This window comes from Coregonus clupeaformis, chromosome 13, assembly GCF_020615455.1.
Source record: "Coregonus clupeaformis isolate EN_2021a chromosome 13, ASM2061545v1, whole genome shotgun sequence".
Classification (NCBI taxonomy): Eukaryota; Metazoa; Chordata; class Actinopteri; order Salmoniformes; family Salmonidae; genus Coregonus; species Coregonus clupeaformis.
Window position 1 is genome coordinate 38,218,127 of NC_059204.1, and position 70,966 is coordinate 38,289,092.

At 42.8% G+C, this 70,966-nt stretch overlaps 4 protein-coding genes across 9 annotated transcripts in view; all 4 read left to right on the forward strand.

The window, feature by feature from the left end:
- LOC121579898 (amyloid protein-binding protein 2) overlaps positions 1-2,996 on the forward strand; it is a 13,955-nt gene extending 10,959 nt beyond the window's left edge. The window contains exons 7-13 of the mRNA XM_041894864.2: positions 364-431; positions 523-628; positions 718-842; positions 1,304-1,389; positions 1,669-1,859; positions 2,140-2,305; positions 2,419-2,996. Of these exons, the coding sequence (XP_041750798.1) occupies positions 364-431; positions 523-628; positions 718-842; positions 1,304-1,389; positions 1,669-1,859; positions 2,140-2,305; positions 2,419-2,675 (999 nt within the window). The 3' untranslated portion in view covers positions 2,676-2,996. The remainder of the gene's footprint in view (positions 1-363; positions 432-522; positions 629-717; positions 843-1,303; positions 1,390-1,668; positions 1,860-2,139; positions 2,306-2,418) is intronic.
- A 4,944-nt stretch (positions 2,997-7,940) lies between these two features.
- LOC121579897 (ubiquitin carboxyl-terminal hydrolase 32-like) lies at positions 7,941-38,831 on the forward strand. Of its 2 annotated transcripts, none has more exons than XM_041894861.2 (34): positions 7,941-8,177; positions 12,970-13,097; positions 14,610-14,715; positions 15,017-15,135; positions 15,496-15,655; positions 15,767-15,898; positions 15,996-16,103; positions 23,580-23,695; positions 23,841-23,903; positions 24,001-24,084; positions 24,184-24,245; positions 24,346-24,448; positions 24,554-24,752; positions 24,914-25,077; positions 25,187-25,327; positions 25,462-25,579; positions 26,250-26,404; positions 26,582-26,663; positions 26,749-26,823; positions 28,147-28,285; positions 28,460-28,565; positions 28,711-28,884; positions 29,075-29,249; positions 29,512-29,663; positions 29,786-29,909; positions 30,223-30,428; positions 30,542-30,726; positions 30,852-30,938; positions 31,031-31,151; positions 35,405-35,596; positions 35,798-36,041; positions 36,144-36,529; positions 36,660-36,752; positions 36,892-38,831. In XM_041894861.2, the coding sequence occupies exons 1-34, from the start codon at positions 8,120-8,122 to the stop codon at positions 37,063-37,065; spliced, it is 4,731 nt and encodes a 1,576-aa protein (XP_041750795.2). In that variant the 5' UTR covers positions 7,941-8,119; the 3' UTR covers positions 37,066-38,831. The 2 variants fall into 2 exon arrangements, with proteins under 2 accessions (XP_041750795.2, XP_041750796.2); XM_041894862.2 differs by having other exon boundaries at positions 29,786-29,903.
- Positions 38,832-39,417: 586 nt separating this feature from the next.
- Positions 39,418-43,922, forward strand: LOC121580342 (fibroblast growth factor receptor homolog 1). 2 transcript variants are annotated; one of them, XM_041895389.1, is made up of 12 exons: positions 39,418-39,505; positions 39,637-39,779; positions 39,877-39,970; positions 40,128-40,386; positions 40,473-40,611; positions 40,734-40,832; positions 41,538-41,698; positions 41,790-41,927; positions 42,019-42,130; positions 42,222-42,321; positions 42,430-42,529; positions 42,669-43,922. In XM_041895389.1, the coding sequence occupies exons 2-12, from the start codon at positions 39,644-39,646 to the stop codon at positions 42,759-42,761; spliced, it is 1,431 nt and encodes a 476-aa protein (XP_041751323.1). In that variant the 5' UTR covers positions 39,418-39,505; positions 39,637-39,643; the 3' UTR covers positions 42,762-43,922. The 2 variants fall into 2 exon arrangements, with proteins under 2 accessions (XP_041751323.1, XP_041751322.1); XM_041895388.1 differs by having other exon boundaries at positions 39,644-39,779.
- A 1,503-nt stretch (positions 43,923-45,425) lies between these two features.
- Positions 45,426-57,762, forward strand: LOC121579896 (amyloid-beta A4 precursor protein-binding family B member 1). Of its 4 annotated transcripts, none has more exons than XM_041894857.2 (15): positions 45,426-45,571; positions 46,346-47,172; positions 47,372-47,577; positions 47,881-47,943; positions 48,079-48,155; positions 48,265-48,325; positions 50,541-50,687; positions 50,803-50,930; positions 51,153-51,158; positions 52,134-52,248; positions 52,362-52,446; positions 52,569-52,664; positions 54,754-54,869; positions 54,997-55,173; positions 56,073-57,762. In XM_041894857.2, exons 2-15 carry the CDS (start codon positions 46,365-46,367, stop codon positions 56,232-56,234), a joined length of 2,247 nt encoding a protein of 748 aa, XP_041750791.1. In that variant the 5' UTR covers positions 45,426-45,571; positions 46,346-46,364; the 3' UTR covers positions 56,235-57,762. The 4 variants fall into 4 exon arrangements, with proteins under 4 accessions (XP_041750791.1, XP_041750793.1, XP_041750792.1 ...); XM_041894859.2 differs by having other exon boundaries at positions 52,569-52,649; XM_041894858.2 differs by lacking the exon at positions 51,153-51,158.
- Positions 57,763-70,966: the final 13,204 nt, after the last annotated feature.

Consider the following 70,966-nt stretch of genomic DNA (forward strand, 5'->3'; position numbering starts at 1 on the left):
GCCAGACAGAAGCCACTCCTCAGTAAAAGGCACATGACAGCCCACTTGGAGTTAGCCAAAAGGCACCTAAATGACTTTGACCATGAGAAACAAGATTCTCTGGTCTGATGAAACCAAGATTGAACTCTTTGGCCTGAATCCCAAGCGTCACTTCTGGAGGAAACCAGGCACCGCTCATCACCTGGCCAATACCATCTCTAATTAAACCGAATCGCACCCAATCATTTCAAACTAAAATGTATCGTATTGGAGCCCATGTACAGTATCTAGATATGTATTGAATCGTCTTTAAAGGGAAATATGCACATCCCTAGTAGTTGGCACTTAGTGTGGTTTCATGCCTTTATGTGTTTGGACCAACAGGCCTGTGTGGTAAAGAGGGAGTTCAGGAAGGCAGAGCAGCTGATAAAGCATGCTGTTTTCCTGGCACGGTAAGTTAGGTTCACCACACTTTTTGTTTGTGTGTTGTAGTCCATGTCTCTGTCTCCTTCAGTAATGTCTGTTTCCTTATTGTTTCTGCAGTGAACATTTTGGACACAAGCATCCCAAATATTCAGACACTCTCCTTGATTATGGGTTTTATTTGCTGAATGTGGATAACATCTGCCAATCAGTTGCAATATACCAGGTAGGTGAGAGAGTTAGTCTGAGATGTAGATAGACAGCAGAGGAAAGGTGTATCAGATGTATGATATTGAAACTCTGTTAATATTCCAGACGGCTCTAGATATCCGGCAGTCGGTTTTCGGGGGAAAGAATATCCATGTGGCAACAGCACATGAGGACCTGGCATACTCCTCATATGTCCATCTGTACAGCTCTGGCAAATTTGACAACGCACTGTGAGTAATCGTTTTGTCACCCCTAACGATCTCTTATGACCTTAAAAATAAACTCTTAAGGCAGTGGTTCCCAACCAGGGGTACTAGGACCCCTGGGGGTACTTGGCCTATACACAGGGGGTACTTGAGAAGACTCATGAGACCATAGGCTTACTGGTAAAATGCACATGAGGGGGTACTCCAGGCAGAGCAACATTTTGTTGGTGGTACAGTAACCGAAAAAGGTTGGGAACCACTGCTGTAAGGTACTTGGTTTCCATTCATGTTATGTTTGTGCTTTTAGTCTCACTTGTGTTTTGACCTCTGAAGTTCATGCAGGCCACTTGCAGTGTCCCTTCCAAAAGTGATGTTCCTGCCTTATTTTCTTTCCTAGGAAATGTTTGTGCTTTAGCTACTGATGTAACTGTGTCACTGAGTTAAATCTGTTTCTCTGCTGTGCCCCCTGGGTATGTTGTGTACAGATTCCACGCAGAGAGGGCCATAGACATAATCACTCACATTCTCCCGGAGGATCATCTGCTGCTGGCCTCCTCCAAAAGAGTCAAGGGTAAAACGGCTTTCACAACTATCTGTTTACTCCTGTCCCAAGGTGTCCATGATGGGCACAATGATGTCTGTGATTCTCAACGATATCAAACATTTTCCACTGCTGCCAAGTCAATTACTGTAGAGGAGTTGTTTTATCTTGGAGGTGAATAGAGGTCTGTGTTACTTGGATTAGATCAGTTGATACCTTTTCATCTTTCATTTCCTAACTAACTTGATGTTCAGGTGTACGTCTATGACTCTCTGTACTTCTTCTGACTATTCTGTGCTGCTCCCTCAGCTCTGATCCTGGAGGAGATTGCTATTGACTGCCACAACAAGGAAACAGAGGAGAGGCTGCTCCAGGATGCCCATGACCTCCACCTCTCCTCCCTCCAGCTGGCCAAGAAAGCCTTCGGGGAGTTTAATGTTCAGACAGCGAAACACTATGGCAACCTGGGCCGCCTCTACCAATCCATGAGGAAGTTCAAGGTCAGAATCAGATCATCCCTCCCTTCCAACCCCTGAGACAAGTGTCTGTAGATTTCATGCAGAGGGTGACCTGTGACACACTTTCATCATAAACTGCCATCCAAATGTTCTCCACAGTGTTTACGAACCCTGTGACACACTTTTGGAGCAGGAATTGAATCTGCTCTCTAAGGAGGCTTAAATGTCACAGAGGCTCTGGGGTTTAATGGTAGCTGAAAAGCCTTATACAGACCCCAAGGCTGTGGATGACAGGGAGGTCTCACCTGTTTTTGTTTTTCAGGAGGCAGAGGAGATGCACATCAAGGCCATCCAGATCAAGGAGCAGCTTCTGGGTCAGGAGGACTATGAGGTGGCTCTGTCTGTGGGCCACCTGGCCTCTCTCTACAACTACGACATGAACCAGTATGAAGATGCTGAGAGGCTCTACCTGCGCTCCATCGCTATCGGTCAGTCACTAGGCTAGATGGGGTCTATTTTACCATTGTACTCTTCTTTTGTAATCTATTCTTCCTCATCCTCCTATTCTATATTCTTACCAGTGTGTGTTTTCCCCGTGCAGGTAAGAAGCTGTTTGGCGAGGGCTACAGTGGACTGGAATACGACTACAGGGGCCTAATTAAACTGTACAACTCTGTCGGGAACTATGAGAAAGTCTTTGAGTACCACAATATTTTATCCAATTGGAACCGGCTGAGGGACCGGCAGTTTGCTGTGGCTGATGCCCTGGAGGACGTCAACACCAGCCCCCAGGCCACAGAGGAGGTGGTGCAGTCCTTCCTACTGTCACAGAACCATGGGGCCGGCCCACCTGCTTAGGCTCCCTACACAGACACATGCACACACATGCCCACACGCAGATAGAAACGCTAAGGTGTTCACAGCTCACTTAAATCTATTGAACACACCCTCTCTCCACAGCAAGTTACAGGGTTGGCCTTGCAATGGGACACCTGGCTTAAGGGAAATGCACTATGGCCTGTGGAATGAATCTGATCCAGTCTTTTTGTCATTCTCCTGTGATCAACCCGGCATAGAACATTTGATGGAAGGAATCACTTGCCATGCACTTTGCATTACCTAACACCGCTTTCATCACCTTCAGTCTTCTGTAAGAGGAATTGAGACAAGGGGGGAAAAGAGAACAATGAATACATAGTGTTTCCTAACTATAGAATAGTACATGGTTTTGTTTTCTGCTTCATTTTTGGTCAGACCTTGCCCTTTATTGACCACTGATGTCCCCTGTATGCATGGATTCAGCACCTCTTGGCTTTTTGCTTTGGTCAATTATAAAGAGCCAGAGTTACTTTTTCTGGGTGCAATCCTTCTGTTATTGTTCTAATGTCATGAGGGAGTTTACAACAGCTTTCATCCATGGACCAAATCTTCTGTTCTGTTTCTTTTTGTAACACCTGTTTCTGCCTCACTCTAAAGATGGTGCAGTCTTCATGCATGCGCTTAAAGGTTGTCTGTGATTTGATTAATTTGAAATGCACAAGCATGTGTATTGAATTGGACCACAATTGTGCTCAATAGAGTCGTCGTTGGACCACTGACTTATGGTATATTTGAAAGTGTACGTTAGAGTACCTTTTGAGGAATTTAAATGCCAAGTATTTATAAGTAATTTCATAAAGCTAAACCAAAAACATGTGGGCTAAAACCTGCCATTCAGATGACTCCCTCCCTGTCTTCCAGTGCAAATGCTCAGACTGAGGCCCTCAAGCACACCGTTAACAATAGAATAGGTCTTGTGTTTTCATTTTAGAATGAAGGTAGTAGTAAAGGTAGTAGTGCTAGTGAAGGGTTAACTAGTCCAAAGTAAAGTAATAATGTACTCCATTTTGTATGGAGTAGGGAAATGGAAATGATTGCCTTGCTTTTGAACATGCACGTCTGTCTCATGGCTGTTAATGTTACATGTGCTGTTATATTCCAACTGAAGTCCAAGCCTTAGCCTTAAAGGACGATCAGCCCAAGGTGCTCTTGCTCTGGTTATTAGCATGCTTGCTTTCCGTATGCCAACACTGGAGAGAGATAGGAAGGTCACATGTTTGACCTGGCATACACTAAATGGCCAGAATTATGTGGACAACCCTTCAAATTAGTGGATTCGGCTATTTCAGCCACACCCGTTGCTGACAGGTGTATGAAATCGAGCACACCGCTATGCAATCTCCATAGACAAACAGTAGAATGGCCCATACTGAAGAGCTCAGTGACTTTTAACGTGGCACCGTCATAGGATACCACCTTACCAACAAGTCAGTAAGTCAAATTTCTGCCCTGCTAGAGCTGCCCTGGTCAACTGTAAGTGCTGTTATTGTGAAGTGGAAATGTCTAGGAGCAACAACGGCTCAGCCGCGAAGTGGTAGGCCACACAAGCTCACAGAATGGGACCGCTGAAAAAAGCCTTCCCAGAAGAGTGTAGGCTGTTATAGCAGCAAAGGGGGGGACCAACTCCATGTTAATGCTCATGATTTTGGAATGAGATGTTCGACTAGCATACTTTTGGCCATGTAGTGTATCTGCAAGCTAAGACTGATCATGCTGTCCTCAAATCAAGGACACCCAGTCCTTCTGAGTGAAGACCGCCAGCACTGTTTGTCAGCTAGCTTTACTCAACAGCTTTGTTGTGAAAAGTATTGAACCATTGGTGATGAATTAGGATGAACCGAGTTACAGCTTAGAGACAGAAGGTGACAGGGAAGGCCGTTCTGAGGCAGGTCAAGGTACAGATATAGCATCTTAAAATCTGAACAAGTGAAGCAAATAGACATCTCCGTTTTCAACCCTTTTACGCCCAAGCGCTTTGCCTGTGTACATCTGACAATAAAAACATTTTAGATTTAGGAAATTGGATGTTCAAAAAAATGGTTGTCTTTATCTCCCTAGTTTTGTTTACAAGGCTTGAATTGTTTCTGGTGAATGTTACTGTTTGGGCTCCTTAGAATATCTGATGGTATTTGTGATTGTTGCACACATGAATTTGGGTCTGAGCCCCCCTGACCTTTACATCTGTCAGTGTCAGCAAGACTGCTATAAGATTCATTGAAGATGTCTCTCTGGAACAAGGAATAGCTCTCAAGTGTCATCTTGGTATGTTATAGGTGGAACTTCCATTTGAGAGTTTATCACTTCAAGACATGTATTTTCCACTGCGACTGGAGCAAATACAGCCCATGTAGCTTTTTTTGATTTAGTTTTTAATACGTGCTGTCTATATCCTCACATGCATTGCAAGGCACCAGCCTTTTGTACAGCACATTTATTTCCACACTAACATAAACTCCCCTGTAAATAGAAGATTGTCTAATTCTAGAAGTATAACTATGGGCAAGTTTCACAGACCTACATTAAGCCCACTCTTGGACTAAATTGTAGTTTTGATTAAGATTATGACGACTGTCATGGCTAAACTTCATTTTAGAAGATTTGCATCAGAAACTAACCTGTATTTCATCCATAGTTAAACTATGTTCTTGAAATTTTAAGGTCTTGATTATCGACATGTAATTTGGCCAACTCCTGGAATCATTTAATATTGGTCTGTGAAACTGGCCCTAAATGTGTTTTATAAGAGGAGTATAAGTGCTGTGCCTCTAGGTTACACGTGCAAACACATTTTGAGTTTAGGTATGACTGAGAGAAGTATCTGGCAGTATTTGCAGAACTAGATTGCAGATATTCCATAAATGCAGTATGAGTTTTTAAGGAACTGTGGTGTGCATTGAAATCTTTTGAGATATTGTATTTATTGCATACTGCTTGAAATGCTGCCTGCTACATAGGTGTGGATACAGTCCTCTAGTTAAGAGTGGCCTTAGTGGTTGTTCATCATGACAGCCATGGCTACCCAGAAAGGTAAAAGGAAATTAGTGGAATGTGTGTACTGAGAACATGTAAATAATTTTAATTTTATGTACTGCCTGCTGCAGTACCCCTAAATTCTAACAGTTGGCAACAGTGACAGACAGATGGCAACAGGTCAGCCCATTATTCTGTCATAGGAGGGGATCTTTTAAATGAAATTGCACAAACAATATGAAATGAAAGGACTTTCAATAATATCCTTTTGTTTCATATCAACACTGTGTTTTTGTACATTTTTTCATGAACATTTTGCAACGCTCTGAAAAGATGAAGGAATATTGACATGTCTAGGAATAAAAAAGACACATGTAAACATCGACATAATCATTAGTGCCACAGTGCGCTCTTTTATGGATAGATGAACATTACTTGGCTTGTGTAATGCAATGCACCACCATTAAATGATATTAAACTTGTTTGTACATTATGAATCTGTGTCGGTTATTCTTTGGCAATAACACAAACTTTATTAGATAGCTACAGTCAGTAAGTCTTGAATATGTAAACTTGTTGAAATAATTCACGGGCTTTGATGAACTGCATCTAGCCGCAGCACTGTAGCAGCCTGTAACTAAAACTACTCTGTCACTAACCCAATACTATCGCCATCTACTGGCCGTGGTTAATCCCTACCACATACATGTAAACTCCTTTTTTTTTCGGTCCTTGCTATCCGGAATCCTTGGGACGTCCCCATCCCATTTAAGTTGAAATGTAAAATGGTTAGGGTAGGGACGTCCCAAAGATCCCGGATATCACTGGATCCCGGATATATTCCTTTCCTTCTTCCTTTCCTAACTACTGGCCGTGGCACAGCTAGAACAATGAGCCAGATGTTTCACCAGATGTATAAATCTGAAGTATCCTGTTGGCATTTCACTCACCACCAAATATGGTGATGAGAGGAAGCCCAGTGGCCGGTGAGAGAAGATGAAACATTTGTTCTCAATACAGTTTTCTGTTCCCAAAACTAAAATCTGTTGCGAACAGAGTGGAATAAGTTTGTACACCTTACAATTTGCTAAAGTTTTTAAAAAATGATGTTGTTCAGAAGGAGTGCAAGGGAGAATGTATTTATTATTGCACATGTGCACTTCACAGAGTAGGCGTTCCCTAATGGAAATATGCAAATATATGCTAGAACGTGCCAATAGGATCTCGCTAGCTCGTGCTTGGCTCGGCCCACCTCCTTGCTTGTTCTGCCAACTATGAAAGAAGGAAAGGAAAGGGACGAGGAAAGGAGGAAAGGGATCTAGGAAAGAAAAGGAGGAAATTAAAGGAAGGAGAAAAGGAAGCAAGCAAAGAGAGCTAGGAAAGGAGGAAAGTAGCTAGGAAAAGAAAGGAGCTAAAAAAAGGGAGATAGGGAAGGATGTGAGGAAAGGGGGGTAGGGAAGAATAGGAAGCCAGGAAAGGAGGAAAGGAAGCTAGGAAAGGAAAGGAGATAGGGAAGGAGGTGGGGAAAGAAAGGAAGCTAGGAAAGGAGGAAAAGAGAGGGAGCTAGGAATGGAGGAAAGGACAGGGAGTGCGAAAAGGAGGAGAGGAATGTAGGAAAGAAAAGGAGGAAAGGAAGAAGGAAAGGAAGCTAGGACAAGGGAGCTAGGAAAGGAAAAAATGAATTAGGAAAGGTAAGGAGATAAGGTAAGAAGCTAGGAAAGGAGGAGAGAAAAGGAGGAAAGGAGTTTCAAGAAAGAAAAGGAGGAGTTCACATGTATGTGGTTGAGATTAACCATGACCAGTACAGAGGAAAGGAAAGGAAAGGAAGAATAAAAGGAAGTTAGGAAAGGAAGCTAGGAAAGGAAGAAAGGAAATGGATCGAGGAAAGGAAGAAAGGAATCTAGGAAAGTAAAGTTCACATGTATGTGGTAGGAATTAACCACTGCCAGTAGATGGCGTTAGTATTGGTTTTAGTGACAGGCTAGTTTTATTGTGCTTTCAAGACAACTGGGAACTCGAAAATAACCGAGGTCAAATCATGAAGTCGGAAAGTCTGAGTTTTAGAAAGATGTCCGAGTTTCCAACTTGGAATTCCGAGTTGGATGAACGTTCAAAACGATTTCTCCCAGTCGGAGCTCGTTTTTTTCTCCGAGTACCCAGTTGTCTTGAAAGCACTGATGTCGGAAGTAGGATATATCCGAGGTCCCAGTTCCCAGTTGTTTTGAACGCGGCAATAGTCACTGTCTGCTGCGGGGCTGCAGCTGGATACTATTGGCCTTGACAGGTGATCACGTGACTTTTAGTGGAGGAGACATCGGCAAAGTGTCGGTAGACGCGAGGCTAGCTAGACATTATTAGCTAGTTTTGACGGCAGTGTACAAGCTAGTTAAATGAACAGCAGTTGCTAGCTGCCTGTTATATTTGTAAGGCTGCTGCTATGAAATGAGGAAAACATGGGAGCCAAAGAGTCAAGGATAGGTTTCCTTTCGTATGATGAGGCCATCAACAGAGGTAAACATAATTGACGATTTGCTAACCTTGGCTAGCTAGCTAGCTGTCAACATTAGCGTTAGATTCATTAGCTAGCTGGCTAGCTGTCTAACTTAACTTAGGCTAGCTAGCTGTTGTTGGATGGGCAATACGTTGCTAACTTTACTAGCTAGCTAACCCTGTCAAGTGGACTAAGGCTTAATTCAAATATGTCAGCTGGTACAGGTTAGCTAACTAGCTAATTTAGCTAGCTAGGTAGCTAGTACAGCTAGCTTTTGGCTAGCAATGGCATTAACGTTAATAAGGTGCAGTGCTGCGGTTAGCTAGTTTATATACACATTTTCTTTACCCAAAATGTACGTTACATTACTGCCCTCGGGATCAGGATAGGTTGATGATGACATATGTGTCCGGGAGAGGTCAACAACCGGAAAATAAGGCCTAGAGCTACTAGTAACTAGCTATTTTCAGTAACTGTCAATGCCCTGTCATCTAGAAGTGCATGTATGACACCACCAAGTAGCAGCTGCACTGAGAAGCTAACGCTAGCTGTTTGTTGACATTGTCAATTTAATAACGTTTTTTTTGCAGATGTTTACTGACTTGACCGGGTCATATTCAACGGGTGTTGGGCGTTTATAAATTCGTTAGTTATTCTGCGCTCTGGCACACTCGGACAAGAGTGCTCTGAAATCGGAGTAGATAGCCAGAGTGAATTTATGAACGCATCTTGTGTCTGTCTGGTGCTCTGATAATTTTTCTATTTATCATAATCATGATATGTTATCATATTCAGGCATAGCCTAGAGCTGGAACAGCAACTGTGCAATCAGGGACTTGGAAGCTCAGTTGGCCCCGTGTAGCTCAGTTGGTAGAGCATGGTACTTGCAACGCCAGGGTTGCGGGTTCGATTCCCACGGGGGGCCAGTATGAAAATGTATGCACTCATTAACTGTAAGTCGCTCTGGATAAGAGCGTCTGCTAAATGACTAAAATGTAAAATGGAAGGCCATCTACCGGTAGTTAGCTAAGAGCTGACAGAGCTAACTAGTAGTATACTGATGATGATGATGATGATGATGATGATGATGATGATTGTGTGTGTGTGTCTCCCAGTACTGTATCGTTGACATTGTCTGTCTGGTGCTGTGCCAATGTTTCAATTTATCATATTCATGATGATATATAAAAAAAATATATATACTGTTTTAAGTGAGAATAGGCATTTGTCTGAAGCCGAAAAAGAAAGGAAATTCATGAGCACCACAATGTCTATTCCACCCATGCTCTACCTAGGTTTTCCAGCACACAGCTTTGACCTACTACAGTAGCTGTGTTGGTATTGTACTTCAAACTACGTATGTGTAGGCAGGTTGCTTATGATTCAAACATTCTCAAACAGCCTAATTCATACTCTTAGAGGAAGTGCTTCCACAATAATGTGATTCGTACCGCATACAAGGTAAATGCCAAGAGTGTGCAAAGCTGTCATCAAGGCAAAGGGTGGCTATTTGAAGAATCTCAAATATACAATATATTTTGATTTCTTTAACACTTTTTTGGTTACTACATGATTCAATATGTGTTATTTCATAGTTTTGATGTCTTCACTATTATTCTAAAATGTAGAAAATAGTAAAAATAAAGAAAAACCCTGGAATGAGTAGGTGTGTCCAAGCTTTTGACTGGCACTAGACAGTGGGGGAAAAAAGTATTTAGTCAGCCACCAATTGTGCAAGTTCTCCCACTTAAAAAGATGAGAGAAGCCTGTAATTTTCATCATAGGTACACGTCAACTATGACAGACAAAATGAGATTTTTTTTCTCCAGAAAATCACATTGTAGGATTTTTAATGAATTTATTTGCAAATTATGGTGGAAAATAAGTATTTGGTCAATAACAAAAGTTTCTCAATACTTTGTTATATACCCTTTGTTGGCAATGACACAGGTCAAACGTTTTCTGTAAGTCTTCACAAGGTTTTCACACACTGTTGCTGGTATTTTGGCCCATTCCTCCATGCAGATCTCCTCTAGAGCAGTGATGTTTTGGGGCTGTCGCTGGGCAACACAGACTTTCAACTCCCTCCAAAGATTTTCTATGGTGTTGAGATCTGGAGACTGGCTAGGTCACTCCAGGACCTTCAAATGCTTCTTACGAAGCCACTCCTTCGTTGCCCGGGCGGTGTGTTTGGGATCATTGTCATGCTGAAAGACCCAGCCACGTTTCATCTTCAATGCCCTTGCTGATGGAAGGAGGTTTTCACTCAAAATCTCACGATACATGGCCCCATTCATTCTTTCCTTTACACGGATCAGTCGTCCTGGTCTCTTTGCAGAAAAACAGGCCCAAAGCATGATGTTTCCACCCCATGCTTCACAGTAGGTATGGTGTTCTTTGGATGCAACTCAGCATTCTTTGTCCTCCAAACACGACGAGTTGAGTTTTTACCAAAAAGTTATATTTTGGTTTCATCTGACCATATGACATTCTCCCAATCCTCATCTGGATCATCCAAATGCACTCTAGCAAACTTCAGACGGGCCTGGACATGTACTGGCTTAAGCAGGGGGACACGTCTGGCACTGCAGGATTTGAGTCCATGGCGGCGTAGTGTGTTACTGATGGTAGGCTTTGTTACTTTGGTCCCAGCTCTCTGCAGGTCATTCACTAGGTCCCCCCGTGTGGTTCTGGGATTTTTGCTCACCGTTCTTGTGATCATTTTGACCCCACGGGGTGAGATCTTGCGTGGAGCCCCAGATCGAGGGAGATTAGCAGTGGTCTTGTATGTCTTCCATTTCCTAATAATTGCTCCCACAGTTGATTTCTTCAAACCAAGCTGCTTACCTATTGCAGATTCAGTCTTCCCAGCCTTGTGCAGGTCTACAATTTTGTTTCTGGTGTCCTTTGACAGCTCTTTGGTCTTGGCCATAGTGGAGTTTGGAGTGTGACTGTTTGAGGTTGTGGACAGGTCTCTTTTATACTGATAACAAGTTCAAACAGGTGCCATTAATACAGGTAACGAGTGGAGGACAGAGGAGCCTCTTAAAGAAGAAGTTACAGGTCTGTGAGAGCCAGAAATCTTGCTTGTTTGTAGGTGACCAAATACTTATTTTCCACCATAATTTGCAAATAAATTCATAAAAAATCCTACAATGTGATTTTCTGGATTTTTTTTTCTAAATTTCTCAAAATCCTTTTTTCCCCACTGTGTATATATATATATATATCTCAGTATACATCATTTTAATAGCAGGACACTAAAATTCATTATCCCTCTGAAGAGTATGAATTAGGCTGTTAGAGAAGGTTTGAAACCTAAGCAACCTGCCTACACATAGTTTGAAGTACAATACCAACATAGCTACTGTAGTAGGTCAAAGCTGTGCGCTGGAAACCTTGGTAGAGCATGGGTGGAATAGACATTGTGGTGCTCATGTGAATTTCCTTTTTTGGCTTAAGACCAATTCCTATTCTCACTTAAAACGTTGTTTTATGTTTTAAATTTCCATGGTTTTTACACCAGAAGGTGATTATGCAACATGCCAGGAGTGTGCAAAGCTGTCATCAAGGCAAAGGGTGGCTACTTTGAAGAATTTCAAATATACAATATATTTTGATTTCTTTAACACTTTTTTGGTTACTACATGACTCCATATGTGTTATTTCATAGTTTTGATGTCTTCACTATTATTCTACAATGTAGAAAATAGTAAAGATAAAGAAAAACCCTGGAATGAGTAGGTGTATCCGAACTTTTGACTGGTACTGTAATTGTGCCATTCCTTTGGGTCGCAGAGATACATCTTCCAAAAATTTATTGATTCGTTACAGGGCCTAGAATTAACACCTGCCAAATGCGAGTAGATTTTGGCATAGCTGGGTAAGATGTCTATTTCACCAGCCACGTTGGCGGGAGGTCAGGGCTTCACTCGTAGTCAATAAATCAAGTATGAGCACATTTATAGCTAAATTAATGCAACAGTAGCTATTTTCAAAGTGTTTCTGTAGTTTTGTTTCGTAGCTGGTACCGAATCACACAAATAAATACTAATCCTATGATATATATCCCACCTTGTGCAACGCGCAGCAACACTGCCTGGCTGGGTAGCTGTGCACACTGATTGTTGGGCTGAAGATTCATTTTTAGAAGCGCTGTGCACAGGCATAAAAGTTGGTCTAATTTACTTGAAAGTACTAAAGTGAGACTTTGTCCTTGTGTTTCTTGGCTATTTACATTGTTTTGTTCACAAGAAAGGTTGTTTTTCAATATTTGAGTTTGCTTCAACTGCTAGCGAAGACACATCGCCTACTAGTCAGATTCTTTAATAGCACACTGTCACTGAGGACTCGAGCGGCTTGAGTGCCCTGCCGTCGTTATAATGGTAACCTCCCGCGATACTCGGGTCACAAAAAAATGAAATACATTGTAGCAATATACCACATCACTTTTTACTAGTAATGCATTTATTGTGTAAGAAACATTACAAAGCATGCTCATCTGTTTTTTTAAAATTATGGCAAAAAAAATATTTTGGCTGATATCAAATCTGAGTGGCTGGTAGATTTTTAGTGTACCTGCCACAGTGGCAAAAAGTTAGTTTTAGGCCCTGATTTAGTTATGAAAGTTGCTATTGTAATACAATTTAACAGCCATGGTGGTTGTGGGTTGGGGTGAAGGAGTAAGCAGATAACCTTTGCTTGTACTGGTGACCATGGTTTGATGCTCTGCCGTAACCATACAGTCCATGTTTCATTTACAGAAAAGCGATTGTATTTTTTTCACACTCACTGTGTCTCTATCCCTCCCAGTCACTGATGTGGAGCTCCAGCGTCTGAAGGATGCCTTCCGCAGGACCAGTGGCCTGTCCTGTTACATGAGCCAGCAGTGCTTCCTCAGGGAGGTGCTGGGAGACGTCGTACCACTCAGGGTTGCTGAGGTGAGCCTTTCAACAGACGGCCCCGGTGGTCTTCTGATGTTAGTTCACAGTAGCAGCAAACAGGCTTGACTCTTCCTAACAGATTTAGGAATGTGGTCCTGCAAGTCAGATATCTGGATGGGATTCTCCCCATTTTTTCTCATAATTTCACTGTTATGCTCGACAGTGAAATTATGTCAAGCATAACTTTTGCCCTCAGAACACCTTCTACAAGGTGTCAAGCGTTCCACAGGGATGCTTGCCCATGTTGACTCCAATGCTTCCCACAGTTGTGTCAAGTTGGCTGGATGTCCTTTGGGTGGTGGACCATTCTTGATACACACAGGAAACTGTTGTGCTTGAAAAACCCAGCATCATTGCAGTTCTTGACACAAACCGGTGCGCCTGGCACCTACTACCATACCCCATTCAAAGGCACTTGAATCTTTGGTCTTGCCCATTCAGGCTCTGAATGGCACACATACACAATCCATGTCTCAATTGTCTCAAGGCTTAAAAATCCTTCTTTAACCTGTATCCTCCCCTTCATCTACACTGATTGAAGTGGATTTAGTAAGTGACATCAATAAGGGATCATAGCTTTCACCTGTTATGGAGAGCAGATGTTCTGTACACTCAGTGTATGTCTAATCATTAGTCAAATTTTGGTTACCCAAGCGACTAACATGGTCACCTTGTTTTAAAGGAGAAGTTTGCTTTTTTACAACCAAATCTAGATTTTTGATGTAAATGTTTTTGAGAAACTTATCCCAACCAGTAATTAACTTCCAAATCGTCGTTGTGCAGTATGGGGCTCTGAAAAAACATCAACAAATGCTCCAAAGACACCAAAATACATCCTTTTAGAAACTGAAACGCTCTCAGTGTAGTGATGCAGGTATTTAGATGTTGTACACATGGAATTGGTCATTCCGAACTTTATCCGTAACGTTATATTCCATTTTGTGCGCATCGAGTTCTTTCTCCTATCTAGCTGATTCATTATCAGTGTAGCCTACTGCTAAGATAGACGGAGAGGGATCGCTCCAGTCGCAACAACATTGAATATAACATTGCGGATAAAGTTCTGAATAACACTTTCATGTGTACAACATCTAAAGACCTGCATCACTATACCGAGAGCTTTTCCGTTTCAAAAGGACATATTTGGGTGTTTTTGGAGCATTCATGTTTTTTTCTGAGCCCCTGTACTGCACACCAAGGATGAGGAAGTGAATCGCTGGTTGGAGTAAGTTTCTCAAAAACAAGTGAAGTCGCAAAGAAAGTGTCTGGACCGTTCTATAACATGCCATTTACATCAAAAATAGCGATTTGGTTGTAAAAAAGCTACATTCTCCTTTTAAAGCTCTAATTAATCTACTACCACCTTTACCATTTGCATGGAGAAAATGATTTCTACAGCGCTCACTCTCCAAAAAACAACAACCTGTCAAAGATAGTAGGTCAGGACTGGGTATGAATGAGTTGACATGTTTACCTGAATTGAACCCAGCTCCCTTCCCCTGTCTCTAGGTGATATACAGCTCATTCGGCGGGACCCCTAAAGGCCTGCACTTCAACAACCTCATTGTTGGCCTGGTCCTCTTGACTAGAGGACGTGATGAGGAAAAAGCTAAATGTGAGTATTGTAAGACAGACTTATGGAACCACTACAGATGTTTGTGTTGACCATGTAATTTCAAGAATAATCATAGTGACTAATATAATTTAATAGGATCTCTGTTAGAATAATATTTAAAGAAAGGCTTTGTACACAATTTATGAAGTTTAAACAAATGGACTATCTTCACACTTAGTTTTTATAGTGGTGTGTAATTTTTATTCTTGAAAATATCTTCTAATGTGATTCATCCCCTTGTGCGTATCACACGTGACAGAGTTGAATAACAGACTAAGCTTCTTTTGTGGCACTCCTTCAGACATTTTCAGTCTGTTTGCCAGTGATTCGAGCAATCATGCTACGCGAGAGGACATGGAAAGCATGCTGCAGACCGTGGATGGAGAGATCCCACTTTCTCTCAGGAAGTGTTTCTCAGAGGTCAGCTCGTATGCCTTAGTTGATTGAATATGTATTTTACTGTTTTAAACACACCTTTTGACAGCCATGTTTTCACGTATGACCACCAGGGTGGGTGAACATCTGCTATTACCCATCAGTGGCCCGGTACTTGTTAGGCTACCTTTTTTTCTATTTTAATCTGCAACATCTGTTCACTACAAACATATCACAATGTATCCTCATGCCTTATCTAATTGTAAGCTGCTGACAGGACTTTTAACCAAGTGCACAGGGCTGCTAATGCTACTTGACACAGGAAGATAATTGCACCTTTGTTCAAGGCTTAGTGTAGATGGATGTCCGGTCAGTATGTTGATCTCTTGTTCTTTTCTTTACCAGGGTGAGAAGGTAAATTATGAGAAATTTAAGAGCTGGCTCCTGCAGAACAAGGATGCCTTCACCTTCTCTCGCTGGCTCCTGTCCAGTGGGGTGTGTGTCACCCTGACAGACGATAGTGACACACCCACCTTCTACCAGACCTTGGCTGGAGTAACACACTGTGAGTGACACTCATCCTGATCCTTTTGGAGATATACTGAACAATAGTATAGGCTATGGGTCTGATATGATCACTAGTCTTGTCATGCCACTTATTGATTTTCTCTTGCAGTAGAGGAATCGGATATCATTGACCTGGAGAAGAGATACTGGCTGCTGAAAGCTCAGTCTCGGACGGGCCGATTTGACCTGGAAACCTTTGTCCCTTTAGTTTCTCCCCCTATTCATGCATCCCTAAGTAAAGGTAAGAGAATACACAGGATGTGGATTTGATTTATTGGATACTTATTTTGAAAGCAATCATTACTACTTCCATCTTCAACATTTTTCCTTGTGTCCAGGTTTGTTTCATGCCTTTGATGAAAACAGGGACAATCACATAGATTTCAAGGAAATCTCGTGTGGACTATCTGCTTGCTGCAGAGGGCCTTTGGCAGAGAGACAGAAGTGTAAGTGGATACACAAGCATTAAGCCTTGCTGTTTGTCATTTTTTCATCACATTAGCTATGTTTCCATTAACTTGTCCAGTGTTTTTTTACATTTATAAAGTCAGCATAGAAAATAGATACGAGAATTGCCTGCTACAGTCCGTTTCCATTTAACTATCTTGTGTCGATAAAAACAGCTGGACGTAATGACGTCACACCTAGGGCTGTTATGGTGAGGTGACTGTTACGGTGACACCGGTGGTCACGAGTGACCGTTTAGTCACGTAATTAGGCTTCTCCCAGCTCTGATGCTACTGATGGTCATTAGTAGCCTACCAAACTTGCTAACTGCCTGGTACTCGGCACTCTATTGTCCCTCTAATCACTCTGACATCAATGCAAATGTTTTCGAAATTCTAATCAAACACTTCATGAGAGCCCATTAGCTCATGTTGGGCAACATTTCTATAGACTATGCAATTGCGTGAGAAAACAGAGTTTTGATGGCCTCTATTAAAAAGAGGGGTATGCCATCAGCTTTCTGTAGGTTAGGCCTACTATATTTATGTATCAACTTTCCTAATATTAAGCACATTGCTTCGCTTTATAACATGAGTATAGCCTACCTGGCTGGCATGAAAATGAACCATGGGAAAAGCGTCCTCCATTCGCTATTTAAGTGCATAGATGACATGTATTTTTTTTTTCCATGCCGCTGTTCCGAGACAGGTGAATGATAATGGTCCATTCTAAATCAAAACTAATATCTCACACATATTATTTAGTATATGTAAAGACAACATTAAATTAAGAATAGTCTGATGGGTGACAATATTAGCCTATCACTTGAGAATGATGCCCAGCTTGTGCAAGAAACAGCGCATACCTTTGTTTTGCAACTTTTTCAAATCATAGTCGCACACCTCATGTATCCTAGCCCATAGGCCTATATGTGTTGAGAAGGTTTGTATCACAACTAAAGTGGCCAAATAACTTCTTAAAATTAAGCACATTAATCCACTTTATAACCGGTGTAGAGCCTAACTGGCATACCTTGCAAAAGTATCATCCCCCTTGGTGTTTTTCCTATTTTGTTGCATTACAACCTGTAATTTAAATTGATTTTTATTTGGATTTCATGTAATGGACATACACAAAATAGTCCAAATTGGTGAAGTGAAATGAAAAAAATAACTTATTTCAAAAAATTCTAAAAAATAAATAACGGAAAAGTGGTGCGTGCATATGTATTCACCCCCTTTGCTATGAAGCCCCTAAATAAGATCTGGTGCAACCAATTACCTTCAGAAGTCACATAATTAGTTAAATAAAATCCACCTGTTTGCAATCTAAGTGTCACATGATCTGTCACATGATCTCAGTATATATACACCTGTTCTGATAGGCCCCAGTCTGCAACACCACTAAGCAAGGGGCACCACCAAGCAAGTGGCACCATGAAGACCAAGGAGCTCTCCAAACAGGTCAGGGACAAAGTTGTGGAGAAGTAAAAATCAGGGTTGGGTTATAAAAAATATCAGAAACTTTGAACATCCCACGGAGCACCATTAAATCCATTATTAAAAAATTGAAAGAATATGGCACCACAACAAACCTGCCAAGAGAGGGCCGCCCACCAAAAAGCCATGTGGGAGACTCCCCAAACATATGGAAGAAGGTACTCTGGTCAGATGAGACTAAAATTGAGCTTTTTGGCCATCAAGGAAAAGCTATGTCTGGCGCAAACCCAACACCTCTCATCACCCTGAGAACACCATCCCCACAGTGAAGCATGGTGGTGGCAGCATCATGCTGTGGTGATGTTTTTCATCGGCGGGGCTGGGAAACTGGTCAGAATTGAAGGAATGATGGATGGCGCTAAATACAGGGAAATTCTTGAGGGAAACCTGTTTCAGTCTTCCAAAGATTTGAGACTGGGACGGAGGTTCACCTTCCAGCAGGACAATGACCCTAAGCATACTGCTAAAGCAACACTTGAGTGGTTTAAGGGGAAACATTTAAATGTCTTGGAATGGCCTAGTCAAAGGCCAGACCTCAATCCAATTGAGAATCTGTGGTATGACTTAAAGATTGCTGTACACCAGCGGAACCCATCCGACTTGAAGGAGCTGGAGCAGTTTTGCCTTGAAGAATGGGCAAAATTCCCAGTGGCTAGATGTGCCAAGCTTATAGAGACATACCCCAAGAGACTTGCAGCTGTAATTGCTGCAAAAGGTGGCTCTACAAAGTATTGACTTTGGGGGTGAATAGTTATGTTTTTTTGTCTTATTTCTTGTTTGTTTCACAAGAAAAAATATTTTGCATCTTCAAAGTGGTAGGCATGTTGTGTAAATCAAATGATACAAACCCCCAAAAATCAATTTTAATTCCAGGTTGTAAGGCATCAAAATAGGAAAAATGCCAAGGGGGGTGAATACTTTCGCAAGCCACTGTACTTCAGCCATATGAAAACCTTCCATAGCAAAATATACCTTTGCTTGTAGCTTGCTTCTCATCTGACTGGTGTTAGCTAGCTAGCTACAGCTGCTAGCCTGCTACTAGCTAGCTGCTGCTGTTGCGCAGCAACCAAGTTGCTGGTCCCGGTTTTAGATTCAGCTGAAAAGATATTAGCATTGTCAGAAATGCTACAGAAAGGTAGCACATCGTTGGTTCTCTATTGGCATGTGAGAGCGATAAATTATACATTTTAATTAAAACTGTTGCCCCTACAAACGTATTTAGTCCGAAAGGTGGCAAGTCTACTGGTCTAATTATGGACGCTGTAGTCTCTCATTTTTTTTATCCAACGCCTAGATATTGAGCTAGGTTTGGGCAAGACATTTTATTTTCTCCTAATGCTAACGACCCTGTTAAAAGTCCGGTATGTGGTTCTCGGTAGCTTCAATCAATCCCTTCTAAAGTCGCGCTATAAGTATGAAAAATGTTTGCACTCTGGATAAGAGCGTCTGCTAAATTACTTAAATGTAAATGTAGTTTGCTGTCAAGGAAAGTGGTATGTCCTGCACACTAACCTACAGGGAGGAAAACGGCTGTACAGTAGGGACACTTTACAAACACCACATCCCCTTGGAGACACAAAGCTATCCTCCAAAATTCTTCTCCCACTGGGCACAAACTAGTTAAATCAACGTTGTTTCAATGTAATTTGTCAACGTTTTGTGACTTGGAATCTACGTGGAAAATACATTGGAGCTATCCAAGCAGAAGAAACGTCTCCTTCAAATGTTGATATTTGGTTGCGCTGACAACCAAACAATTCAATATCACTTTTGCAATATGGTAAATAGCCTATTAACTTGTTAACAAATGATATGTTGGATTCACGTCTCCATCTCAAAGTTTGGGCAAGATAATTTCCACCATAAAAATGCACCTTTTATAATAAAGCATTACATGCATAATCGCATTTGCTGTCACTTTCGAGAAAACATTTTCCCCGCTAATTGATTGCATTTTGGAACATCCATGCTTATAGCCTACTGCGAATGTGCGCATTGCTGCGCTTATAATGTGAAAAAAATCGCCTAATAGTTTATCAACATTTTAAGCTAAATGATCAGCCTCATTGCTTTTAAAAGGTTTTTTGATGCGAGTGGTTGTATTAATTTGGGGATCTGTCGCATCCCACAACTGTCCCAGAGTATGTTTGGAATATTTATTTATTGCACAGAAGGAGAAGTTGACCAATAGAATAGGTCAACTTTTGTACTATGGGGACAGTAGATTGACATAGGCTTGTGCTTTTGCTGTTCGTTAGGCCTACTCATCTTGTTGGCTGACGAAAAGTAGGCCAAATGTGGACAGTTCTAACGTCTTCAATATGTGCCTCGGAATTCAAAGGATGCGTGCAGTTAGGTCCCGGATGTGTCTGTCTTCATTCATTTTTTGCCTACTTCTTAGTTGAAATGCCTGTGAGAAAGACCCAATCATGTGACGGGCATTTGCTACATCTGAGAGAGCCATGTGAGTGAGTGGTGCTTCGGAGCATGGCAGCCAGGAGAAGATAATTATAATTAGCCTATTATATTCAGCCCAAGGGCACAACAGCCACTTTGGCTGTAAAAGGCATGGATTTTTTAGGGGGCATTACGGCCACACAAGAGGGATGCCGCCAGGAAATTTGAGGCCTGGTGAGAATATTATCAAGTGCTTGTCAAATTGTGAATGAGAGACTGATGAAGTGTGTGCAGCTTGCAACTTTTTTCAAATCATCATTAGAGTCCATCATGCAGCCTTAGAATGTATTAAACATCAAAACATATAGCCCAATGTTTGTATCACAACTAAAGTTGCATAAATAACTCTAAATTAAGCATATAGGAGGACCAGTTTCTTTGTTAACTGCTCAACACAGAATAGCCTCGTGCACTTCCTATGAAATCATATGGAGAAAATATCCTTTATTTTATTAAGCTATGTTCAATTGCATTCTTCATACTATAAAATAATAAAAAAGAATACCATGGAATTCTAAGCAAATATTGTTTGCTAAATGAACTAGTGTAGCCCACAGCCATATGGCATAGCAATATAAGGGCCTAACATAAGGGCTACTCAGAGTATGCTATTCTGTTCTTCTGAAATAGACTATATTTTCTTCATATCATGTTTCTTTAGACCTGTTTAAAATAATGGATTTATTGTGATGGTGTAGGCTATATTAAATTGATTTATTATACTTTTTATAATGTAGATGTGCCGAAGGTCTGCATCAGTGGCTTGTAGGCTATGCTTGGAAGCCAGGGCATGCTAAACGTGTTTATGCTAATTAACGGTCAATTACCATGAGACCGGCAGTTATTTGCTTGACAATCACCAGCTGACAAAATTTAATGACTGCCACAGCCCTAGTCACACGCCCAAAAATTATATATACACTTTATTTCGCTAAAACCTACAGTGTTTAATAAAAATGAAGTGGTTGAAGTGTTTCCATTACCCATTTAGGCTAATTGCGATTAATAAATTGACTAATATTTGCCATATTCTAATAATTCTCATGTGCCAACGTATCGCCATGGTCCACGCCATGGTGAAACTTGCACTCCTGTAGATCTGAAATAGTTCAGCCAACAAGAATGTCACGATCGTTAGACGGAGTAGACCAAGGCGCAGCGTGATGAACGAACATACTTCTTTTATTTAATGAATGCACGAGCAACATAACAACAAACGATAACGTGACGTCCTATGTTAAACACAACAAACACGGAACACACCAAAAGGAACAAGATCCCACAAACACTAAGGGAAAACAGACTGTTTAAATATGGCTCCCAATCAGAGACAACCAGCAACAGCTGACACTCGTTGCCTCTGATTGGGAACCACTCTGGCCAACATAGAAATACAAGAACTAGACTGTGAACATAGAACAAAACACATAGAAACTACACACCCTGGCTCAACATAGAGTCCCCAGAGCCAGGGTGTGACAGTACTCCCAAAGGCGCGGACTGCGACCGTGCCTCCACATAAACCAAACAGGGGAGGGCTGGGTGGGCATTCCTCCTCGGAGGCGGTTCCGGCTCGGGCTTGCCCACCACCTTCCAATAATCCCCCGTAGCGCCCCTGGTCCGGTCTGGCCCCGTTGGCTGGAGCTGGACTGGACATCGTAGGAGGGATTGCTTCAGCTCCGGTGTGGAGCAGCTGACCGGGTACCTGACCAGGCACCGGTGACCCAGGCACGGGTTGTGCCGGACTGACGACCACACCCCTGGCTTGGTGCGTGGAGCAGAAACGGGCCGGACCGGGCTGACGATGCGCACCCCTGGCTTGGTGCGTGGAGCAGCAACGGGCCGGACCGGGCTGACGATGCGCACCCCTGGCTTGGTGCGTGGAGCAGGAACGGGCCGGACCGGCTGACGATGCGCACCCCTGGCTTGGTGCGTGGAGCAGCTACGGGCCGGACCGGGCTGACGATGCGCACCCCTGGCTTGGTGCGTGGAGCCGGAACGGGCCGTACTGGGCTGACGATGCGCACCCCTGGCTTGGTGCGTGGAGCAGGAACGGGCCGGACCGGGCTGACGACGCACACCCCTGGCTTGGTGCGTGGAGCAGGAACGGGCCGGACCAGGCTGACGATGCGCACCCCTGGCTTGGTGCGTGGAGCAGGAACGGGCCGGACCGGGCTGACGACTCGCACCCCTGGCTTGGTGCGTGGAGCAGGAACGGGCCGAGCCGGGCTGGCGACGCGCACCGTAGGCTTGGTGCGAGGAGCAGGAACAGACCGGACCGTACTGGGGACACACACCACTGGCCCTACGCAGGGATCTGGAACGGGCCGGACCGGACTGGTAACACACCCCAGTACCTCTCGCCGTGCCTCTACACCTTCCTTCCCCTCTTTGACCAGTGGCCCCCGTAACCTGGCGGCCTCCTCTGCCAACCTCCCAATTCGCCCTGTGGCAGCCTCCTGCTGCCCAGTCGCCCATGCCGTGTGCCCCCCCCCTAAACATTTTTTGGGGTTGCCTCTCGTCCGTCCGACGACGACACTGTTGACGCCGTTGCTCCTCTCTCGCCAGGGCCTTAATCTTAGCCCATGGCCCTTTTCCCCCGAGCATGTCCTCCCAGGACCACACTTTGCCCACCTGGGCCATCGCCAACCTCTCCAGCTCCTTTCCCGGCGCTTCCTCCCATGTCCAGGCTGCCTGCTCCTGGACACGCTGCTTGGTCCTGGTATGGTGGGATCTTCTGTCACGATCGTTAGACGGAGTAGACCAAGGCGCAGCGTGATGAACGAACATACTTCTTTTATTTAATGAATGCACGAGCAACAAAACAACAAACGATAACGTGACGTCCTATGTTAAACACGGAACACACCAAAAGGAACAAGATCCCACAAACACTAAGGGAAAACAGACTGTTTAAATATGGCTCCCAATCAGAGACAACCAGCAACAGCTGACACTCGTTGCCTCTGATTGGGAACCACTCTGGCCAACATAGAAATACAAGAACTAGACTGTGAACATAGAACAAAACACATAGAAACTACACACCCTGGCTCAACATATAGAGTCCCCAGAGCCAGGGTGTGACAAAGAAAAGCAAGGTGAAGGAATTCAGGCATTATTGAAAGTCAGAACAATCCTTGTCCTGCAAAGGTTGGTTATAGTTGAAACAATAGATTTTGCAAGCAGTAGGCATTTAGAATTAAATGTGGAGTGGAGCTTTATAGTTGCGTGATTATATCACGTGCCCCGCAGACCTTCAAAATTATTCGGCAATCATAATTTATTCTAAAAACACAGTTTCCATCGTCATTTGTCGCCATAAAGTTAGACAAAACAAAGATCCACCCCTGTCGAATGGCTAAACATTTTGAAATTTCTCCTGTATCGGTCAGTTCCATTACGCATGGCGCAAGGATTTTGTTTACGACATTGCTTTTGCCGTATAAACCTGGGTCAATGGAAACCTGCCTATTGACAGTTTCAATGTGTGACTTTACCCTTGTTTCTTCTCCCCAGTCTGTTTCAAAGTGTTTGATGTTGACCATGATGGGCTTCTGTCTCGGGAGGAAATCACAGAAATGGTTGGGGCATTACTGGAGGTGTGGAAAGACAATCGCACAGACCCTCTACCTGTAAGTAACATTTGGCCATACTGGACATATGATGGACATACAGTAGACAATGATAACTGTTGTAGTGTTTGTATTTAGATTATGTTTGTTTTAACCTGTCCCGTAACCACTGAGTTCTTACCTAACGCTGCCTCTGTCCCCTTAGGAAACGCACAGTAATGTCCATGCCATTGTGGAAGACATCCTGAAGGAGCATGACACCACTAAGGTATTACCTTACTGCCTGCATTGCTTTGCATTCTTACATATTTCTTCAATTTTGTCAGAAGTTGTAGAAACCAGCATTTTGTTGTTGTGTTCTTAAGAAAGGGCATTTGACCCTGGAGGATTACCAAATATGGAGTGTGATGAGTGCACTTGCCAATGAGTTCCTCAACCTGCTGTTTCAGGTAAGAGCCAGCCACTGTGTTTCTACTTTGGTCACCATTATGTGCTGTGTGTGCTTTTCTGCTGGATCACCAGTCTTCTGCTCTCCTGTTGCTGCCTAGGTGTGCCATATTGTCCTGGGGTTGCGGCCTGCCTCATGTGAAGAGGAGGGACAGATAATCAGGTGTGTGTGTCACCATGTCATTGTCCTCTCCTGCTGTCATACACATGCCCCTCATCAATCAATCAATCTACCACTCAAACTCATTCACTTGTGTCTGCAGGGGCTGGTTGGAGAGAGAGAGCAGACACGGCCTCCAGCCAGGAGACTACTGGTTCCTCATAGCAGTGCCGTGGTGGCAGCGGTGGAGGGACTACGTCAAATATGTAAGCAAGGCTTTTTCGCTTGACACCAGGATCATCTGTTTCTCATAATGTGCCCACTCTACAGTATCATTTTTTTGCTGATGTGGTTGTTGGCGCCTCGTCCAGGACAACCCGCATATCGTGGTGGAACAGCCGTCAGTGTTTGGCACAGGGAAGAGTGGTGGAGGGGCCGGGGCCCAGACGCAGGCCAGGGCGGAGCAGGGCCCAGAGGTGGAGAGCATGGCCAGCTCCCACAGCTCCCCAGAGGAGAAGTTCTCAGACAACATCTCCAGTGCATCAGAGGCCTCTGAGACAACCAGTGGCAGTGAGTGGCTAAGAATTCTCAGCACTCAGCGTTGCATTTAGCAAAACAGTTGGATACTAGTATAGCTTAAGGATTGCATATCTGTTAACTATTGCATATCTGAGAGTAAGTCTTCCATTGAATGTCACTGAAAACTTAACAAATTAATTTGCTATTTTTAGGCATTCTACCCCTGGGCTCGACTGCTACGGATATCTGCTTTGCCCGGCAGTATGACATCCCAGACACAGACAACCAGTGCCTCCTGGGGGCTGATGGGAACATGGCGGTTCTAAGGCCTGGGGCCATCGATAACCAGCCTCTGGTCATGTCGGAGCCCTTAAAGGTACGGTAGGCACTACCAACAACACTGTGGAAGTATGTTCCTAATCCTCAAACTGATATTGCCATATTGTTTCAGTTTTAAACCTGTCCCTCTTGAACTGTTTGCCCAGGCTCCCACATTGACCATGGAGGGGGGCCTACTGAGGCGCTCCCCATCCCTGATTCTAAGCAGGGACTTTGAGGTTGTGCCAGAGCCTGTGTGGAGGGCACTTTACCACTGGTACGGAGCCAACCTGAGTCTCCCCAGGCCGGTATGTACAGTTTAACTCTATGAAGCAGATCCACTTGTGGATTTCCCAGTTACCATTATCATCGCTATTGATCCTGATATTGTGATAACCTCACATTCCCATCCCCTCTCCTCTTCTCCTGTGGGCATTCCCAGGTGATCAGAAACACCAAGACAGACTGTGCTGAGCTGGAGCTGTTCCCCCGACACCTGCTCTTCCTGAGGCAGCAGCCCCCCGCCCGCACCCCCCAGAACAACGTCTGGGTCAATATGGGTAAGAGCTTCCCCTGCATGCGTCTCCAGCACCTTTCCAAAGGAGGGACAAGCGTAGCACAAGGGCCTAGTCACCTTCTGCTCCAAGAGTGTGCAGGGTCAGTGCCAGTCTGTGAGTCTATTTTTACATCCATGATGTAATCTGATTATTTGACAATCAGACCTTTGTCTGAAGCGTGTCTGATTTAGATCATACTCTACATTCAACTTGTTTAAAAAAAGTTTTACTATTTTTGTATTTCTTTAATTATAGAATAGTTTGTCCTGTTGAATAATAGTTCCAGAGTGTGCAGCTTGTGAGATCGGCTCTCTGTTCTCTCTCCACACAACCAATACATCGTTTTTTTTGTGGCCTTTACATGGACGTCACAAGACTTGTGGCAGCACAGGGACACATTAATCTCAGTCATGTGAGGTCACTTCTGTGTGGGGAAGTGAGTGCTCAATATTCTTACACCCTTTTGTCTGTGACACTCAGGGCAATATCCTAAGATATGCACGCTCCATTGACGTCAATGCATGATCTGCGCAGATCTCAAGTTAGGAGTTGGGCCTCATTGTATGGCAGAGCCTTTGGCCACAGCAAAATATTCTGGAAATTAGCTACGACAAGCGTTTACAGTTTTCCATCTATGAACAGTAGTTAATGGTGTCTCCCGGTCCTTCCCCAGGTAATGTCCCCTCTCCTAGTGCCCCCCTAAAGCGTGTGCTGGTCTACACGGGCTGTTTCAGTAGGGTGGGCACCATCAAAGACATCCATGAGTACCTGGCCCAGAGACTCCGCATCAAGGAGGAAGACATGCGCCTGTGGCTCTTTAACAATGAGGTGGGTGGGGACTCAGAAGGTTGATTCAGCATCAACACACACACATGCACAGTAAACACTCAAGCTCCAATACACACACAAATGCACGCCACATATATATATATATATATGCATATATATATATTATTTTATTTACAGTTAAATCTCCAATATCTTTCAAAACGATGTATTCCACAGAATTATCTGACCCTTCTTGATGATGAAGACCATTCCCTGGAGGGGTTAAAGATCCCAGATGAACAGTACATGGTTATAGAAGGTATGCATCATAATGAATCTGTGTTTAAATGGATTCGTCATGTATTGTCAGGATGAGTAGATTAAAGTTTCTTTGTGTTCATTAGTAAGGAGCAAGGACATGAGCTGGCCCGAGGAGATGTCCTTCATCGCTAACAGCAACAGGATGAACAGACACAATGGTGAGACAGTCACTGCATACAGCTACATCATTACAACATTAGCACTACTATTGTGTAATCCTTATTGGGTCAGTCCACCTCCAAAAGCACAAGAAAGGATTTCGTCACCCACCATCTCAATTTCTGTAGTTGGAAACAGATAAGATTAGCATTCCTAAAACATTATTTTGTTTAAATATCATTTGATCTCTGAGAAATTAAGCTAATTGATTGCACCCAAATTGGCCATTTTTAATTTATAGGATTCATATAGCGAACATCGGATTTGGACCATAATTCTTCCAAACAATTAGTAAGACATGATGAATCCAATAAAATGATCAAAAGCCTCCCACAAGCACCAAAGGGAGAGCCCTCTCAGAGAACTGCCATTGTTGGACTATTCGAAGAGAATTGGGTTGAAGCATTAGGTTGCTAAGAGAAAGACAAACTGAATTGCTTTCATGGAGGACTGGCTTGAAAGCAAAAACATCACCAGATTCACAGGGAATACATTTACATTTTAGTCATTTAGCAGACGCTCTTATCCAGAGCGACTTACAGTTAGTGAACTTGCCCCCTGTGGGAATCAAACCCACAACCCTGGCATTGCAAACGCCATGCTCTATCAACTGAGCTACATCCCTGCCGGCCATTCCCTCCCCTACCCTGGACGACGCTGGGCCAATTGTGCGCCGCCCATGAGTCTCCCGGTCGCGGCCGGCTGCGACAGAGCCTGGATTCGAACCAGGATCTCTAGTGGCACAGTTAGCACTGCGATGCAGTGCCTTAGACCACTGCGCCACTCAGGAATACATTACATAGGATGAAGAATCAATACTCCAAGCCTCAGCTCCATACTGATACTGGTTGTTGGGGTGGTGTGTGGGGGTCCGTGGGTGGCTTTTGACCATTTTATTGTCTTACTCAATGGTAGGAAGAAGTTTGGTCCAAATTGGATGTTGGGTACTATATTAATTGAATATATTATGTGAATCCTATAAATTAAAATGGCCAGTTTGGGCGCAATCAATTTCTCAGAGCTCAAATTAAAATGTCAACAAAATAATGTTGCAGGAATGCTAATTTCATCTGTTTTTAACTTCAGAAACGATTTCAGAATAATCTGTGATGGTGGGTTTCGTGGCTTGCTGAAATGACATTGAACGACTATTGAGAATGTAACACTAACTGAGCTGATAAGTACTTTGATAAATTATAGATAAGTCTGTCAGACAATACTTGTTTTGCTTTCACCAAACATTAAAGCGGTCGTACTGACTGCTGTAGAAGCTTTTGATGGTTGAATAGCATCCTCAGACTGTTGCCTCCTCCTGTTCACAGTCCCTACTGAGAAAGGTGCTACTGGACTGAGCAACCTTGGCAACACGTGCTTCATGAACTCCAGTATCCAGTGTGTGAGCAACACCAAGCCTCTCACAGACTACTTCACTTCAGGAAACCACCTCTATGAGCTCAACAGGTATGTGTGCATTATTTTAGATTGACAAGAATGCATTCTTATTATACAATAATGTATTTTTATTATACATGCTTATTATACACTTTGGGCAAAACATTGGTTAAATAAACCCACAGCAAGCAGAGATGAGTCTGCGAGTTTCTTTTTCATTTGTGCTTTTTGTCTTCATAACAGGACCAATCCCATTGGGATGCGCGGTCACATGGCCAAATGCTATGGCGATCTGGTACAGGAGTTGTGGAGTGGAACACAAAAGAACTTGGCCCCTCTGAAACTCAGAGTATGTCAAACAAGCCTTCAACTGACACCCCCCAATAACACTACAGTCTACCAACCTAAAAAGTACAGTCTTTCAACCTAAAAAACAAGAGTCAAATGGTTGTCTTTTTCCCTTCTCTCCTTGTCTACCCTGTCCCTTCCCTCAGTGGACGATAGCGAAGTACGCCCCGCGGTTCAATGGCTTCCAGCAGCAGGACTCCCAGGAGCTGCTGGCCTTCCTGCTGGACGGCCTTCACGAGGACCTGAATCGCGTTCACGAGAAACCCTACGTGGAGCTGAAGGACAGCGACGGGCGGCCAGACTGGGAGGTGGCTTCTGAGGTCAGAGTTCATACCCACTTTTCCTATCTTCATAGTGGAGCGATGCAGAAATGAGGCCCTGGATGAATTACCTCATGTAGTTGTTGAGTGTAAATGTTGATTTGAGGGTGTAATATTAGCTTTCTGTGCCGTCTTGAACTGCTAGAAGTTGTCTGGTGTGATGATGGTGAGTTGTGTTGTGTTCCCCCAGGCGTGGGAGAATCACTTGAGGAGGAACCGCTCCATCGTGGTGGACCTGTTCCATGGCCAGCTCAGGTCACAGGTCAAGTGCAAGACCTGTGGCCATGTCAGTGCCCGCTTTGACCCCTTCAACTTCCTCTCTCTCCCCCTGCCCATGGATAACTCCATGCACTTAGAGATCATAGGTGAGCCTTATAATGCAGTGTATACAGCACTACAGTTCAGTTCAACATCCAGAAAACATTTCCCAAAACATCAGAGATTAGCATCATATTGGAGATATTTGTCTCAGGAAGTCGCCTGTCCACCCTTTCTTGTGCTAGCCTCAGAGCTTTACAGTAACAGTGTGGTGTTGAATAGAAAGCTCTTTTGTTCCTGTTGTCTTGTGAGAGAAAGTACATTGGATCCCATGCCTCTGCAACACTGCTCTTTGTTTCCTCTGTCCAGTCATTAAGCTGGATGGGTCATGCCCAGTGCGGTATGGGCTCCGGCTCAATGTGGATGAGAAGTACACAGGCCTGAAGAGACTCCTGAGTGAGCTCTGCTGCGTTAACCCTGAGCAGATCCTACTAGCTGAAGTCCATGCCTCTAACATCAAGGTAGAGCCTTCATCAGCCATCATCATCTGTCCTCATCACTGTCCATCCAATCATCACACTGTCAATATGCACACAGACTAGTGAAAGTGATTGTCTGTCTACCCTATTATTTATTTTTTTAGAATTTTCCACTGGACAACCAGAAAGTGCGTCGGGTGGTGACCGGCTTCCTGTGTGCGTTTGAGATCCCGGTGCCAGGCGTGTCCACGTCTGTGGTGTCTACCCCCACAGAAACAGATGGTGATGGTATACCGATTGGTTCTTCTGTTTAACAGTGGTTTCTTCTCTTTTCAAAGCCATTGTCATAAGGCTCTTTTTAAAAGCAATCAGTGAAAAGTGATGAAAGGGATTTAGAATGCAAAGAAGTAGCAACCAAGAACATTTTAGAATTCAACAAATGCACAGGTTTTAGATAACAGATGGAAAGGTAGATACTTCGACACTGAACAATATAACAAAGCTAAATGACCGTCACAGAAGCTGTCAACACTGCTGTTATGTCTTATTTGAGTCTTCACTGACAACATGACAAGCTGTTTGTTCTTCATGTCATCTCCAGAAGCTCCAGCGCTAGCGAATGGGAACGCTGCCATGGTAACTGAGAGGAACTCTCTGAAACTGGGACTGATCCCCAAGGGCATGCCCAGCACTGTAGTGCCCTGTGTCACAGAGGGCAGCCTTGCCAACGGTCTCCCCAACGGCCACGTGATGCCCCCTCTGGACAGCCCCTTCTCTGGGTACATCATCGCCATCCATAGGAAGATGGTGAGAACTGCAGGATGGGCTAAAGATGGAGACAAGATTATCAGTGCATCAAGATTAGTCAAAGTCTATAATGCTCACTTCTAAACAAAGTGTCATTTGTGTTTGTTTCCTAGATGCGGGCAGAGTTATACTTCCTGTCCAGTCAGAAGAACCGTCCCAGTCTGTTTGGGATGCCATTGATCGTGCCGTGTACAGTCCAAACCAGGACCAGGGACCTGTATGATGCTGTCTGGACCCAGGTGTCCCGCCTGGCCAGTCCCTTGCCCCCTCAGGAGGCCAGCAACCACGCCCAGGACTGGTCAGTCTCTCCAGACCACTCTCTGTATTATGTCAGGTTGCTTTGCAGTGCCCAGTGTTATCCTAATGGCACAGGTGTGTGATACTGATGTGTGTTTTATTTTGGGGATTTTTGTGAACACACAGTGATGACAGCATGGGCTACCAGTATCCCTTCACCCTGCGTGTGGTGCAGAAAGATGGCAACTCCTGCGCTTGGTGTCCGTGGTACAGGTAATTAAGTCTGACACACAGTACAACATATCACAATACGGTTGAAGATGGAGAAGGTGTTAATTGATACCCTCTGTTGTTGTGCCCCTCAGGTTCTGCAGAGGCTGCACAGTGGAGTGTAACGATGACAGGGCTGCTGTGGGGAATGCCTTCATGGCTGTGGACTGGGACCCCACCGCTCTGCACCTCCGCTACCAGACCTCTCAGGAGAGGGTAAGAGAAACAAATGCGTTGTTGAAAATTGTGTTTTAAATAGTGTTGTAAAAGTAGCCAACTCTCATCTGGCTATAGTTAGGCTACCTCTTCAAAGGGGGTGACACTCTAGATCCAAACTGTTACAGACCTATATCCATCCTGCCCTGCCTTTCGAACGTTTTTGAAAGACAAGTTAACAAACAGATCACCGACCATTTCGAATCACACCGTACCTTCTCCGCTATGCAATCTGGTTTCCGAGCTGGTCATGGGTGCACCTCAGCCACGCTCAAGGTCCTAAACGATATAACCGCGATCGATAATAGACAGTACTGTGCAGCCGTCTTCATCGACCTGGCCAAGGCTTTCGACTCTGTAAACCACAGCATTCTTATTGGCAGACTAAATAGCCTTGGTTTCTCAAATGACTGCCTCGCCTGGTTCACCAACTACTTCTCAGATAGAGTTCAATGTGTCAAATCGGAGGGCCTGTTGTCTGGACCTATGGCAGTCTCTATGGGGGTGCCACAGGGTTCAATTCTTGGGCCGACTCTTTTCTCTGTGTATATCAATGATGTTGCTCTTGCTGCTGGTGATTCTCAGATCCACCTCTACGCAGACGACACCATTTTGTATACATCTGGCCCTTCATTGGACACTGTGTTAACAAACCTCCAAACGAGCTTCAATGCCATACAACACTCCAGTAGCCTCCAACTGCTCTTAAACACTAGTAAAACTAAATGCATGCTCTTCAATCGAACGCTGCTGGCACCCGCCCACCCGACTAGAATCACTACTCTCGACGGGTCTGACCTAGAGTATGTGGACAACTACAAATACCTAGGTGTCTGATTAGACTGTAAACTCTCCTTCCAGACTCACATTAAGCATCTCCAATCCAAAGTTAAATCTAGAATCGGCCTCCTATTTCGCAACAAAGCCGACTTCACACATGCTGCCAAACATGCCCTCGTAAAACTGACTATCCTACCGAACCTTGACTTCGGCGACGTCATTTACAAAATAGCCTCCAACACTCTTCTCACCAAATTGGATGTAGTCTATCATAGTGCCATCCGTTTTGTCACCAAAGCCCCATATACTACCCACCACTGTGACCTGTACGCTCTTGTTGGCTGGTCCTCACTACATATTCGTCGCCAAACCCACTGGCTCCAGGCCATCTATAAATCACTGCTAGGCAAATCCCCGCCTTATCTTAGCTCATTGGTCACCATAGCAACACCCACCCGTAGTCTGCGCTCCAGCAGGTATATCTCACTGGTCATCCCCAAAGCCAACACCTCCTTTGGCCGCCATTCCTTCCAGTTCTCTGCTGCCAATGACTGGAACGAATTGCAAAAATCTCTGAAGCTGGAGACTCTTATCTCCCTCACTAACTTTAAGCATCAGTTGTCAGAGCAGCTTACCGATCTCTGCACCTGTACACAGCCCATCTGAAATTAGCCCACCCAACTACCTCATCCCCATATTATTTATTTTGCTAATTTGCACCCCAGTATCTCTATTTGCACATCATCACTTGCACATCTATCATTCCAGTGTTAATACTAATTGTAATTATTTTGCACTATGGCCTATTTATTCCCTTACCTCCATAACTTGCTACATTTGCACACACTGTAGATATATTTTTCTGTTGTATTTTTGACTTTATGTTTTGTTTTACCCCATATGTAACTCTGTGTTGTTTTTATCGCACTGCTTTGCTTTATCTTGGCCAGGTCGCAGTTGTAAATGAGAACTTGTTCTCAACTGGCTTACCTGGTTAAATAAAGGTGAAATGTAATACAGTGACCTGCTGATTTTGTACGTATGCCCACTGACAAAGAAATTATCAGTCTATAATTTTAATGGTAGGTTTATTTGAACAGTGAGAGACAGAATAACAACAAAAAAATCCAGAAAAACGCATGTCAAAAATGTTATAAATTGATTTGCATTTTAATGAGGGAAATAAGTATTTGACCCCCTCTCAATCAGAAAGATTTCTGGCTCCCAGGTGTCTTTTATACAGGTAACGAGCTGAGATTAGGAGCACACTCTTAAAGGGGAGTGCTCCTAATCTCAGTTTGTTACCTGTATAAAGACACCTGTCCACAGAAGCAATCAATCAATCAGATTCCAAACTCTCCACCATGGCCAAGACCAAAGAGCTCTCCAAGGATGTCAGGGACAAGATTGTAGACCTACACAAGGCTGGAATGGGCTACAAGACCATCGCCAAGCAGCTTGGTGAGAAGGTGACAACAGTTGGTGCGATTATTCGCAAATGGATGAAACACAAAATAACTGTCAATCTCCCTTGGCCTGGGGCTCCATGCAAGATCTCACCTCGTGGAGTTGCAATGATCATCAGAACGGTGAGGAATCAGCCCAGAACTACACAGGAGGATATTGTCAATGATCTCAAGGCAGCTGGGACCACAGTCACCAAGATAACAATTGGTAACACACTACGCCGTGAAGGACTGAAATCCTGCAGCGCCCGCAAGGTCCCCCTGCTCAAGAAAGCACATATACATGCCCGTCTGAAGTTTGCCAATGAACAAACATGGAGGTGGAAACATTGTGCTTTGGGGGTGTTTTTCTGCTAAGGGGACAGGACAACTTCACCGCATCAAAGGGACGATGGACGGGGCCATGTACTGTCAAATCTTGGGTGAGAACCCAAAAATGGGTCGTGGATGGGTATTCCTTCATGACAATGACCCAAAACACACGGCCAAGGCAACAAAGGAGTGGCTCAAGAAGAAGCACGTAAAGGTCCTGGAGTGGCCTAGCCAGTCTCCAGACCTTAATCCCATAGAAAATCTGTGGAGGGAGCTGAAGGTTCAAGTTGCCAAACGTCAGCCTCGAAACCTTAATGACTTGGAGAAGATCTGCAAAGAGGAGTGGGACAAAATCCCTCCTGAGATGTGTGCAAACCTGGTGGCCAACTACAAGAAACGTCTGACCTCTGTGATTGCCAACAAGGGTTTTGCCACCAAGTACTAAGTAATGTTTTGCAGAGGGGGTCAAATACTTATTTCCCTCATTAAAATGCAAATCAATTTATACAATTTTTGACATGCGTTTTTCTGGATGTTTTTGTAGTTATTCTGTCTCTCACTGTTCAAATAAACCTACCATTAAAATTATAGACTGATCATGTCTTTGTCAGTGGGCAAACGTACAAAATCAGCAGGGGATCAAATACTTTTTTCCCTCACTGTAAAATAAAATAAACATGCTGATCGGGGCTTACATAAGATTTTATTTCAACTGTTCAGGTTCACCATCAGCAATAGTTTTGGTAGTTTTGCTTTAAACAATCAGTATGTATAGTCATTTTTAGATATATAGGGTAAAGTTGATAATTTCATAACGAGGACAGCAATCACTTTTGCTACCCGCATGGTCGAAGCAGGAGAAGAGAAGTTCACTCCGAGTCTGTCAACTTCCAAACGGTCTAAACCATTCGACTATGAGACGGAGGTGAAATCCATAGTTGTACTATATATTAATTTGCTATGTAATAGCACATTTTTTAAGATAAATATTTATACATTACTAGCTCTAACACTTTTAATCTGCAAAAATGACATTAATTAGTGGTTGATGGTGATTTCAGGTCAAAGGTGGGGGGGGAACAAAAAGCAAGCATTGCTCCCACTAACTGATAGTGGGGTGGTAGATGCCCAGTTTCCATTATGGCTCAGGTCAAGTGCCTTCATACACCATAGACCAGTGGTATTCAAACCTTTTCAGCGGGGACCCCATTTTTGGGGGGATAGAATTCCCGCCTGAAATTCTGTTGACCCCACCCCAAATCAAATGACAACCTTAAAATCTGTAAATGTGTAATTTTTTATAAACATATTTTTATTTGGCGACCCAACTGCAATTCCACCCGTCACGACCCCGACTTTGAATAACACTGCCATAGACAAATACATCATTTACACACACAAACACACAGAGGTCAGCTCGGACAGATCCAGCTCAGAGAGGCCCAGCTCATCAACTCTATCAGCAGCAGATTTGAATTTGGAATGGAAAATGGATGTGTTTATGCAACAAATGTTAGTGCATCGTATCACATTGATTCATTCCTCTAATCAAACCGAAACGTTTAAAACTAAAATGTATTGTTTCTGAATCGGAGCGCATGCATCGAATCGTCTTGAAAAGGAAAGATGCACATGCCTAATTTATTACATATCTAATGGAAAGACGACAGACTAAGTAATGTGTGTGTCCTGTAGATCGTGGAGGAGCACCCCAGTGTGGAACAGAGTCGCAGGGCCCAGGCAGAGCCCATCAGTCTGGACAGCTGTCTGCAGGCCTTTACCAGTGAGGAGGAGCTGGGAGAGGATGAGCTTTACTACTGCTCCAAGTGCAAGACCCACCGCCTGGCCACCAAGAAATTAGACCTGTGGAGGCTGCCGCCCATCCTGGTCAGATATACAGCTCCTTCACTCTGCATTAACTCCCCAGTCCTCTCCCTATTCATTTTAGTGTCTATAGGCAACAGTTGAAACCTATGCAAAGCCTAATAAAGAAACTCCAGTCAAACAATTTGAATGCCATGTCTGAAGTGCAAGATTGCACAGGACATCACCCACTCTAAAACTTTATTCTGTCCATTTGAATTACAGATTATTCATTTAAAACGGTTCCAGTTTATGAATGGGCGGTGGATCAAATCCCAGAAGATTGTGAGGTTTCCCAGGGAGACATTTGATCCCAGTGCTTTCCTGACCCCAAGAGATGCAGACCAAAGCCAACAGAGCTGGAGGGACGGGCTAGGGGAGGAGCTACACGACACAGTGGGAGGAGTACCAAAGTCTGGGGGTGGAGACACTGTCTGTAACCCCACCCTGACTCTCAACAATGGGAAAGGTTTGTAAAGAGTCTTGACTGGTTTCAGATGTAGCTGTCACATCCGACTTATTCCTTTAGAGAGGCTGGTGTTCATCTATGAATGTATGTGTCTGTTTTCAGACTCTCTGTGCTCAGGGAGGATGGCCAGCACTCCCCTCAGCGGAGATGTCAGCCCCAACTGCAGCCCACAGAGTGAGGGCAGGAGGCAGGGCTGTGGACGTGTGTTGCCCATGGAAAGCAGGTACCAGCTATCCCTCAGTAAAGAGAGCCTGGACAGTGGCAGGGAGAGCCCCATGGAGCTCGAGGCCAGTGGGATGGGGAGCAGGGGAGAGGGCCTCAACGACTCCACCTCTGGAGAGGACACGGCCAGGGACTGTGACAACACAACGTCTGTGTCTGAGCTGGAGAGCAATGGCTACACCGAGGACAGCATAGATCTGGAGGCCTCTCAGGACCAAAGAGACAAAATCTGCTTGGACCCCATGTACAACTTGTATGCAATTTCAGTAAGTATTAAATATTAGTTTTTCTCTGTAAGAATATTGCTCTTATAAGCTGAAAAAGCAGGAGTGCAAAGTGACTGTCAATCTACCATCTGAAATATCCTCTAACTACCAATCACTTTTGTGTCTGTAGTGCCATTCAGGGATCCTCGGAGGAGGCCACTATGTGACATATGCCAAAAACCCAAATGAAAAGTGGTACTGTTACAACGACAGTAGCTGTAAGGTAAGTTAAGTCATGAGTTTTTATTCCAAAAACAGAATTTAAATCTCTGGTATGTGATGCAGTGTCCATTGTCGTCTTTAACTCAGTTATTTTAAGTTCACAAGTATAAACCGAGCCTCACTGTGTTTTCTGTGTTCAGGAGTTGCGGTCAGAGGAGATTGATGCAGACTCTGCCTATATCCTGTTCTACGAGCAGCAGGGAGTGGATTATTCTCTGTTCATGCCCAAAACTGACGGCAAAAAGATGGCCGACACAACTAGCATGGACGAGGACTTTGAATCTGACTATAAGAAGTACTGTGTTCTTCAGTAATGGACTGTTGATGTGTCAATGTGCTGCTGGTTCATCGACATGCTTGTGCTAGAAAACCACCTTACTATTTGAATCTGAAATCTCTCAGGTTGAGATGAGCTGAACCTTAGAAATCATCCCTGGTGGTTAGAAGTGGACAACAAACCATTTTTACTCCACCTCTTCATAGTGGATAGACATTTTTTCAAGCAATGGTACTCAATACATTTTGCGTTAGCGATGTCAAATAAAACAGAGGGCTGTGTATTGGTTTGTTTCAGTATTAACACCTTGTCGGAGGGTGACCATACTTAGGCCCATGGTGCTGGTCCTAGGCCAGATGTGACAAATGTGTGTGTGTGTGTGTGTGTTTGTAAACCAATGCCAGTTGCAATATGCCATTAATATGTGTAGACACATTTGATTGGTATTCTCTGCAGTTAAAGATGTTATAATACAATTGATATAGTGACATGTAACTGAAACCCCCCCTCATTGAATACTACAAAAAAAAAGATTGCAGTAGAAGCAAGTGTTCACTACCTCATCATACCCTGCTTTGGACAGTAGTCAAATCCATAGTCACAATTCTAAAATGTCTCCTTAGAAAATTCCCTTTTTTGATGTCCTCAAATGTAAATGATTTAGACTCTAGACTGATAGGCCTGGATTATATTCAGTGTTGCTGAACTACATTAATGTATTTGCATTGCAATGTACCTCTGTCTTTCGTGTTTGTTTATCATGTCAGGTCTGCTAAGAACAAAGCCTCAGACCCCTTACCCATCTGAGAGAATCTTCCTGTAGCGTCTGCTTGTCCCATTCTGTGTGCAGGTCCATTCCAACAACATATCAGTCTGTGCCATTACAACATTGTGATGTTATCACATCAACAGTTGACTGTCATTATAGTAGCTACCAGTAGGCTATGTCATACTTTATTATTGTGCCCAATTTAACACAATTCGTTATGCAAGTAATGAGATCACAACTTCAAAGAGCAGAAGTTGTGATTAATGTTGCATCTTTCTGAATGGCATAGGTATGATTAGACAGAGTGGGACATTTTTACAGTTTGAGTGGTTGCACCTTACCGTTATGCGACAAGTGAATAGGTAGCCTTTCCCTACACGCTTCGGAAGACATTGTATTTACTGTAACTATGTTGACATACACTATATGTGAAACATTTTCACAAGTAGTTGAATTAATCTAATCATATGAAGATACAAAAATCTAACTGTTTAGGCCTTGAGCTATATATGTTATACTCCACAGCTCTCATTTCTGCTCTCTTTAAAGGCTTGTTGAGGTATATGCTTTATTTCGTTAATCAATTACTGATTTATAGCACCTGGACAGAAACCAACCCACTCTACCTGACCTATGATGGTAGAACGATAAGCATTCTGATGTCTTTCATTTTTAACATTAACCTTAGCCAACTGTTGCGGTGGTCATATTTTCAGTATTGTCCCTTTGAAAACCTTGATACAGTGATTACTACTGAAAGTTTTTTTTATTTTTGTGTTTTATGTCTATTTAGTTGTAATGTTTTTTTTCTTTGATTTATTATTAATTTAATGTACTTTTCTAAAATGTTGTTTAAAGTCTAAAATTACTTTGCACTGACCCTTGAGGAAAAATTAACATGTACTGTACATAAATACTTTTGGAAAAGGGATGTATTGGAATATGAACTGTAAAGATCTGTCTTGTATATGGAGTGATTAGTTTATCTGTAACTATTAAAGCAGGCAGCCAATAAAATCCACAGCTTTTGTGTCTATTGGTTTCTATTGGTCCTAACTTAGTCATTTCTATTGGCCCTAACTTAATAACAATGTCAAGTAGCCTAGGTAAAGCTAGACAACATATTCTCAGGGCCACATACTTTTGAAAAGTACAGCTAAAATAACTCAGCAAAAATTAATTTTAGTAAGGTTTCTTCAAACAAAGGAAACCACAAAGGTGTAATGTCGCCCCCACCGCCCTTACAGCCCAGAACTGTGGGTTTTGTCAATCTATGCTCAGACCTTTTAACTGTTGGTGAAAGTAAGCTTTGTGCGTCAGAATACAGCAGGGAAATGCCTCTCACCCATAGCCCTCTCTGACACACACACTTCCTTTGATAACTGTTATTATGGTCCAATATGGTCATGTTTTATTTGAAATGATTAGTGGCCAGTCATAAAGTGTTAACCAACTGCCGTTGTCACCCAAAAGCTCATACGAGTACATTAATATAGAATGACGAAAACTCAATTGGTCCAGCAAGACATACTGGTGCTGATGACAAAGCTGCTCCTTCCTGTGAGTGAGGGACTACAGGAAGCCACATGCAAAGTGTGAGGTAAAGAGTGCACATACATGGTCCTCTCAGTGGTCGCAATAGAAAATATTTCGCATGAATTTGGACAGAAGTTGCTTGAATATCTTACTACCAGTTTGGGCACTGTGGGTGAGATGTTCTTCTTTCTCTATACAACTTACATGTATGTAACTCTGAAAAAAGTCCTAGCTCTATGCCTGCTTTAGGACTCCTTGTTCTATGTAATTTGTTTCATACCATTTCATATTTTTGCTCTTGAGTCCTCAGATGAAGGAAACATACACACTCAACAACAGAAAAATGTCATATCTGAGTGCAACAAGTAATCACACAGAAACTTCCATCATCAGGAACTCAAATATAACAAATGATCTTGGTCATCCATTTTCAGATCCTATAGTAGGTGAGTCGTGTAATCATATGTAATGTGAGATGGAAAGCTTACTGTTGACGGTTACGCAAGCTCTGATGTAACTGGTGAACATGTATTTTCTCTGAAGGTGGCAGATTAAACGGGATGTTCTACATTCTAATCAGTATTTCTGGGTTTACTGTCACCATTGTCATTTTACTGGCAATTCTGTGGATGATGAAGTAAGCTTACACCACTTGTAAAGATATCAAACATTTGTACCTTTCCTAAATACAGTATCGGCAGTAGATGTGATTATTCCATACTGGATGCAACCTTACTACACCAAATACAGCTGATAACATATAATACTACTAACATGCTTCATACCCTTTCCAGGTATCGCACTATGATTCACACCATTCGAGAGCTGCGGGGTGTTGAGGGTCTATTGGGCAGAGCTCCTCCATCCAACCCCCCAGCTAGAAGTCCCCTAACCTTGAGGAAGTGTCTGGTGCGTGAGACTAGAAGCCCTCCCACACTAGAGCTTGTCTCTGTCCATCTGGGACAGGAGTCACAGGACACCAGCTTAACCACTCCCCTGGAAAGGCAGACAACCAAGTCAGCTTCTAGGTCTCTCTGGAGACCACAGCAAACGGTAAACTTACTGTGGAGAAAAAGCAACAGTGTAAAAAAAAACATTTAGCTGTGAAATGGTGTAACAGTGTAGACTTCATTTCTCAGGGTTCCTGCTTCAACACGTCTGGGCTGGGTCTACAGCAAATCATCAAAGCAGGGAGGGAAGGGGTGTACTACAAGGCTAAGATGATGCGTGGCACCTGCAAGGGCCACTTCATTGTCACCTGCAAGATTACCAAAGAGGGTTATGACACACCCATCAAGCTCACTAACACATTCATCATCTATACCAAAAAGACAATGCACTTTAATCCTTACAATAATATCAATCAATGAGTAATGCTCTCCAACCCTCACCATCTGTAGGGATTACTCACAGGAGGGTAGCCAGAGAGGTGAGCATCATGAGGAAACTGGGTACACACAAGAACATACTGCAGCTGCTAGACTGGAACATCACACAGGGTAAGAGTCACATACTACACTGAACCAAAATATAGACGCAACATGTAAAGTGTTGGTCCCCTGTTTCATGAGCTGAAATAAAAGATCCCAGAAATTTTCCAAACGCACAAGTTTTGTCACACATCACAATACCACAGATGTCTCAGGTTTGGAGGGAGCGTGCAATTGGCATGCAGACTGCAGGAATGTCCACCAGAGCTGTTGCCAGAGAATTGAATGTTCATTTCTCTACCATAAGCCGCCTCCAACGTCGTTTTAGAGAATTTGGCAGTATGTACAACTGATCTCACAACCGCAGACCACGTGTATGGCGTTGTGTGGGCGAGCGGTTTGCTGATGTTAACATTGGGAACAGAGTGCTCCATGGTGGCGGTGGGGTAATGGTATGGGCAGGAATAAGCTACGGACAACGAACACAATTGCATTTTATCGTTGCCAATTTCAATGCACAGAAATACAGTGACGAGACCTGAGGCCCATTGTGAGGCCCGTTTTTTTTTTACGTGTCTGTGACCAACAGATGCATATCTGTATTCCCAGTCGTGAAATCCATAGATTAGGGCCTAATGAATTTATTTCAATTGCCTGATTTCCTCATATGAACTGTTCAGTATCGATTATTTAGCGTTGATTGTTTCTGCATTTTGTCCCATGGCAAAAAGTGAAAAGGTGTTGTTGTGTGTGTTTTATTTCCCTTTACTCCAGCTCCTTACATGCTGATCCTAGAGTCGGTGAGCAGTGGGACCCTGCGCAGTTTCCTTCAAGTGAATCAAGACCAACTGAGCAGGGACAGTCAACTGCAAAATCTCTTCACCACAGCAGCATATCACATTGCCCATGCCATGAGACACCTGTGCTCTAACATGGTACATTAAAATCATTCTAAAAATGATGTCATATATTCCATTTTTTCCTACAGTCCTCATCAGTTCTGTTGCACAATTGTTCATACTCCAGGTGGTGCACTGTGACCTAGCCCTGAGGAACATCATGGTGAACCATTTCCCCAGAGAGGTGAAGCTGGCAGAGTTTGGACTGGCCCAAGACCTGACTCACAAAAGGAGCCATCGCAGCAGCCGCAAAGGGGACCACATGGTGAGGAGGACTGTCTTGAAGTAACCCAGACATTGTGACCAGGGCATAATGCTATCTCTAACTTGGTTGTTCTTTGTTCTTCGGTTCACAGCAAAGAGTGCCCCTGCGTTGGTATCCCCCTGAGTACTTCAAAAACAACTACTACAGCTTCAAAGGGGATGTCTGGGCATTTGGCATTGTGCTGTGGGAGATGCAAACATTTGGTATGTTGGAAAGAGCACCTGAGATTAACTGAATGAAATGTATTCACTAATGTATTAATAATGAGTCCTTAATGATTCATCTTAATCTTAGGGACATTACCATATCCTAACCTGGAGGCTCCAGAGTTGGTGGTGCGCTACGTCTGCTCTGGAAACAGGAACTCAGTACCAGAGACATGCAGGCCAGAGATGTGAGTAATGGTCCCCTCTCTGGTAAATTTTTACATGTAATATTCCCAGGCATATCTGACTATTTGCATGATACTGGTGTGCTAGTAAATGGACCCCTTTACTTCTAGACTGCAGATGATTAGGGACTGCTGGCTGGAGCCCAACACCCAAAGGCCCTCCTTCAACGACATAGTCAGGGTCCTGGAGAACATCCTGGAGGATGATGCAGTGAGTGTGGCTTCTTCAGTTAGCATTCCTTCTGCATCTCATATCCTTATTATTTACAATTATTTAAGAGGCAATCTGGACATTCAAAATGTTACCTTTTCATGCAGTTCCTTGTGTTTGTATATTGTCTGCACTGCAGGATTACATCAAAGTGGACAACGGAGTCCTACTGGCCAATATTGAATTTGGCGACCAAGGTCAAATCTGCCCCACTCTCCTTCACAGAGACTAAATATGTGTAAATTACTTCAAGTAGCATAACATGTTTGGATGTGCATGTTTGCAAAATCTGTTTTCTTTCCCTTTACTTAGGGTAGTAGGTCTACTACAATGAAACTATATTGAATAATGCATCCTAAAAGGCCTACAGAGCCCCTCAGGTACAAATAATAAGAACATTATTCACATGATACAGTACATGACCGGTGCACAGTATTTGGTTCCAATGCAACGTTTTCATTGTGTGTGTTAGAAAAGCTGTACATTAAAAGGCCTACAATTGTTAGTGATTTTGATGTGCTTTAAATCAATTTATGTATGGCATTAGCCTGGACTCTGGGTTTTGTCCAGGGGTTCATGCGAGGATTAGGGTTTGGCCTACTAAGATTTATGGACTTGAAATAAAGGGGAGTAGCTAGTTAGCCAGCTAAGTTCTTGAAAAAAGACACCACAAACACTGCTAGACACTCTAGAGACCCAGTCCCATGCCTATCTTTGGCAGCAGTGGGTAGTAACGCCCTACAAGTAACATGTATTTAAAGCTGCAATATGTACCTTTTTGGCTGACCCAACAACAATTCTCATAGAAATGTGAGTTATAGATCTGTCATTCTCATTGAAGGCAAGTCTAAGAACTCGATGTTTAAGAAGTGGTAGATCTGGTCTTTTACTTGTGGTTTTGTACACAAGTTTAAAACAGTTGAAAATACAATATTTTTGGTTATGGAAAAAAATATTTCACAGCAGTGAAACTTGCTTGTTTTGTCACATAAAATAAAATTAGGCAAGCTATTCGATTTTAGCAACCAGGAAATGGCTGAGCGATTTCTGTATAGTGCATCTTTAAGCACATTTTCCCCTTACAAAAAAGATAGCAGTTTTGAAATTGCAGTAAAAATGCAGTAACTGCAGTCGACTGTGGTATTTTGGAAGCAGTATTTGCCGCATACTGCAGTTATACTGCACTCTAACTGCAGTTATACTGCAGTTATACTGCACTCTGACTGCAATCTTTTTAAGTAAGGGTTGGTGTCACTAGTACTTTTCTAGTTACTCTCTGTGGGCTGTACTTGTACTCTGGGAATGCGGAAGTAGCATGTTCCCGGGAGGGGCATATGTGCACTGTCAACAAGTGGTGCTGGTCATAGTGCTGGCAGGCTTAAATAATAAATGAATGTCAAATCAATTATACTAAGTTGTTGTTCTTTTTGTTTGCTGTTAAAGTTTACCATAAGGTGTAAAAAATTACCTAACAAAATTTGTTAGTAGACAATTCTGCCACTTTACAACCAGTTATTATGCTGTCGTTAGCACTACTGTAAGATTTGCTAAACATTTGTTGCCCTTTTTTTGTTAGTCTTACTGCAGTATTCCTCGTTTTTGTCATTTTGAAGCTTCTGTATTGCCCTCCTCTACAGCACACTACAATTCTTAGGGTGCATTTCGTCTCCCATGATGCAATGCTCCGCCTAATTAGCCTGCAGTTAGTTTAGCTAGCTGGCTATCAAGCCCAGATTAAGTTTAGTCTAAATATATTGCTTATGTCATAAATTATGAGTACATTTCAAATTACTTTTGGGTTGTAAATATATGATATGCTTGCATGAATTTCATGCTGAATATATGTTCATGTAATTGTCATCAATAAATTGCAATACCCTCAAACATAATTTGTATTTAGATGCTAACTAGCTACGCTAACCATAACACAGAGTTATTGTATCTAGTTAGCATGCTAGCTAGCCCGACTGCTACATCAGAAACAATAGTGTTTGCAACAATAACAGCAGTTTCATCTATGGAACTAATACAAAGTGTGACTTTTACAAGTAATTTAATACAACAAGGCACTGCAACTTTGGTTGGTGATGGTGGGAGTAGATTTGCCTAATTGAATCATGGGAGTTTGAGCCTTGAACAAATATTGGAGTAAACTGACTATAAATATAATTCTATAGGTTTTTGGGCACTATTTAGAATATTTACAGATGTTATTAGACATAGACAGCCAGAGCAACATATAGCAGGGAGTTCCAATATAATCAAAACTACAGAGGGGTTATATAAATTGCTGAAAATGACTCTCCATAATTTATAGTCACCTCATGGATCCTATTTCAAAACGTCACAGAGAAGCAATTTCCGGTTTTGCTCGTCACTAAACAGTCAATAGACATGAAATCATAAAATTACACTAAAACTGTGTAGGACATCACTAAATGCTTCATAATAACCACGCACATGTTGAAAGGGGCTGAGTTGTCCCTTAAGTCGGTTTCTGAACAGATACTTTTTTACTCTTAGGAGTAGTTTCTTAAGAGGGCTACTTTTACTTACACTAAAACTGTGTAGGACATCACTAAATGCTTCATAATAACCACGCAAATGTTGAAAGGGGCTGAGTTGTCCTTTAAGTAGTTTTTTGACCAGACAATGTTTTACTCTTACCAGTAGTTTCTTAAGAGGGATACCTTTACTTGAGTAAATTACAACCTAAGTAACAGTACTTTAATTTAAATACAGATTTTCAGTACTCTACCCACCTCTGATCTTCGGCTTGTCTGACTGTCATTATTTACAGAGGATGAAGCCACTACACACTGTTCTCAGGAGGGAAACGCTGATCCTGGGACTGCAGCTGTCCCTACGGACAATTTCTAATCTACGGAATGACGTTCATGAGTGACGTGTTTTTCTACTGCTGCGGTTCACAAAATGTATTTCGTTCCACGACGTCTTCAATGTCGCGAGCCATTACGTTGATCTATTTACCACTGAAATAAAGGTGGGAGGGAAAATAAAGAGTGCAAAATACAATTTAGGGTAAGTTACCATGTCATTGAGGTTTTTTTTAGAGAGCGTCGCTAGCACCCAAGCTAAGGGTGTGTTTATAATTGGAGAATGATAGTGCTACGAGAGTCACAACTACTAGCTAGCTACTGTAGCTAACTAGCGAACATTAGCTTGCTCGAGCTAACTAGCTAATGTGATGTATTTGACGGCTTCTAGGCTATTATACGAAATATAATTATATAGCTAGCTAATATGTGTGTCATATGTGGTTAGATATAAGTATTGATAGCATTTTTTTCAATGGTGGCAGCTTTAGCTAGTTAGCAAACTAGCCAGCTACGTTAGGTAACGTTAGCTAGCTAGTTAACGAACATTCCAAACATTGTTCTTCTGTAGGGCTGGCTAGCTAGATGACATGTCCTCTGTCCCTCATTTTTGTGTGCATAGTTGCATCTAACTTGTTGACAGGCTTGCAACGAGCTAAACATGCAGTGGGCCTTTACGAGCTAACGCGTTAGCTAATTAAACATATTTTACCTAGTTTGTGTTGCTTGTACAGCCTTGGAGTCCTGCTGGGAGGAGCTGAAAAAATTGCATGACAAGCTTTGCCAGTAGTTAACGGTTTGCAATCATATTCATGCTACATTTTAGAAATCAGATGAGGTTCAAATTAGATCTATTAAATGCAGACAATTTAAACACTGATACACGGACTCTGTCTCCATACAGTTGTGTATGCTGTGTTAGACAAACACCCTTGTTAATATTTGGGCCTGATTTCCTGTTTCCCCCACATGCCAACAGTGGCTCTAAGCTCTCTGCCATGTCTTTGGAGAAGACCTCCGACCTGGCCAATGAGAACACATGCTTGTCGTCCTCGCTGACCCTTGACCTCCGCTCCCCACATAGTGCTCTGCTTGATTCTGACCTGAGCAAGAAGGCCAAAGGCACCACCACGTCCTCCACCAAGAAGCGCCACAACTATGCCACATCCACACCTCTGGACCTCCTGAATGGCACCATGGGCAGCAATGGCATCGATGAGGAAGAGTCCAGTCAGCAGCGAGAGGAGGAGAGGGTCCGGAACCAGGAGAACGAGCAGGGCCAGCACTGCACAGGGACCAATGCCAAGTGGCTCAAGGAGGGTCAGAATCAACTGCGCAAAGTGGCAGAGAGGCAGCAGGACCAGAATAGAAATTCTGACCAGGATTTGAATCACAACGAGAGCCCAGACGGAAACCCCAACCATAACTCTTTAGTGGTGGACCAGCTGGAGGAAGACAGTGAGCAGAACCCCTCTTCTAAGACCCTGAGGTCCCTGTGCTCTGACCTGAATGAGCCTCTGCTGATCAACACCTCAGAGACCCCTCATGGGAAGGAGGAAGAGGAAGAAGAGAAAGAGGAGGATGGGGACGAGGAAGAGTCTCTACTACTTCCAACAGGTGGAGAGAGGGACACAGACTCGTCTGAGGCGCAGAGTAGCAGTGAGTCTCAGAGAGATGACAGTAGAGAAGTCAAGGACACCTGCCTGCTGTTTCAGGGCAGAAATGCAGCACCCAGTGATGAGGACTCCAGCTGTATGTCACTGTCTCAGGGCAGCACAGCCAACAGCACGCCAGACAGTGACCCAGGTAAGAAGGGCAACAAAATGTCTTAACAATGGATTGGCTTTGAATGTGTGTTTGTGTATAAGATTCACACTTTGTTTTTGTCATAAACAGGAAGTGGGACACAATCCAATTGTTTTCTGGGTTTGTGGAACATTGTTGTCATCTCTTGTTTCCTAGTTATCTCCTTACATCTATCTCACTGTTCCTCCTTGTTGTATAGAGTCTTACTGGGACCGCAGTGCGTTTGAGACGGACACAGACCTGCCTGCGGGGTGGATGCGGGTCAGAGACGAGTCGGGTACATACTACTGGCACATCCCCACAGGCACCACCCAGTGGGAGCCCCCCTCTTCCCTAGAGGAGGGAGAAGCCCCAGAAAGACCATTCAGTACCTCCCCTGCCATCACACCCAACGAGGAGCCACAGGTGAGAGCTACAGGGTAGAGCGAGGGGGGCTGTGTGTCTGTGTTGAGGACATTGTTCTCGCCATTTGATAGAAGCATACATTGTCCCACATACTTTATCAGGACTGTGAATTCTGAAGAAAAAAATGGACTGAGCAAGTGGTTTGTACGTGCATTGACCCATCTACCGGTACTCAATGCCTGCCTGTGTCAATTAGGTCCTGTGCCGCACAGTCATTGTATTTCCATTAAGCACCCACCGCTAGTGCTAACTGATTTAGTTTTCTACTTCTAATTGGTCCTTATCTCTTTTTCGTATTTTCAGTTGATGTGGAATAGTCTCACCCAGTCCCGCCCCAACAGGTTTAATGACGAGGAGTTCTGGAAGGTTGAGTGCCGACTCTACTTAAAACAAACCCAACATCAATGCAGTTTGAAAACCTTTACCTAAACATTGAACAATTTACTATATCAAATGTAGAAATGTGATTGTGACTTCTTACTGTTCTTGTTTTAAATTCAGGAGGAAGATGCCATGGCTGATCAGACCCTAAAGGATTTTGAAGGAGCCACATTGCGTTATGCCTCTATCAACCTCAGGTGAGTCCTGTCCCCCCCCCCCCACCATGTATGGTGTCTGTTATCATTAGATGCTCTTGACTTGTGTAGATGTCAACTCACTGATAATCTGACTCATTTCACCTCCTAGCTGCTCACAATCTGAAGAAAAGGAAAAGATGAACTCGCTCATCAATGACCCAGAGGCAAAGGTATGTACTCTCACTTGGACACATGGACATAACCATCATTCCACTCCCATCCCAAACAAATGTTTCTCTCTGTCAACATTCAACATAAGGTCAATCACTCTTTCTCTGTCTTTGTGTGGCTTCATTAATAAGTGCATCAACGACGTCGTCCCCAAAGTCACTGTACATACATTCAGTGCATTCTGAAAGTTTTTTTTATTTAATCCATTTTAGAATAAGACTGTAGCGTAACAAAATGTTGAAAAAGTCAAAGGGTCTGAATACTTTCCGAATGCACTGTATCCCAACCAGAAGCCATGGATTACAGGCAACATCTGCACTGAGCTAAAGGCTAGAACTGCCGCTTTCAAGGAGCTGGACACTAATCCTGACGCTTATAAGAAATCCCACTTCGCCCTCCGACGAGCCATCAAACAGGCAAAGCATCAAGACAGGACTAAGATCGAATCCTACTACGCCGGCACTGACGCTCGTTAGATGTGGCAGGGCTTGCAAACTATCACGGATTACAATGGGAAACCCAGCCATGAGCTGCCCAGTCACGCGATCCTACCAGACGAGCTAAATGCCTTCTAGTCTCGCTTCGAGGCAAGCAACGCTGAACCATGCATGAGAGCACCAGCTGTTCCCGGACGACCGTGTGATCTCACTTTACGTAGCCGATGTGAGTAAGATTAACATTCATAAGGCCTCAGGACCAGACGGATTACCAGGATGCATACTCAGAGCATGCACTGACCAGCTGGCAAGTGTCTTCACTGACATTTCCAACCTCTCCCTGACCCAGTCTGTAATACCTACGTTTCAAGCAGAGCACCATAGTCCCTGAGCCCAAGAACGCCAAGGTAAATTGTCTAAATGACTATCGCCCCTTAACACTCACATCTAGCCATGAAATGCTTTGAAAGGCTGGTCATGGCTCACATCAACGCCATCATCCCAGAAAGTGCAGAAAGATGGCAACTCCTGCTCAAGAAAGCACATATACATGCCCGTCTGAAGTTTGCCAATGAACATCTGAATGATTCAGAGGAGAACTGGGTGAAGGTGTTGTGGTCAGATGAGACCAAAATCGAGCTCTTTGCCATCAACTCAACTTGCCGTGTTTGGAGGAGGAGGAATGCTGCCTATGACCCCAAGAACACCATCCCCACCGTCAAACATGGAGATGGAAACATTATGCTTTGGGTGTGTTTTTCTGTTAAGGGGACAGGACAACTTCACCGCATCAAAGGGACGATGGACGGAGCCAAATCTTGGGTGAGAACCTCCTTCCCTCAGCCAGGGCATTGAAAATGGGTCGTGGATGGGTATTCCAGCATGACAATACCCAAAATAATAATAATAATAATAATGTGCCATTTAGCAGACGCTTTTATCCAAAGCGACTTACAGTCATGCGTGCATACATTTTTTGTGTATGGGTGGTCCCGGGGATCGAACCCACTACCTTAGCGTTACAAGCGCCGTGCTCTACCAGCTGAGCTACAGAGGACCTCTGGTAAACACACGGCCAAGGCAACAAAGGAGTGGCTCAAGAAGAAGCACATTAAGGTCCTGGAGTGGCCTAGCCAGTCTCCAGACCTTAATCCCATAGAACATCTGTGGAGGGAGCTGAAGGTTCGAGTTGCCAAACGTCAGCCTCGAAACCTTAATGACTTGGAGAAGATCTGCAAAGAGGAGTGGGACAAAATCCCTCCTGAGATGTGTGCAAACCTGGTGGAGAACTACAAGAAACGTCTGACCTCTGTGATTGCCAACAAGGGTTTTGCCACCAAGTACTAAGTAATGTTTTGCAGAGGGGGTCAAATACTTATTTCCCTCGTTAAAATGCAAATCAATTTATAACATTTTTGACATGCGTTTTTCTGGATTTTTTTGTTATTCTGTGTGTCACTGTTCAAATAAACCTACCATTAAAATTATAGACTGATCATGTCTTTGTCAGTGGGCAAACGTACAAAATCAGCAGGGGATCAAATACTTTTTCCCCTCACTGTATGTACATATCAACCTCAATTACCTCATACCTCTGCACATCGACTCTGTACTGGTACCCCGTGTATATAGCCAAGTTATCGTTACACATTATGTATTTATTCCACATGTTTTTATTTTTGCATTGTTGGTAAGGGCCTGTAAGTAAACATTTCACTGTTAGTCTTCACCTGTTTGCGAAGCATGTTACAAATAAAATGTGATTTGATTTGAATAGGTTTTTGCAGTGCGGTCTCTGGGCTGGGTGGAGATATCAGAGGAGGAGATGGCCCCAGGGAAGAGCAGTGTGGCTGTCAACAACTGCATCAGACAGCTCTCCTACCACAAACACAACCTGCACGACACGGCTGGGATCTGGGGAGAGGTCAGAGAATGGCTTGTGTGTGGGAATATGACTGAATGATTTGTGTGTGGGAATATAACCTCAAAATGTTGGTAGAACAATGTTTAGAGAAATGTTGTGTAATGTTTCCACACAGGGAAAAGACATGCTCCTTGTTCTGGAGAATGAGATCTTGAACCTGATTGATCCGTTGGGCCAGACTCTGCTGCACACCCAGCCTATCGTCAGCATCCGAGTGTGGGGAGTGGGCCGGGACAACGGCAGGCCAGTCCCTGCTACTCTAACTATATTTCAAAAAAGAAAAGAAAAAAATCTACAAATATCAGTTTTTGCCAGTTTGCTATGGGAAATGTTTCTTATTTTAGTTTTATTTGCCTGGCTTTTAACTGAAACTCCATTTGCCTTACTTTGTGAATCCTGCTTTGTTTGCTGTTGAATTGATTGATTTGGTGTTTTCTCTCTAACCTGCTGCACTTGGGCACACAGGGAGAGGTAGTGTATTGTTATTGTTGTATCCACCATCTTCCGTCATGTCACGTAGGTTATGGTTGTCATAGTTACGACATTGGCTTGTCAGTTGTTGATTCCTCACCCACATCCCATAATGCTTGATGTTTCTCACTCACACCCATGACTTTCGATCAGTTTCTCTGTGTAAGTAGCACCTATACACTGAGTGTACAAAACATTAAGAACCTTCCTAATATTGAGCCCCCCTTTTGCCTTCAGAACAGCCTCAATTTTTTGTGGGATGGACTCTACAAGGTGTCGAAATTGTTCCACGGGATGCTGGCCCATGTTGACCCCAATGCTTCCCATAGTTGTGTCAAGTTGGCTGGATGTCCTTTGGGTGGTGGACCATTCTTGATAAACACGTGAAATTGTTGCGCGTGAAAAACCCAGCAGCATTGCAGTTCTTGACACAAATTGGTGCACCTGGCACCTACTACCATATTCCATTCAAAGGCACTTAAATATTTTTGTCTTGCCCATTCACCCTCTGAATGGCACACGTACACAATCCATTTCTCAATTGTCTCAAGGCTTAACAATCTTTCATTAACCTGTCTCCTCCCCTTCATCTACACTGACTGAAGTGGATTGAACAATTGAAATCAATAAGGGATCATAGCTTTCACCTGGATTTACCTGGTCAGTCTGTCATGGAAAGAGCAGGTTTTCTTAATATTGTACACTCAGTGTAGACTAGTTATCAATAATAGTCTGACTACGTTAAGTGTTCTCAGTCCTAATTGTGGTTACATTTGTTCATTGTATTCTTGAAAACGTACACTATTAGGTTGATCGTTCTCTTGAGTAGAGACTGAACAATATTGGTCAAAGATCCTGATCAGTATTGACTGATTTCAGCATTGTCCATTTCATCAGCCTCATTTGTCACGATCAGCCTTCATAACAGCCTCTTTCTCTGATACCTCTTTTTGTGTGTGTTTGTGCTAACTTTAGGGACTTTGCCTATGTGGCGAGAGACAAACTGACTCATGTTCTGAAGTGCCATGTGTTCAGGTGTGACACACCTGCTAAGAACATTGCCACAAGCATGCATGACATCTGCTCTAAGGTAAGCCCATCTGCTATGGTGCACTGCACCATACTTTGGTCTCCACATTTAACTTTTTTGAAATGTTGAAATTAAGGCTAAACTGTGTCTCTCTTGTCTTTCCTTATCTGTAGATAATGGCCCTGAGGAAATCATCCAAGTCCTCTCTGAACAGACTCAACATAGACCCCTCTAAACTGGTGGACATTCCTTTCCAGGGTAAAACACTGGCACTTACTGTATGACTATATACTTAATGTATAATCTGAAACCAAATGTATCTATGGGCTCCTTCAGGTCCTTCTGTCTCTCTCTCACTCTGTCCTCTATTCTCCCTACAGAATTCCCTGCACCAAAGAATGAGCTAGTCCAGCGCTTCCAGGTATGCTACCTGGGTAACGTGCCGGTGGCTAAACCCGTAGGTAAGGAACGCTTTGGTAAGGAATGCTTTTTCTTCTCTTTCCTAGCTGTTGTGTTGGTGTATCTTGTGGTGTTTTGAATAATTGTTTCAGGTAAACTTGTGTGTGTTTCTCGGTCACTGCCTGTATTTAACCTTCCACTTGTCCTCCTGTATGTTGGTACTGTATTTAAATTAATGCTAACTTTCTACTAAGTTCGGTTTCACTCAATGAAATGCATTCAATACACATTTACTTTACAGAATGTGTCTCAAATTATTGTATGTATTTCTCTACTAATTTCTCCTACAGATTGTCATACTGATTTCTTACTGTGTGAAGTCTCGACTTCTATGAGCTATCCTATTGTTAGGGATATTGAACTTTTAACTCTCTTGTTTTCTGTGAATTATGAACTAACACATTTCCTGTAATTCCTTCCTTCCATTTTCCTAATATTATCAGGTATTGAGTGTACTCAGACAGATGCATTTGGAAAGTATTCAGACCCCTTTACTTTTTCCACATTTTGTTACGTTACGGCCTTATTCTAAAATGGATTAAATAGTTTTCCCCCCTCATCAATCTACACACAATAGCCCCATAATGACAAGGCAAAAACAGGTTTTTATAAATTTGTGCAAATGTATATAAAAAAACAAACACCTGAAATATGACATTTACATAAGTATTCAGACCCTTTACTCAGTACTTTGTTGATGTACCTTTGGCAGCAATTACAGCCTCGAGTCTCCTTGGGTAGGACGCTACAAGCTTGGCACACCTGTATTTGGTTTCTCCCATTCTTCTCTGCGGATCCTCTCAAGCTTTGTCAGGTTGGTTGGGGAGCGTCATTGCACAGCTATTTTCAGGTCTCTCCAGAGACGTTAGATCGGGTTCAAGTCCGGGCTCTGGCAGGGCCACTCAAGGACATTCAGAGACTTGTCCCGAAGCCACTGCTGTGTTGTCTTGGCTGTGTGCTTTGGGTCGTTGTCCTGTTGGAAGGTGAACCTTCGTCCCAGTCTGAGGTCCTGAGTGCTCTGGAGCAGGTTTTCATCAAGGATCTCTCTGTACTTTGCTCTGTTAATCTTTCCCTCCATCCTGACTAGTCTCCCAGTCCCTGCCGCTGAAAAACATCCCCACAGCATGATGCTGCCACCGCCATGCTTCACTGTAGGGATGGTGCCAGGTTTCCTCCAGACGTGACGTTTGGCATTCAGGCCAAAGAGTTCAATCTTGGTTTCATCAGACCAGAGAATCTCGTTTCTCCTGGTCTGAGAGTCTTTTATGTTTCTTCTGACAAACTCCAAGCTGGCTGTCATGTGCCTTTTACTGAGGAGCGGCTTCCGTCTGTCCACTCTACCATAAAGGCCTGATTGGAGTGCAGCAGAGATTGTTGTCCTTCAGGAAGGTTCTCCCATCTCCACAGAGGAACTCTGGAGCTCTGTCCGAGTGTCCATCTGGTTTTTGGTCACCTCCCTGACCAAGGCCCTTCTCCCCCGATTGCTCAGTTTGGCCAGGCGGCCAGCTGTAGGGAGAGTCTTGGTTGTTTCAAACTTCTTCCATTTAAGAATGATGGAGGCCACTGTGTTCTTGGGGACCTTCAATGCTGCAAAACATTTTTGGTAGCCTTCCCCAGATCTGTGCCTCGACACAATCCTGTGTAGGAGCTTTACGGACAATTCCTTCGACCTCATGGCTTGGTTTTTGCTCTGACATGCACTGTCAACTGTGGGACTTTATATAGACAGGTGTGTGCCTTTCCAAATCATGTCCAGTCAGTTGAATTAACCAAAGGTGGACTCCAATTAAGTTGTAGAAACATCTCAAGGATGATCAATGGAAACAGGATGTACCTGAACTCAATTTTGAGTCTCATAGCAAAGGGTCTGAATAATTATGTAAATAAGGTATTTCTGTTTTAAATGTTTTATACATTTGCAAAAAGATCTAAACACCTGTTTTCGCTTTGTCATTATTGGGGTATTGTGTGTAGATTGATGAGGATTCATTTAGAATAAGGCTGTAAAGTAACTAAATGTGGAAAAAGGGAAGGGGTCTGAATACTTTCCGAATGCACTGTAGATGTAGCTACTAGCTAACCTAGGTGGTTGTTATTCCTATCCAGGTATGGACCTAGTTAACGTTGCCCTCGACACAGCAATGAATTCCAAAGACAAGGAAGAGTGGACGCCAGTAACTGTGAACGTGGCTTCAGCCACACTTACCATAATCACTGCTGAGGTGAGCACACATATAGATGGTCACACACAAATGTACACACAGAATCTCAAAAAAATATATATATTTTTGAGGTTGTTTAAATTGCTGTGGGAATAGAACCCAAGGTGTACTGTTGTGTTCCCTGCAGACAGAGGAGGTTCTGTCAGAGTGCCGGGTGCGGTTCCTGTCTTTCATGGGTGTGGGGAAGGACATCCACACCTTTGCCTTCATCATGGCCGAGGGCTCCGGGGACTTCATCTGCCACATGTTCTGGTGTGAGCCCAACGCTGCCAGCCTCAGTGAGGCCGTGCAGGCGGCCTGCATGGTGAGTGCAACGTTTCCGTCAGCCAGTAACTGCTGGCTTTTCGCCGATACAAATGCATTGTCCGTCAGAAAATATCCTATTGAAAATAAATATCCTCTCTAAATCACATTGGCTATTCATGGAGGTTGGTTCAGGTTGTCTTTCGATCGCATCATCTCTGCCTGTCTGTTTTGAGCTCACACTCTCGCTAGCAAACTTTCAACATTGTATCAACTGAGCTCTGCCCGCAAAGTTTCAAGCGCCATTGAGTTTGTGACAGCTGGAAGCAGTGTTCCGCTATTTTATGTTTTGCTAGACATCCCTATAAGATGACGTTGCTCCCTATAAGAAAATGTACAGAAATGTCATTCAAATCCATCATGGAGGAGTATTGAGATTAAGTATTTTTGCTTCCCTCCTCTACCTCTAATCTAATGCCTGGTCGTGCAGTTAGTTTAGAAATGCCCAAAACAATGCAAATCAAACTAACTAGTTGGCTAACTAGCTACTGTACAAAGGATGGCGGCACAGACAAGTGGAAAAATAGATCGACACTGAAACTGAGAATATTTACAAGCCAGATGGACAGAGACGTGCATTGTGCAAGGAGCCAATGTTCACTTGGTAGGATATCATTCCTCCTTGCATAATTATTGTAGTCACTTCCATGTGGTGTCAATGAATCGGCAGTGAGTAGTCCTAAAAAAGCATTTACCCTACACATGACTGCATTCAGATGGGTTCCTATTTGATATGGCAACTTTTTCATAAACACTGGGTGAGTGGTTCTTCTAGATGGGAGTTGTTTGCAGGGATTTGACTGTTTTACTAAGAGCAAATAGTAAACATACACAGCCTTGTTGAATCCAAGTTTATATTTCAATTGTGATTTGGTGCTAATGTTGTGTGCCTTTTGACAGCTGCGCTACCAGAAGTGTCTGGACGCCAGGCCACCCAGTACCAGCTCCTGCCTACCAGGCCCGCCGGCTGACTCCGTGGCACGCCGTGTGGGCTCAAGTGTCAAGAAGGGAGTTCAGAGCCTGCTGGGCAGCTTCAAGAGGTCTGGGTCCCAGACACCCTGAGAGGTGCCAACTAACCCACTACACACCGCTCCAATCCACCCACAGGCCCAGCCCACCAGGATGTTTGGAACTCTTTCTCATTGGTCTATTAAGTGGAAACTGCTGGACTCTTGGACAGTGGTTTGAGTGACAGCAATAGTTGGTTAAACTTGGTCTAGTTTACAAAGTACCAACACTAATTATGCTTAGGAAAACAGTTCCGTTCTGTAACATTGTCTCTGCTATTTGTTTTGCAGAACAAATATAGTATATTTGTGAACATAGAAATGGAAGATGTGCAATTGAATTGTGAATGTGGTTGAACTCATGCCATTTGCTTATGGAAATATCTTTTTTTTTTATATATATATATATAGACTTGAAAGAAGTGATTTAGAAACAGTGGCATGAGAAGTCTATATAAAATGCTACTTGGTGAATGTCTGAGTCTTGAGCTGGAAGCACTAAGACATGCTAGCTAGCCAATATAATATTCGGCAAATACATATTTTGGGGTATATATAGTTTGTATAGTACATTTTGTTATAATACCATTTTGTTTTAAATCCCCTCTTCCTTCCGGGGGAGCTGGTAAACCAGCAAGTGCATTATCTTTATTTTATAGCAGAAAATGTATTTATGTGTATTGCAAATTGCAGTAAAATGTGTATAGTTCATCTCCTCAAATCTAAAATGGAGATGGCATACTTTTAGAGCCTGGCTCAAGTTTTAGTGAAACCTCAAGTCTCAAAGAAAACTTAGGCTGTCTGTTACTGCACTCCAACTGTATACCAAGTGGATGGTATGTTGGAGTCAAGGAAGATGGCAGCTTTCTGATGTCAAAGCTAAACGAAACGTGTTTTATGGTGGTCCTCTTCAGGTCTATTCTGTGGAAATGGGCCTGAAGTAGATTTTGTCATCCTTTTTTTATGTTCAGATTTTGTATGTTAGTCTGTTGTATAACCAAGTTTTTTATCTATTTAACTTCATTTTATTTGTATACGGTTTCTTTACGCATGTGTTAAGTGTTATAATTGTTTTCCTTTACTCCATTCTGTATGTCTGTACTGTTTTGTATGTTACATTTAGTTGCATCTGAGCAGTGACAGAGCTATTGATAGCTACCCCCTTGTCCTTTCAAACTGTTGATAAGATCTGACAGATTTTATGCCTCCTAATTAATTGGGTTTAAGGGCAGATGAAACTCTACTATCGTTGTGATAGACATGACACCGTCTGTCAGTACCACACACTGTTCATTTAACTCGCACTTCATTTTTGAATTTACGTTTTTAAACATGACTGCCCTCTGCTGGGCTTTAGAATTATTATTTTTCATGAGCAGTGTGTCTGACAACCCTACAGGAGTGCTAAGAAGCCTGATGCATTCAATCATCAGAAGGCATTTTGTTATGCAAAGATTGCAATACGGAAAGTGTTATTTACCCACAGACAGTGTTTGTCTATGAAAGAGTCAGACTGAAGTATGTGTGGGAGTTTCCTCCTTAGCATGCAGTATGTGTAAATCATATGAACACTTCACTACATAGAAACACAACATCTTTAAAATACACTATCCCATAGTTGACTGACTAGAGCATAGTCTTCCCTTTGTTTCTGAATGCAGTTGGTTAAAAATACGTTCTTTTTTTATTAAATGAAGATATTTTTCTAAGTGTGTGTAACATATCTGTGAGATGGAGATGCCTTTTTAGCCTCAGTTCCTACCACTATGTGGTCACTGGTGCAGCAGTGTTTCCATATCTGTATCACCATACTAATTATCCTCCTCCTTCACTTTATAGCTCCACATTTCTCCTCAATCTCTCATCTGTTTTGGACAGCAATTTGACCAGACAAGAAGCCAGAGGTTAGGCTTTGGTTTTACACATTGAGTATTGCATTGTTTATTTGTTTGCATGATTTCCCTCACTCCTATAATTTTTACTCCTTACTCTACACGCTAAGTACTCTATACTACTTACTGTAACTGTCAGACATTGGTTGCCTTGTACAAACAGAGCTTCCTGGTATTAGTATATAATATATTTTTTATGCACACTGTAATATTGTAACATGCTTTGAGGCCTAAAAAATACTTAGAATAATTTTTGCGTGTTGTGGCTATAGATTTGACTACATTTCACGTGTCAAATATTTTCCTTCCATATCAATAGTGACTGTCACTACGCACGTCTCTAATCCACTTATTGCTCACCTGTTTCTTTTCTGTTTTGCTGAGAAAGCGGTTTTAACCCATTATATATTCACTCCAGTGTAGATGTCAACCGGTGGGCACACTTTGCATGGCTGATGGTACAGTGGGGAAAAAAAGTATTTAGTCAGCCACCAATTGTGCAAGTTCTCCCACTTAAAAAGATGAGAGATGCCTGTAATTTTCATCATAGGTACACGTCAACTATGACAGACAAATTGAGGGAAAAAAATCCAGAAAATCACATCGTAGGATTTTTAATGAATTTATTTGCAAATTATGGTGGAAAATAAGTTTTTGGTCACCTACAAACAAGCAAGATTTCTGGCTCTCACAGACCTGTAACTTCTTCTTTAAGAGGCTCCTCTGTCCTCCACTCGTTACCTGTATTAATGGCACCTGTTTGAACTTGTTATCAGTATAAAAGACACCTGTCCACAACCTCAAACAGTCACACTCCAAACTCCACTATGGCCAAGACCAAAGAGCTGTCAAAGGACACCAGAAACAAAATTGTAGACCTGCACCAGGCTGGGAAGACTGAATCTGCAATAGGTAAGCAGCTTGGTTTGAAGAAATCAACTGTGGGAGCAATTATTAGGAAATGGAAGACATACAAGACCACTGATAATCTCCCTCGATCTGGGGCTCCACGCAAGATCTCACCCCTTGGGGTCAAAATGATCACAAGAACGGTGAGCAAAAATCCCAGAACCACACGGGGGGACCTAGTGAATGACCAGCAGAGAGCTGGGACCAAAGTAACAAAGCCTACCATCAGTAACACACTACGCCGCCAGGGACTCAAATCCTGCAGTGCAAGACGTGTCCCCCTGCTTAAGCCAGTACATGTCCAGGCCCGTCTGAAGTGCATTTGGATGATCCAGAAGAGGATTGGGAGAATGTCATATGGGTCAGATGAAACCAAAATATAACTTTTTGGTAAAAACTCAACTTGTCATGTTTGGAGTACAAAGAATACTGAGTTGCATCCAAAGAACACCATACCTACTGTGAAGCATGGGGGTGGAAACATCATGCTTTGGGGCTGTTTTTCTGCAAAGGGACCAGGGACGACTGATCCGTGTAAAGGAAAGAATGAATGGGGCCATGTACCGTGAGATTTTGAGTGAAAACCTCCTTCCATCAGCAAGGGCATTGAAGATGAAATGTGGCTGAGTCTTTCAGCATGACAATGATCCCAAACACACCGCCCGGGCAACGAAGGAGTGGCTTCGTAAGAAGCATTTCAAGGTCCTGGAGTGGCCTAGCCAGTCTCCAGATCTCAACCCCATAGAAAATCTTTGGAGGGAGTTGAAAGTCTGTGTTGCCCAGCGACAGCCTCAAAACATCACTGCTCTAGAGGAGATCTGCATGGAGGAATGGGCCAAAATACCAGAAACAGTGTGTGAAAACCTTGTGAAGACTTACAGAAAACGTTTGACCTGTGTCATTGCCAACAAAGGGTATATAACAAAGTATTGAGAAACTTTTGTTATTGACCAAATACTTATTTTCCACCATCATTTGCAAATAAATTCATTAAAAATCCTACAATGTGATTTTCTGGATTATTTTTTCTCATTTTGCCTGTCATAGTTGACGTGTACCTATGATGAAAATTACAGGCCTCTCTCATCTTTTTAAGTGGGAGAACTTGCACAATTGGTGGCTGACTAAATACTTTTTTTCCCCACTGTATATAAGGACTGACCATAGCTTCTTAGAACAGGAGAGGACAGAGGTCCTCAGTGTGTTTCAGCTCTGTAAGGACAAATATAGGACATGACGGGAAGTCTTGTACTGGTATACGTTTAACCTACTAACAAAAACTCATTGGATTGTCGATGTAGATTCCTTGTTGTAATGCTCAAGATATTTAGGTTGCTTTGGTGACATTAAAGGATACATATTTGTCTTATTACGTATTAATCAATGCAATACAAATGAGTAATACATGCTTTTCTTTAATTTAAGATAAATGATTGAATTATTACATGTGTTGAAGATGAGAAACAGACTTGGATCCAAATGTACCGCAACACTAATATGATAGGGGTGTGATCATGTCCTCTGTCATAAGCCATGGAAAATATCTGTTCTCTTTTTAACAAACCTGAGCTCTTGTTTGCCTTTTGTTTGTTTCACATAATGTGGTCAAAGTGTGTTGTTAACCTTTCGATGTGAGGTATTTATTAAGCCTTATTAAGGAAACCTTACAATGAAGTGATACCTTTTGTTCATACTTCTGTATGTCATCCATGTGAGCATTTTTTTGGTTATGTTTTCTTTAATATCCACTGATGACTGTAATGCAAAAAAAGGGGGTCATTTACATATCTGAAGAATGTAAATGAGATGTGTGTGTGTGTGTGTGTATATATATATATATATATATATACACTGCTCAAAAAAATAAAGGGAACACTAAAATAACACATCCTAGATCTGAATGAATGAAATAATCTTATTAAATACTTTTTTCTTTACATAGTTGAATGCGCTGACAACAAAATCACACAAAAATTATCAATGGAAATCAAATTTATCAACCCATGGAGGTCTGGATTTGGAGTCACCCTCAAAATTAAAGTGGAAAACCACACTACAGGCTGATCCAACTTTGATGTAATGTCCTTAAAACAAGTCAAAATGAGGCTCAGTAGTGTGTGTGGCCTCCACGTGCCTGTATGACTTCCCTACAACGCCTGGGCATGCTCCTGATGAGGTGGCGGATGGTCTCCTGAGGGATCTCCTCCCAGACCTGGACTAAAGCATCCTCCAACTCCTGGACAGTCTGTGGTGCAACGTGGCGTTGGTGGATGGAGCGAGACATGATGTCCCAGATGTGCTCAATTGGATTCAGGTCTGGGGAACGGGCGGGCCAGTCCACATCAACTGTAGGACAATAGGAACTGCTGACACACTCCAGCCACATGAGGTCTAGCATTGTCTTGCATTAGGAGGAACCCAGGGCCAACCGCACCAGCATATGGTCTCACAAGGGGTCTGAGGATCTCATCTCGGTACCTAATGGCAGTCAGGCTACCTCTGGCGAGCACATGGAGGGCTGTGCGGCCCCCCAAAGAAATGCCACCCCACACCATGACTGACCCACTGCCAAACCGGTCATGCTGGAGGATGTTGCAGGCAGTAGAACGTTCTCCACGGCATCTCCAGACTCTGTCACGTCTGTCACAGTGTGCCAGAGAACCTGCTTTCATCTGTGAAGAGCACAGGGCGCCAGTGGCGAATTTGCCAATCTTGGTGTTCTCTGGCAAATGCCAAACGTCCTGAACGGTGTTGGGCTGTAAGCACAACCCCCACCTGTGGACGTCGGGCCCTCATACCAACCTCATGGAGTCTGTTTCTGACCATTTGAGCAGACACATGCACATTTGTGGCCTGCTGGAGGTCATTTTGCAGGGCTCTGGCAGTGCTCCTCCTGCTCCTCCTTGCACAAAGGCGGAGGTAGCAGTCCAGCTGCTGGGTTGTTGCCCTCCTACGGCCTCCTCCACGTCTCCTGATGTACTGGCCTGTCTCCTGGTAGCGCCTCCATGCTCTGGACACTACGCTGACAGACACAGCAAACCTTCTTGCCACAGCTCACATTGATGTGCCATCCTGGATGAGCTGCACTACCTGAGCCACTTGTGTGGATTGTAGACTCCGTCTCATGCTACCACTAGAGTGAAAGCACCGCCAGCATTCAAAAGTGACCAAAACATCAGCCAGGAAGCATAGGAACTGAGAAGTGGTCTGTGGTCACCACCTGCAAAAACAGTCCTTTATTGGGGGTGTCTTGCTAATTGCCTATAATTTTCACCTGTTGTCTATTCCATTTGCACAACAGCATGTGAAATGTATTGTCAATCAGTGTTGCTTCCTAAGTGGACAGTTTGATTTCACAGAAGTGTGATTGACTTGGAGTTACATTGTGTTGTTTAAGTGTTCCCTTTATTTTTTTGAGCAGTGTATATACATACATACAGTTGAAGTCGGAAGTTTACATACACCTTAGCCAAATACATTAAAACTCAGTATTTCACAATTCCTGACATTAAATCCTAGTAAAAATTCCCTGTCTTAGGTCAGTTAGGATCACCACTTTATTTTAAGAATGTGAAATGTCAGAATAAGAGTAGAGAGAATTATTTATTTAAGCTTTTATTTCTTTCATCACATTCCCAGTGGGTCAGAAGTTAACATACACTCAATTAGTATTTGGTAGCATTGCCTTTCAATTGTTTAACTTGGGTCAAACGTTTCGGGTAGCCTTCCACAAGCTTCCCACAATAAGTTGGGTGAATTTTGGCCCATTCCTCCTGACAGAGCTGGTGTAACTGAGTCAGGTTTGTAGGTGTCCTTGCTCACACATGCTTTTTCAGTTCTGCCCACACATTTTCTATAGGATTGAGGTCAGGGCTTTGTGATGGCCACTCCAATACCTTGACTTTGTTGTCCTTAAGCCATTTTGCCACAACTTTGGAAGTATGCTTGGGGTCATTGTCCATTTGGAAGACCCATTTGCGACCAAACTTTAACTTCCTGACTGATGGCTTGAGATGTTGCTTCAATATATCCACATAATTTTCCTTCCTCATGATGCCATCTATTTTGTGAAGTGCACCAGCCCCTCCTGCAGCAAAGCACCCCCACAGCATGATGCTGCCACCCCTGTGCTTCACGGTTGGGATGGTGTTCTTCGGCTTGCAAGCATTCCCCTTTTTCCTCCAAACATAATGATGGGTATTATGGCCAAACAGTTCTATTTTTGTTTCATCAGACCAGAGGACATTTCTCCAAAAAGTACGATCTTTGTCTCCATATGCAGTTGGAAACCGTAGTCTGGCTTTTTTATGGCAGTTTTGGAGCAGTGGCTTCTTCCTTGGTAAGTTATGTCGATATAGGACTCATTTTACTGTGGATATAGATACTTTTGTACCTGTTTCCTCCCGCATCTTCACAAGGTCCTTTGCTGTTGTTCTGGGATTGATTTGCACTTTTCGCACCAAAGTACGTTCATCTCTAGGAGACAATGCGTCTCCTTCCTGAGCGGCATGACGGCTGTGTGGTCCCATGGTGTTAATACTTGCGTACTATTGTTTGTACAGATGAATGTGGTACCTTCAGGTGTTTGGAAATTGCTGCCATGGATGAACCAGACCTGTGGAGGTCTACCATTTTTTTTCTGAGGTCTTGGCTGATTTCTTTTGATTTTCCCATGATGTCAAGCAAAGAGGCACTGAGTTTGAAGGTAGGCCTTGAAATACATCCACAGGTACACCTCCAATTGACTCAAATGATGTCAATTAGCCTATCAGAAGCTTCTAAAGCCATGACATCATTTTCTGGAACTTTCCAAGCTATTTAAAGGCACCGTCAACTCAGTGTATGTAAACTTCTGACCCACTGGAATTGTGTTTCAGTGAATCATAAGTGAAATAATCTGTCTGTAAACAATTGTTGGAAAAATTACTTGTGTCATGGACAAAGTAGATGTCCTAAACGACTTGCCAAAACTTTAGTTTGTTAACAAGACATTTGTGGAGTGGTTGAAAAACAAGTTTTAATGACTCCAACCTAAGTGTATGTAAACTTCCGACTTCAACTGTACATAGTACCAGTCAAAAGTTTGGACACACCTACTCATTCCAGGGTTTTACTTTATTTTGACTATTTTCTACATCGTAGAATAATAGTGAAGACATCAAAACGATGAAATAACACATGGAATCATGTAGTAATGAAAAAGGTGTTAAACAAATCCAAATATATTTTATATTTGAGATTCTTCAAAGTAGCCACCCTTTGCCTTGATGACAGCTTTGCACACTCTTGGCCTTCTCTCAACCAGCTTCACCTGGAATGCTTTTCCAACAGTCTTGAAGGAGTTCCCACATATGCTAAACCATCTCAATTGGGTTGAGGTCGGGGGATTGTGGAGGCCAGGTCATCTGATGCGGCACTCTATCACTCTCCTTGGTAAAATAGCCCTTACACAGCCTGGAGGTGTGTTGGGTCATTGTCCTGTTGAAAAACAAATGATAGTCCCACTAAGCACAAACCAGATGGGATGGCGTATTGCTGCAGAATGCTGTGGTAGCCATGCTGGTTAAGTGTGCCTTGAATTCTAAATAAATCACAGACAGTGTCACCAGCAAAGCACCATAACACCTCCTCCCCGTGCTTTATGGTGGGAGCTACACATGCGGAGATCATCTGTTCACCCACACCGCGTCTCACAAAGATATGGCAGTTGGAACCAAAAATCTCCAATTTGGACTCCAGACCAAAAGACAAATTTCCACCGGTCTAATGTCCATTGCTCGTGTTTCTTGGACCAAGCAGGTCTCTTCTTCTTATTGGTGTCCTTTAGTGGTGGTTTCTTTGTAGCAATTCGACCATGAAGGCCTGATTCACACAGTCCCCTTTGAACAGTTGATGTTGAGATGTGTCTGTGACTTGAACTCTGTGAAGCATTTATTTGGGCTGCAATCTGAGGTGCAGTTAACTCTAATGAACTTATCCTCTGCAGCAGAGGGAACTCTGGGTCTTCCTTTCCTGTGGCGGTCCTCATGAGAGCCAGTTTCATCATAGCGCTTGATGGTTTTTGCGACTGCACTTGAAGAAACTTTGAAAGTTCTTGAAATGTTCCGTATTGACTGACCTTCATGTCTTAAAGTAATGATGGACTGTCGTTTCTCTTTGCTTATTTGAGCTGTTCTTGCCATAATATGGACTTGTAGGGCTATCTTCTGTATATCACCCCTACCTTGTCACAACAACTGATTGGCTCAAATGCATTAAGAAGGAAAGAAATTCCACAAATTAACTTTTAAGAAGGCACACCTGTTAATTGCAAAAATTCTAAGAGTGTGCAAAGCTGTCATCAAGGCAAAGAGTGGCTATTTGAAGAATCTCAAATATAAAATATATTTGGATTTGTTTAACACTTTTTTGGTTACTACATGATTCCATATGTGTTATTTCATAGTTCTAATGTCTTCACTATTATTATACAATGTTGAAAATTGTAAAAATAAAGAAAAACCCTTGAATGAGTAGGTGTGTCCAAACTTTTGACTGGTAGAATGTGTGTGTGTGTGTGTGTGTGTATATATGTTTGTGTATATGTATATATGTTTGTGTATATGTATATATATATATATATATATATATATATATATATATATATATATATATATATATACGCACACACACACGTGTATTGATATCATGTCACAGGACAAAATAAAAAGTGGAACCGTATTGTTTTGTGGGTCATTGTGGTGTCTGCTGAATAGCACTGTGAGTAGTTACTTACACATCACCTCATTTTCACGATGCACTCCAGGAATGGTTAAAAAACAAAAAATGTTTTACTCATAGAAGAGCAAATGCAAACACACACAGTTCACAATGAATTACTTGGATATGTTTATTTTATCATCAATGTGAGTGCCACTGTTCAAAATACTGAACAATATTGAGAATAATTATCATGCCCTTGGTTGGCTCAGTTTACAGTTGAAACGAAGAAATCTTACAAACATTAATATTTATGAGGCTGTGTCAATAAAACAAAGCCAACACCATCTACAATTATTTCAACGTTTTATTCCCTCTTCTCCACGTTGCCTGCTGTTAATATTCTAAATGAGTTACACACACAGCCAGGGGTAAATATATTCACATGTAAATATACTGTGTTCCAGTCGACACAGTCAGTGGATTACCATTTCCATATCCTCCCGTCCCCGTATTTGCTTTCATCCCATTTCCCTAATCGTCACAGACTTTGGGTTCCACAGCAGTGCTTCTGTTGACTTTCAGTATGCCGCCTCCTTTCTTGGTCCAAACTCCTCTGTTGTCTCACAGACCTTTGTTTGTCATCATAGCTTATAACTTTAGATGCAACTGATAGGCCTACAGCTCCCCTGTGTGAAATGGAAAAAAAATAGGCTGTTTTTATACTCTACCTGCATTCACAAGGTGCCAATCATGATTTAATGTAATTCAGCTTTTTAAGATGTTAATCACATAATTCATTATTTCCATAATGTTCTCCTCTATTTGGAGGTTTGTTTGAACAAGGAATGAGCCCATTGGGCACACCACGTCATTTCAACGTGGAGAATTGGGTAATATTTGGTAGATACGTTGATCAATGAGATCACAACCTATTTTCACCCACTCAAAAAGACAGCCAGAAGTTTGTTGAATTCCTAATGTGTTATCGCTATGCTTTCAACCATCTAAAAAGCACAACCAAATTCCAATGGAAAATCAATGTCAGATTTTTGGTTTAGTTGTCACCTAAACGTGTTATCACTGCGATTTCAACCATTTAAAAGCACAACAAAGTTCAAATGGGAATACAATGTCAGATATTTTGTTTATTTATATAACAATTTAATGTGTTCTCACTGTGTGCTTCATCTAGTAGCACAACCAAATGACCTGGATTGCAGTTGATATTACATTAAAGGGCATGGTGCAAGTGATCAATGCCGTTTGAGATTCTGTGTAGATTATTATAGCAATTGTGAAGATTTCCACAGACCTGCGACCCTGAACATGCACGCTTTCTATGATAACATAAGAAGACATTGTTACAGTAACCCCAAAATGTGGCCATGGATGTGTTTCTCATTTTAAGGTTGAATAAATACTGTTACATTAGTTTGTAAAATAGCCTTAAAGGGCATCGCCGACACTTTTCAACCTCATCTCCAGCACCAAACCAGTGTCTACGTATGTGAAAACGGTGTTTGTAGAAAAAAATACAACATTCACTTTTGATGTCATCGGGTAGAACTTAAAACAAAACAAAAAAACAGTGATTTTCATACACTAACCACGTTTCCATCCACAGTTTTTATGCAAGTAAAGCCATAGCATAAAAAAATATAATGACAACTGTGATCAAAATGTGAAGCTTTGGTATAATTATTTTAATGCCGACAGATCATTTGTTTGATCGACATGGTGGGATATTTTTGTCTCGGTAAAATTAATTATGTGAGAAATGACGATGGAAATGCCTTTATACGCAAATATTGATATAACAACCATTATATTGAAGTAAATTTGGAGTCACATGATGATATGGTGTGTGGTCCTCCCAATATGACCCGGGAACAGTTTATTAGGCTGCAGATGTGGTCCTCCGTAGCTCAGCTGGTAGAGCACGGCGCTTGTAACTCAAAGGTAGTGGGTTCGATCCCCATGCACAAAAAAAATGTATGTACGCATGACTGGAAGTCGCTTTGGATAAAAGCGTCTGCTAAATGGCATATTATAGATGAAATAAATTATGATGAACTTCACAGGGTGGTAAAAGTGCACGGCGCTCTTGATGCTCCTTTCCATTAAATATCGAGGGTCTTATTCTGGTGACATGATGATCAGTTCTTGACTGCCATTTGACAAATAAAAATATTCTCGCACTTATCCATAATAATCTCATGATGTAGTCTAGCGAGCTGTTGGCTAGAGCCCATGTGCCAAGACCAGAGTAAGCACATTTGCTATTTAATGCAGCAGTTTTTGTGTCTAAACTATTGGTAGAGTTGAAAATGCGATGGAAACACATTGAACTTTAGATTTTTATTCAGTACATGAACACTTACGCGATACGTCATCACACACTGATTTCTTTCCGCAAGTCCGTTTGTTGGAAAAACACCACTGGTGGGAAAATACGCATATTTTCTTTATCAGCTAATGATGATTTATTGTCAAAACTGGAGGATGCCGCCTGCTTATGAGAGCCAGGGGGATCAGAGGCCCATCGTACAGCCAATAGAATAAATCGAATACACATGAACACACAACAAGAGTCTGTTTTCAGCACGCAGTCGAAGCACAGAGGTCCAACCTTCATAGTACTGAATCTTTTCTCAATTGGATCAGATAAGGACATTTTGTTCACACCTGGATAAGGAACAAGTTCCATTTCTGTTGCCTTTGTCACAGAATGAATGCGTATAGACTAAGGAATCACGTTCCCTAAAATACTGTATTGCGGTGAAATTGTAAGGCAGTAATTCCAATCAATATGGACTATCAAAGACGTTAGTTTTTTACCCTCCACTATGCAGTCATACTCTCCTTGTATTACCTGTGGTTCGGATGTTTATGCTCATAGACTCATTAGACTTAAATGATCTCTTCTGTGATGATTAAAGATTCAATGGGGCTTAATTAATCACCTTTTAGCTGCTGGCAATTAGAGCTTTCTGCCACACACACGCACACACAGACACGCACAGGCTGGAGTCCCATGTGGTCAACTGAACACTACTTTTTATCCTACCCTGTGATGTCACAGAAAAGCATTATTTAGGACCTTATATTTTTTTACCACAGATCATAGAAACGTGCCGTTTTCACATATGTAGGCACTGGTTTGGTGCTGGAGATAATGAATATGAGGTTGAAAAGTGGTGGAGTTGCCCTGTAATATTACGCTATTTACTGTCTTACGAAAGTAATATTTAATTGTGTTCGGTTGACAACCCAACCAAATATCAACATTTAAAGGAGATGTATCTACTGCTTGGATAAAAATAGATAAAAAATTATTGTCACATACACCAGATAGATGCAGTGAAATGTGTTTTGTTTTACAGGTCAGCCATACCATTACGGCGCCCCTGGAGCAAATTAGGTTTAAGTGCCTTGCTCAAGGTCACATCGACAAAATGTTCACCTTGTCGGCTTGTGTATTTAAACCAGCGACCTTTCAGTTACTGTCCCAAAGCTCTAATCGCTGAGCCACTGGCTAAATCCTATTATTTAAATTCTTACAATTTTAATTTTTGTTGAGATGGAGACGTGTATCCAACATATCATTTGTTAACTTGTTGACAAGTTAATAGGCTATTTACCATATTGCAAAAGTGATATTGAGTTGTTATCAACATTTGAAGGAGACGTTTCTTCTGCTTGGATAGCTCCAATGTATTTTCCACAAAAATTCCAAGTCACAAAATGTTGAGAAATTTTGGAGGATAGCTTTGTGTCTCCAAGGGGATGTGGTGTTTGTAAAGTGTCCCTACTGTACAGCCGTTTTCCTCCCTGTAGGTTAGTGTGCAGGACATACCACTTTCCTTGACAGCAACCTACAGTGGCTTGCGAAAGTATTCACCCCCTTTGGCATTTTCCCTATTTTGTTGCCTTACAACCTGGGATAACATTTTTTGGGGGGTTTGTATCATTTGATTTACACAACATGTCTACCACTTTGAAGATGCAAAATATTTTGGGGGGTGAAACAAACAAGAAATAAGACAAAAAAACAGAACACTTGAGCGTGCATAACTATTCACCCCCCCAAAGTCAATACTTTGTAGAGCCACCTTTTGCAGCAATTACAGCTGCAAGTCTCTTGGGGTATGTCTCTATAAGCTTGGCACATCTAGCCACTGGGATTTTTGCCCATTCTTCAAGGCAAAACTGCTCCAGCTCCTTCAAGTTGGATGGGTTCCGCTGGTGTACAGCAATCTTGAAGTCATACCACAGATTCTCAATTGGATTGAGGTCTGGCCTTTGGCTAGGCCATTCCAAGACATTTAAATGTTTCCCCTTAAACCACTCAAGTGTTATTTTAGCAGTATGCTTAGGGTCATTGTCCTGCTGGACGGTGAACCTCCGTCCCAGTCTCAAATCTCTGGAAGACTGAAACAGGTTTCCCTCAAGAAATTCCCTGTATTTAGCGCCATCCATCATTCCTTCAATTCTGACCAGTTTCCCAGCCCTGCCGATGAAAAACATCCCCACAGCATGATGCTGCCACCACCATGCTTCACTGTGGGGATGGTGTTCTCGGGGTGATGAGAGGTGTTGAGTTTGCGCCATACATAGCTTTTCCTTGATGGCCAAAAAGCTCAATTTTAGTCTCATCTGACCAGAGTAACTTCTTCCATATTTTTGGGGAGTCTCCCATATGCATTTTTTGTGAACACCAAATGTGTTTGCTTATTTGTTTTGTTAAGCAATGGCTTTTTTTCTGGCCACTCTTCCGTAAAGCCCAGCTCTGTGGAGTGTAAGGCTTAAAGTGGTCCTATGGACAGATACTCCAATCTCCGCTGTGGAGCTTTGCAGCTCCTTCAGGGTTATCTTTGGTCTCTTTGTTGCCTCTCTGATTAATGCCCTCCTTGCCTGGTCCGTGAGTTTTGGTGGGCGGCCCTCTCTTGGCAGGTTTGTTGTGGTGCCATATTCTTTCCATTTTTTAATAATGGATTTAATTATGCTCCTTGGGATGTTCAAAGTTTCTGATATTTTTTCATAACCCAACCCTGATCTGTACTTCTCCACAACTTTGTCCCTGACCTGTTTGGAGAGCTCCTTGGTCTTCATGGTGCCGCTTGCTTGGTGGTGCCCCTTGCTTAGTGGTGTTGCAGACTCTGGGGCCTTTCAGAACAGGTGTATATATACTGAGATCATATGACACTTAGATTGCACACAGGCGGACTTTATTTTACTAATTATGTGACTTCTGAAGGAAATTGGTTGCACCAGATCTTATTTA

Bases quoted from the DNA above. Each gene is read 5' to 3' on its own strand.
- LOC121580342 (XM_041895388.1), top strand. From the start codon at position 39,452: ATGAATTTGGACAGAAGTTGCTTGAATATCTTACTACCAGTTTGGGCA. The intron at 40,387-40,472 runs GTAAACTTACTG...TTCATTTCTCAG, and splicing joins TCTGGAGACCACAGCAAACG to GGTTCCTGCTTCAACACGTC. The intron at 41,699-41,789 runs GTACATTAAAAT...TTCATACTCCAG, and splicing joins GACACCTGTGCTCTAACATG to GTGGTGCACTGTGACCTAGC.
- LOC121579896 (XM_041894857.2), top strand. From the start codon at position 46,365: ATGTCTTTGGAGAAGACCTCCGACCTGGCCAATGAGAACACATGCTTG. The intron at 48,156-48,264 runs GTGAGTCCTGTC...TTCACCTCCTAG, and splicing joins TATGCCTCTATCAACCTCAG to CTGCTCACAATCTGAAGAAA. The intron at 48,326-50,540 runs GTATGTACTCTC...TGATTTGAATAG, and splicing joins TCAATGACCCAGAGGCAAAG to GTTTTTGCAGTGCGGTCTCT.
- LOC121579897 (XM_041894861.2), top strand. From the start codon at position 8,120: ATGGGAGCCAAAGAGTCAAGGATAGGTTTCCTTTCGTATGATGAGGCC. The intron at 26,824-28,146 runs GTGAGACAGTCA...TCCTGTTCACAG, and splicing joins CAGGATGAACAGACACAATG to TCCCTACTGAGAAAGGTGCT. The intron at 29,910-30,222 runs GTATACCGATTG...TGTCATCTCCAG, and splicing joins CACAGAAACAGATGGTGATG to AAGCTCCAGCGCTAGCGAAT.